The sequence below is a fragment of the Myotis myotis genome, unplaced genomic scaffold (genome assembly GCF_014108235.1).
Source record: "Myotis myotis isolate mMyoMyo1 unplaced genomic scaffold, mMyoMyo1.p scaffold_m19_p_9, whole genome shotgun sequence".
NCBI classification, from domain to species: Eukaryota; Metazoa; Chordata; class Mammalia; order Chiroptera; family Vespertilionidae; genus Myotis; species Myotis myotis.
Window position 1 is genome coordinate 32201163 of NW_023416401.1, and position 72089 is coordinate 32273251.

The 72089-nt window shown below is 37.7% G+C and overlaps 1 protein-coding gene across 11 annotated transcripts; it reads right to left on the reverse strand.

Annotated features, from left to right (window-relative positions):
• Positions 1–14905: 14905 nt before the first annotated feature.
• Positions 14906–58492, reverse strand: VAPA (VAMP associated protein A). Of its 11 annotated transcripts, none has more exons than XM_036322915.1 (7): positions 57732–58128; positions 39311–39463; positions 35961–36064; positions 35412–35492; positions 27776–27910; positions 22466–22639; positions 14906–18633 (listed from the first exon to the last, which is right to left on the reverse strand). In XM_036322915.1, the coding sequence occupies exons 1-7, from the start codon at positions 58114–58116 to the stop codon at positions 18475–18477; spliced, it is 1191 nt and encodes a 396-aa protein (XP_036178808.1). In that variant the 5' UTR covers positions 58117–58128; the 3' UTR covers positions 14906–18474. The 11 variants fall into 11 exon arrangements, with proteins under 11 accessions (XP_036178808.1, XP_036178816.1, XP_036178819.1 ...); XM_036322923.1 differs by lacking the exon at positions 57732–58128 and adding an exon at positions 58180–58492 and having other exon boundaries at positions 18475–18633; XM_036322917.1 differs by lacking the exon at positions 14906–18633 and adding an exon at positions 19475–19513.
• Positions 58493–72089: the final 13597 nt, after the last annotated feature.

A 72089-nucleotide genomic window follows, 5' to 3' on the forward strand; every position in this document is an offset into this window, starting at 1 on the left:
TTGTTAACCTGTGTGTATGTATGATTGTGCTTGCTCTCACTTTCTCGCCAAAGACGTATTGAGCACCTACTATATGCCAGTTGATTCTAGGGAGTGGGGATACAACAGTGAGCAATACATATAAAATCCTGCTCTTGTGGAATTTTCATTTGGTGGAGCAGACAATAAACAGATTGAGTATATCGCATATTCAGTGCAAGTGAGAGACAAAGGGAGAACAGATGTGGAAGGAAGCTAGCGTATAAGGTGGGACAGGTTTAGTTGGAGAGGCCCAGAAAGGCCTCCCAGAGTGAAGGCCTGAGAGAGATGAGGGGTGAGCCACATGGACACAGAAGGAAGAGCATACGGACAGAGGTAACACCTGGTCTCTGAGACTAGGATATGCTGGAGTGTTCTACAAATATCCAAAGACAGGCAAAATGGAGTCAAGGAAGGAGTAGGAAATGATGCTAGAGGTCAGTGGGGGTGGGGAAGCCTACAGAGCCTTGTTGGACATTGTAAGGTCTTGACTTTTGCTCAGAATGAAACAGGAAGGCTTTAGAGCAGTGGTTCTCAACCTTCCTAATGCCGCGACCCTATAATACAGTTCATGTTGTAGTGACCCCAATTTCATTGTTACAAATTGAACATAATTAAAATGTAGTGATTAATCACAAAAACAATATGTAATTATATATGTGTTTTCCAATGGTCTTAGACGACCCCTGTGAAAGGGTCGTTTTACCCCCAAAGGGGTCACGACCTACAGGTTGAGAACCGCTGTTTTAGAGTATCTTGAGCGTAGGAAAGAGATGATCTGACTTAACATGAAGGGGGCTAGGGGTGGAGTCAGGGAGATCTGTTAAAAGACTATGGAGAACAGGAGGGAAAGGAAGGGGTCTTGAATCAGGGTGGTAGCAATACAGGTGGTGCAAACTAACTGGATTCTGGGGGTATTTTGAAAGTAGAGCCAACAGAAGTGTTTAATAAGATGGGCCTATGAAAGAAGGAAAGAATCAAGAACAACTCCAAGGTCTGTGGCCTGGTCAACCAGAAGGATGTCGATGGGGAGACTTGGACGAAGCAAGTGTGGGAGTGAGGACATACCTAGGTTTGAGGTGTTGAAAGGGTGTCCAAGGTGGTTGGGTATATAAGTCTGCAATTCAGGAGACATATCTGAGCAGGAGGTTAGATCTTTCAGCTAGATCAGGGGTTCTCAACCTGTGGGTCACGAACCCTTTGGTGGTCTAACGACCCTTTCACAGAGGTCGCCTAAGACCATCCTGCATATCAGATATTTACATTACGATTCATAACAGTAGCAACATTACAGTTATGAAGTAGCAACGAAATTAATTTTATGGTTGGGTCACAACATGAGGAACTGCATTTAAAGGGCCAGAAGGTTGAGAACCACTGAGCTAGATGAAGAGGAAAGCCAATGAGTCAATGGGGGAATGAGAGGGACATATGTAATATTTTCAATATTTAACGTTTTATTATATATATATATATATATATATATATATATATATATATTTAGTTAAGGTATTACAAATGTGTCCACATCCCCCCCATTAACCCCCAACCTCCCCCCCACACACAAACTCATGCTCCCATCCCCCTGTTGTCCATGTCCATTGGTTTGGCTTATATACATGTATACAAGTACTTCGGTTGATCTCTTCCCCTTACCCCCGCCCTCCCCTACTTTCCTTCTGGGGATTGATAGCCTGATCGCTGTTTCTCAGTCTTTGGGTCTGTCCCTTTTCATCAGTCTATGTTGTTCTCTATAATCCACAAATGAGTGAGATCATGTGGTATTTATCTTTCTCTGACTGGCTTATTTCACTTAGCATAATGCTCTACAGTTCCATCCATGCTGTTGCAAAAGGCAAGAGTTCCTTTTTTTTACCGCAGCATAGTATTCCATTGTGTATATGTACCACAGTTTTCTAATCCACTCATCTGCTGATGGGCACTTAGGCTGTTTCCAAATCTTAGCTATGGTGAATTGTGCTGCTATGAACATAGGGGTGCATATATCCTTTCTGATTGGCGTTTCTGGTTTCTTGGGATATATTCCTAGTAGAGGGATCACTGGGTCAAATGGGAGTTCCATTTTTAGTCTTCTGAGGTAGCTCCATACTGTTCTCCACAGTGGCTGCACCAGTCTGCATTCCCACCAGCAGTGCAGAAGGGTTCCTTTTTCTCCACATCCTCTCCAACACTTGTTGTTTGTTGATTTGTTGATGATAGCCATTCTGACAGGTGTGAGATGATAACGCATTGTCGTTTTGATTTGCATCTCTTGTATAATTAGTGACTTTGAGCAGGTTTTCATATGTCTTTCGGCCTTCTGTATGTCCTCTTTCGAAAAGTGTCTATCTAGGTCCGTTGCCCATTTTTTTATTGGATTGTTTATATTCCTTTTGTTAAGTTTCATGAAGTCCCTGTAAATGTTGGAAATTAAACCCTTATTGGTGGTATCATTGGCAAATATGTTCTCCCATGTAGTGGGTCTTCTTGTTGTTTTGTTGATGGTTTCCTTTGCTGTGCAAAAGCTTTTTATTTTGATGTAGTCCCATGTGTTTATTTTCTCTTTAGTTTCCATTGCCCTAGGAGCATTATCAGAGAAGAAATTTCTTCGGCATATGTTTGCGATTTCGCTGCCTGTGGATTTCTCTAGTATTTTTATGGTTTCCCATCTTACGTTTAAGTCTTTTATCCATTTTGAGTTTATTTTTGTTAATGGTGTGAGTTGGTGATCTAGTTTCATCCTTTTGCATGTATCTGTCCAATTTTCCCAACACCATTTATTGAAAAGACTGTCTTGACTCCATTGTATGCTCTTGCCTCCTTTGTCGAATATTAATTGGGCATAGTGGTTTGGGTCCATTTCTGGGGTCTCTATTCTATTCCATTGATCTATATGTCTGTTCTTGTGCCAGTACCAAGCTGTTTTAAGAACAGTGGCTTTGTAATACAGTTTGATATCTGGTATTGAGATCCCACCTATTTTGTTCTTTCTCAGGATTGCTGCAGCTATTCGGGGTCTTTTTTTATTCCAGATGAATTTTTGGAACGTTCGTTCTAGATTTGTGAAATATGCCGTTGGTAATTTAATGGGGATTGCATTGAATCTATAAATTGCTTTGGGTAGTATGGACATTTTGATGATGTTGATTCTACCAATCCATGAACACGGTATATTCTTCCATCTGTTTATGTCTTCCTCTATCTCTTTTTTCAGTGTCCTGTAGTTTTCAGCATATAAGTCTTTTACCTCCTTAGTTAAGTTTATTCCTAGGTATTTTAATTTTTTTGGTGCAATGGTAAATGGGATTGCTTCTGTAGTTTCACTTTCTGTAAGTTCACTATTGGTGTAAAGAAATGCCATGGATTTCTTAGCATTAATTTTGTATCCTGCTACATTGCCGAATTCATTTATTAAGTCTAATAATTTTTTGATGGAGTCTTTAGGGTTCTGTATGTACAGTATCATGTCATCTGCAAATAAGGACAGTTTTACTTCTTCTTTTCCAATCTGGATGCCTTTTATTTCTTCTTCGTGTCTGATCGCAACGGCTAGTACTTCCAGTACTATGTTGAACAGGAGTGGTGAGAGGGGGCATCCCTGTCTTGTTCCTGTTTTTAGGGGGAATGGTTTTAGTTTTTGCCCATTGATTATGATGTTGGCTGTGGGTTTGTCATATATGGCTTTCATTATGTTGAGGTATGATCCCTCAATTCCTATCTTGCTGAGAGTTTTTATCAAGAAAGGGTGTTGGATTTTGTCAAATGTTTTTTCCGCATCAATTGATATGACTATGTGATTTTTTTCTCTCAATTTGTTTATGTGATGTATCACGTTTATTGATTTGCGGATATTGTACCATCCTTGCATCCCTGGGATAAATCCTACTTGGTCATGGTGTATGATCTTTTTGATGTACTGCTGGATCCGATTTGCTAGGATTTTGTTGAGGATTTTGGCATCTATGTTCATGAGGGATATTGACTTATAATTCTCTTTCATTGTATTGTCTTTATCTGGTTTTGGGATTAGGGTGATGTTGGCTTCATAGAATGAGCTGGGAAGTGTTCCTTCCTCTTGGATCTTTCGACATAGTCTGAGGAGGATAGGTTTTAGGTCTTCCTTGAATGTTTGGTAAAACTCCCCTGTGAAGCCATCTGGGCCCGGGCTTTTGTTTGCTGGAAGCTTTTTGATTACTGCTTTGATTTCCTCCATAGTTATTGGCCTATTGAGATTTTTAGATTCTTCCTGGTTAAGTTTTGGAAGGTTGTATTTATCTAGGAATATGTCCATTTCCTCCAGGTTGTCTAGTGTGTTGGAGTAGAGTTGTTCATAGTATTTTCTAACAGTCCTTTGTATTTCTATGGGGTCTGTTGTTATTTCTCCTCTTTCATTTCTGATTTTGTTTATTTGGGTCCTCTCTCTTTGTTTCTTGGTGAGCCTGGCTAGAGGTGTATCAATCTTGTTTATCCTTTCAAAGAACCAGCTCTTGGTTTTGTTGATCTTTTGTATTGTTTTTTTTGGTCTCTATGTCGTTTATCTCCGCTCTGATCTTTGTTATTTCCTTCCTTCTGCTTACAGTGGGCCTTTTTTGTTGCTCTCTTTCTAACTCTTCGAGTTGTAGAGTTAGGTCATTTATTCTCATTGTTTCTTATTTCTTGCAGTAGGCTTGTAGAGCTATGAACTTCCCTCTCAAGACTGCTTTTGCTGTGTCCCATAGGTTTTGGATTGTTGTGTTTTCATTGTTATTTGTTGCCATGGTGTTTTTTATTTCTTCTTTGATCTCACTGGTAACCCAGTCGTTGTTTAATAGCATGCTATTTAGTCTCCATGTGTTTGATTTTTTGGATTGTTTTTGTTGTAGTTGATTTCCAGTTTTATGCCTTTGTGGTCTGAGAAGATGCTTGATATGATTTCAATTTTCTTGAATTTGAAGAGACTTTGTCTGTGACCCAATATATGGTCTATCTTTGAAGATGACAAATGTGCACCTGAGGAGAATGTATATTCTGTGGCTTTGGGGTGAAATGTTCTGAAGATGTCAATTAATTCCATCTGATCTAGTGAGTCATTTAGGATTGATGTTTCTTTGCTGAGTTTCTGCTTAGAGGATTTGTCCAGTGGAGATAATGGGGTGTTAAGGTCCCCTACTATGATTGTATTGCTGTCAATCTCTCCCTTGATCTCCTCCAGAAGATTTCTTACGTATTTGGGTGCTCCTATATTGGGTGCATATATATTTACCAGAGTTATTTCTTCTTGTTGGACTGCTCCCTTTAGTATTATGAAGTGGCCTTCTTGATCTCTTTTTATGTCCTTCACTTTGAGATCTAATTTGTCAGATATAAGTATTGCTACCCCGGCTTTTTTTTTCACTTCCATTGGCCTGAAAAACCTTTTTCCATCCCTTCACCATCAGTCTGTGTGCGTCTTTTTTTTCTGAGGTGGGTTTCCTGTAGACAGCAGATATATGGGTCATGTTTTTTTATCCACTCATTTACCCTATGCCTTTTGACTGGGGAATTTAATCCATTTACATTTAAAGTTATTATTGATAGAAACTTGTTGGTCGCCATTTTTGTTCTTTACCGCTGCATTCCTTCGTTTCCTGTTTTTTCTATTTACAGCAGACCCTTTAGCATTTCTTGCATTGCTGGTTTGGTTGTAATAAACTCCCGTAGACCATTTTTGTCTGTGAAGCTCCTGATTTGACCCTCAATTTTGATTGATAGCCTCGCTGGGTATAGTATTCTTGGATTCAGACCCTTCCTTTGCATGACTTTGTATATTTCATTCCATTCCCTTCTTGCCTGATGTGTTTCTGTTGAGAAATCGGTCGCTAGTCTGATGGGGGATCCTTTGTAGGTAACTTTCTGTCTCTCTCTGGCTGCTTTTAAGATTCTTGCTTTGTCGTTGGTGTTTGCCAATTTAATTATTATGTGCCTTGGTGTCGGTCTTTTCGGGTTCATTTTGTTTGGGACTCTGTGAGCTTCTTGGATTTGTGTGAGTTTTTTCCTCCCTATATCAGGGAAATTTTCTGTTACTATTTTTTCAAACAGGTTTTCTATTCCTTGCTCAGTTTCCTCTCCTTCTGGCACCCCTATTATTCGGATGTTGTTTCGTTTAGCATTGTCCCAGAGTTCTCTTAGGCTCTCCTCCTGCTTTTTAAGTTTTTTTTTCTAGAAGCTGTTCTGTTTGGGTATTTTTTTCTACCTTGTCTTCTAGCTTGCTGATGCGGTCCTCTGCTTCTTCTAGTCTACTGTTGATGCTTTCTATTGAGTTCTTTATGGCAGTGATGTCATTTTTCATTTCTTCTTGGTTTCTCTTCATTTCCTCTTGGTTCTTCTTCATTTCCTCTTGGTTCCTACACATATTGTTGAATTGGTCTTCCATTCTTTTCATCCACCTTATGGCCATTACTCTGAATTCTTTCTCTGACAGGTTGCTTGCCTCCATTGCCTCCATTTCGTTTACTTCCTTTTCTGATGATGCCTGTTTTTCTTTCATATTTGGGTTGGTTCTTTATTTCACCATGATTTCTCTTCTCAAGGTGTTTGGTTATGTAGTTCTCTCTCTGCTGCGCTGATTCAAAGGCACAAAATACAACACAACAAGGCACAATGTACAAGGCACCGAACTAAATGCATTCACGATATTAATAACCCCAAATAAAGGTGATCCCCCGAGTGAAGAGAATTAGGGGATAAAGAAGAAAAAAGAGGAAATAGATTAAAGAGAAAAATAAAAAACAAAAAGGAGTGCCGAAATGAGATTGGGAAAAGGGAGAGAAGAAAAAAACAAAAATACAAAAAAAAAAAAAAAAAAAAAAAAAAAAACAAACAAAAAAAAAAAAAAAGTAAGAGAATGAAATAGAGGTGGGGAAGAGGCTATTTGTATGGGCAGAAAACTCCAAGAGAACCGCAACCAATCTCCATGAACTCCAGCAGCAGATCCCTGGAGACTAATGCAAACTACAAACAACCACCAATATCAAGCGAGGTAAGGGAAAACAGAAGCACAAAAATAACCAGATAAAGAAAAAGTAAGCAAAACAGAAAAATGAAATTGAAAAACAAAACAATTTCCCACACAAGCATAAAAAACCCCAATATACTCAAAATCAAGCAAACACTAGCAAAACGACAGAGAGAGAGAAAAAAATTAGATAGTGAAGAAAGATAAGAGAGAGGTGTATATGGATTTAGAGCGAGGGATTGGAAATTAGATATATAAGTAGGGTGAAATTTAGACAGTGGGTAGAAAGAAGGAATAGGGAAAATCCAAAGCAGGAATAGGGTAAGAGAAACAGGACAACAAAAGGGGAAAAGTGAGGAAGAGAGTTTTGGCTTAAGGGTAAATGTGAGATAGAGAGAAATGGTGCTAAAGGAACGATGAAAATAGAGTGTAGAACACTAATCCCAAAATAAAATAAAGAAAAATAAAAAAAAATAAAAAATAAAAAATAAAATGACACTTGAAAAAGTGGTAAAAGGATAGCAATAATACTGGTTTAAAAAATGTAGTAATTAAAAAGGTAAAATCAAGTGATGAAAAAAATAAAAAATAATAAAATAGGTTCTTAATGAAATGGTGAAAAAAGAATTAAAAAAATATATAAAAATATTCGGAAGTGAAGGTGCTTCAGATCTTCCACTCTTCTTTTTGGCACGCCTTAGTCCTGCCAGGCATTCAGGGGAGTGTTGAACTTCCCTGCGATACACTGTCCCTCGTGCAGTAAACCACAGACCTGATTTTAAGGCAGCTTGTATTTGTTTACCAGACTGCCTTTATTTGTGATCACAGAAGAGACAATTCTTGGCTCTGCCTCTGGGTGGCAGTGTGTCTGGATTGACCTCCGAGGCTATAAGTCCTCTCTATCAGTCGGGTTTGTTTTTTGTTTTTTCCTCTATGGTATTTGGAAAAGACCACTGCCCAGAGCTGGTTCCTTGCTACCGCCCCCTGTTTCCCAGGCTCCCCAAAAATAACTTTCCCCTACAGGCTCTGCAAATAACCCCAACTGGGGAATCCCATGCACTGGGTTTAATAATCAAATGCACGGATCTAAGGGGAACTGTAACAAGAGCCTGATAGTTGTGCGAATTCGCAAGCCTCCACCTTCCAGGTCTGTGCACAGTCTCCGCGCGCAGTCTCCGAGCGCCCACTCGCCCCTGGCACCAAGCAGCCAGCAGATTGGCAAAGTCCAAGGCTGTTCCTTTACATCCAGTCCAGCTATGGGCTCATTTTTCACGTTCCCTTCTGCCAGCAGCCCTGTGGGGCCCCTTCCCCACTCGCGGGTCACGCTGGTCCCAACGGATGCGGACTCTGTGGGGCGCAGATTCCGCCCCGTGCGCGCGCGCGCGCGCGAGCTCGGTCCTCCCTCCAACCCGAACTGCAAACCGCGCCTTTAGGGGATGTCCAACCTTTCTGTGAGAAGAAGCAGTGCTCGTCTGAGTTCACGCAGTCACGCTGCTTGAGATCCCTTGTTTCCAGGTTAGTAGCTGGTCTCTGGATGCCGGCAACAACCACCCAAGATGGCGCAGTCTCCGCTGCTTAGCTGGCGCACCAGGAGAGGCTTCAGCCGCAGTCTCCAACCGTCCTTTTTTTCCTGGGGGTTCTCGGTCTTTCCTAGCTGCAGACAGTCTCTCAGCTGAAAATCCTCTGCCTATTCGGGCTGCATGTTACCCGTTTCAGCTGCTCACCCTTATCTGCTCCAGGACAAGGCACCGGACACATCCGTTTATACCTCCGCCATTTTCCCTCCCTCAATATTTAACGTTTTAAAAAAGAAATAAATAATAAACTGTTTCATGTGCTATTTCACAGCTATAAATCTATTTCTACCCACCCCTGTATATGCATGCTTTATGCAATATGCAATGCATATACACTATGAATGCATGTAGGAGCATCTATATATATAAAAGCCTAAGCGACCGGTTGGTAGCTATGATGCGCACTGACCACCAGGGGCAGACGCTCAATGCAGGAGTGGAAACCACAGGCATGGAAACATGGAACAGACTGATGAATCTCAGAGGGAAGAGGGGAGGGGAGAGGAGAGGGTGGGAAGAGATTAACCAAAGATCTTATATGCATACTAGAAGCCTAGTGCACAGAACCCTACGGGGATCAGGGTGAAACCAGCTCTCCGACATTCCCCAAGGGGTCCTGGATTGCAAGAGGGTGCAGGCCAGGCTGAGGGACCCCACGGGTGCATGAATTCATGCACTGGGCCTCTAGTGTATATGCCTATGTGTGTGTGTGCATGTGTGTGTATAAATATATATATGTATATATGTATATATGTATATATATACATATATATATGCTACATGCATATAAACTGAATATATTTTACATAGAGAATGAAGCAAATAAGGCAAAATGTTAATAACTGATGAATCTTCCTAAAGAGTGTATGAGTGTTTTTGTACTTATAATTTCAAAATTGTTTCCAGGTTAAAAAAAAAAAATTATTTGGTTACCAAAACATACATATTGATTTTGATACTATTAGTATGTATTTACATTAAATATTATATATATTTGACACTCACCTAGGCATTTAGAAAGCTATTAAGTTATCCCTGGGGAGTGAGATATTGGATTTTTCCTTTTCTATAATTTCCAAGCCTCTATAATCAATGTTACCTTCATAAAATAAAAAATAAAAATTTAAGTATATCACATTCGCCCAGCCGGTGTGGCTCAGTAATTGAGCATCAACCCATGAACCAGGAGATGGAGGTTTGATTCCAGGTCAGAACATATACCCGGGGTTGTGGGTTCAATCCCCAGCAGAAGGCAGCCAATCAATGATTCTCTCTTATCTCTTAAGTTTTTATTTCCCTCTCCCTCCTATGAAATCAATAAAAATATTTTTTTAAAAACATATCACAACACAGGCTACCTTGAAAAATAGGCTCCTTCTTTAAATCTTAACAAGTTTACACTTTCTAACTCAAAATCATCCATTACCATTAAGCAGCTATTAAAACTTAAATTCTTGCCCTATTTTTGACATGATTAAAGGACGAAGTAAATGCAATTTTAATGTTTATTGTGTACCATAAACCATGCAAGGTTCTTTAAAATAGGTTTTACAGTCCTCACCACAACCCTACAAAGTTACAAAAGAGACATGTGGAAAACCAGGCAGCGACACTGATGAGGAGGCTGCACTTTGGAGAGGTTCCACCCTGAGTTCAAGGGCAGAGCTGCGACCCGAATCTGACAAGTTCATCTATTCTCCAAAACCCGCACTGCATACATCCTGCTGCCTCTACAGGTTCTTTTGGTGCATACAGATGCCTACAGCTGCAGAACTGTCTAAATATACTGTTACTTTTTACCCCAAGTAGTCAACTGTCCAATCTTCCACCTTTTATGTACATAAATAATTGCTAACATTTGCTGAGCATCTGCTTTGTGCTGAGCACTGCTCTAGGTGCTGTATCCTTCAATCCCCTTCACACCCAGTGAAGTAGGCATTATCCTGTCTTAGAGGAGAAAGGTGGATCACAGTGAAATAAAATGCCCAAGATACTAACTAGTGAAGTTATAAAACCTAGTGTCACACCAGACCCCACGCTCATAACTACTTTAATATGCTTCATTCCCATACTCATGCTTAGTGCTTGAAACTATGTTAAATACCATTAATATAGCCATCAATCTAAGTAAGTTAACCTGTTGAAAGGCCACTTATATAGAGCCTGAATTTCAAAATACCTTGTATTCTTGAACCATACTGCAGCCACACCCCAACTCCTAGCCACTAGTGCAGTGTGTAATAAGCTTTAGATGTTATTCTTAACACCAAAATTTTGAAAAGCAGAAACAATGTAAACTCCCAGTACCCAGTGACTGAGTCCAAAGTAAGGTCTCATTGATATTGAACACCCTTAGTCAGTTTCACAGTATCATTGCCTTTCTTTCCTCAAAAGCAGCATGGCACAGTTAAGGACCCAAGACTTTGTTCTACCACAGTAAGCCTGGGCAAACTTATTTCTCCAAGTTCGTTTCCTCTGTTAAAAAGTTGCAAAGGTTCTAAAAGGGAGGTGTGTGTGTGTGTGTGTGTGTGTGTGTGTGTGTGTGTGTGTGTGTGTGTATCCTGGCACACAATAGCTACTCTATTATAGTCTTTAGTGCTCCTCAAACTTCATGCCTAGGTTTCAAATGACCATTTTTGGACATTCTGGACCGAATCATCTGTTGACTAGGTCCAAGTGTCTCTAAGTGTTTTTCACCTCCTAATAATAGGACCCCTTAGATCCCATTGTCCAGAACTAATTTCCAATCTGGTATCACCTTATCCCACCTCCACTCTCACTAGTGTCCAGTACAGGACAAGTACTCAATGTTAGTAAGGTGATCAGTATCTAAACCAGGTTCACAAACTCAGATGAACACAGGGATTGTGCAGGTAACTAAGAAGGTTATAACAAGAAGTGATGGGAATTGCAGATAAAACTGAACAGTTTTTGTTGCCTATGGGAATGCAAGTCCTGTGTTCCAAATCTTGGGGGGATTTTTCAAAAGTAAGAATTCCGTATTTTTATGTGACATTTCTCCATTTTCAAAACATGCAAGAAAAACTACCGTCACACCAACACACAAATCTGTAGCACAGGCATAAACACATAAAGCAAGGATACACAGGAACAAAGATCTCACATGTACTCACACACCTCATCTCTTCATAAAGTATGTGCACATGTATAAATACACATATAGTCACACACACAGGCTCTTATTTGTCTGGCCAGCCTTCCTATCTCAGTCCCAGAACAAACCACCACCACATGCAGCTTCAGCAGCAGTGGCAGGGCCCTTGTAGGTACTGGTGTCATTTCAATTCTAGCACTGGCATCAATAGAAAACATCACTGCAAGGGTCTAACCTGGTAGAGCAGAAAATGGTATATTAGTTCATGAAACACATATGAAGACTCCCTCCCCCCAGGGATCTACTTCGAAGTATGGGGACTTCCAAATAAGTTTTAGGTGAGGGTAGAGCTATAGAAATAAAATTATGTGTAAAGGACATTTTAAAACATGCAAAATTCACTATATACTATTACATACACGTGTAAATACTAGTATTGATGCAGGAACAAGAATGATATGCATAAATTTCAGGTTAGTGGTTTGACAAAGGAAAATGTGACTGGAGAGGATTAAGGGGATTTCGGTTACCATTATCTTTGATGACTTGTTCTTTAAAAGGAAAATATCCAAAGCAAACATAGAAAACTCTGAAGACTGGAAGAAGCTTGATAATGAAAATAAAAACAAGGTAGCAGAAAACACCATTCTGCAGGCACTACAGTCCACCTATACCCACCCAATTGTGGCATGGGAAACATTATTTAAACGTAAAACTCCATTTTCTATCGACATCTGCAATGCAGTTTTTAAGTTAGAAAATCTAATCATTGGATGGAAAAAATTTGCTTACATATTTAAGTAGCTTAAACACTATTTGTTGGGAACACTTATAACATTTAACATCTCAGCCAAATACAGAGATGTTACAAGACTTGTTAAATACTCCACAATGGTAGCTGTAGGCCTCATATAGCATAGCAAACAATGCGAATAATTTTTAGCACAAATTTTTAGCGCTTTGAAGTTCATGCTGAAAACCTTTCAGTATACATTCAATATACTTATCTCCCTGAAATTTCCATTCCACCACCACTTATTTTACAAAGGAACCACTTTATCCAATTATAAAACTTTTTTTTTCAATTATAAGACTCTTATCAAGGTATTTCCTAGTTGCAAACTGTAGAATCTTGGTAATAAACCATGTTTTCTTAAAACATATATAAGTAAATTTCCCAGCTGACAAATTCAATTGGGGGGGTGGGAGGAGGGAAGTACTCAAAGTGAAAGAGAATTTTTCCCTTGGGGAGATGAGTTTACTTATGTGATGAATTAAACATGATCACTAGACTTTTCAAAGAAAATCTGAATTTTATTTCAATAATTTCATAGAACTTGATGGCAAAGTACACAAAAGCACTCAAGGAATACTTTGCAACACAACTTTTCATTCTCAAAAGTTTATCTTTAGGTTGAATTTTTAAGTGAAATATTTCCCTAAATTTACTTCAAAGTAGTATGATACACACCCTCACATTCTTATCTACATATTATACATTTAAGGATATACAATTAGGATTAAAATAACACACAAAGAGCAAGTTGCCCTTTTTATATTACTGTAACACTACATTAAAACTCTTTATATAACTTCTAACAAACCTCTACTTCTTGAAATAAAGAATGTGCTAAAATGAGGAATTATATTATTCTGGAATGTGCAACAGTACTTGCAATTCCAACTCTTCCTAACATTTTTTTTGGAACTTAGGTATCAATAACTTATAAAAAATCTTTTTTTCCTTAAGGTCCTTAAGTATATTTCACATCCTGTTCTTTGTAGAATCATAAGTAGTATCAAGAATTTAGAACATAAATGATCAAAATTCTCTAGCCCTTAAGTTACATAAACCATTTCTCTAAGTTCTATAGCCTCCTTGATATAATATATTCATACATTTGCTTACTAATGTTCACGTTGACTTCGTTCAAGAGCTGTATTGCTAACGGGCAGTTTATTTCATCTCACTTGTTTTAGAGATAATGGCGAGGAAAAAAAGCCTGAAAATTTAAGACCAAGTCTTCACAAAGAAATATCAGTTTTAAATACTGCCTCTAAAGTGAACTAAAAAGCGACATAAAATTACCTAACAATTTTTTGTGAAGACAGTACTTGACTTCGACCAGGGTCCAAGTCATTTCCTTTGCATGGCAGATTACAATGGTTAACAGCATGGATCAGACTATCAGGATCCAACTTTACGTAATTCCAGTCCTGTTATATAAAGCTGTGTAAATCTGAGCATGTTTAACCTCTCTAAAGCAGTCTGCCACCCTGCACCCTATACATACAGGTAAGAACAGTACCTACTTCATAGGATCTAGATGACTAAATGCGTTGACATAAAATACATAGCAGGTGGTAATAAGCATCTTGAAAACCATCTATTACTTTGAGAAATATATAACGGGCAAAATATATTTCCTAGGTGGATAAAGATAGTCACTTTAAGGTTTTAAACTAAGTGGTAATTAAAAATGAGCCCCATAAAACTTCTTAAATCATTTATTTTCATACAGACAGCTCACTTATTTACAAGTTTAAAACGTTACTGGTATTCTAACTTTACAAAGATAGCTCTTGCACTAAGCAATAACTAAAAGTGACTCCTACAACTTATTTTTAAAGATTAATATACAAAGAATTCTGACAACACAGCTTCCTATGCTGTAGGACTAAAATCTTGCTTAAACCTATTTTGTATCCAGCTTTGACATTTAAAAGCCTATAATATAAAGCAATTGTCTGGCTGCAGATTAAAAGGAGTAGAGCTTAAAAACAAATGACCATGCCAGGTATCCACTCCAGATGAATCGTTTTTCTACAGGCACTGCTCAAGCATCACTTAAATTCATCACATGAGTTAATGTATTATAGTTGAATACCAATAAAAATAAGTTATCTTAATAGTTCACTTCACCTTCTTTCAAGTTGGGTATTACATACATAAACAACTGGAAAACAGGACTGCGTTTTAAAACAAAAGAAATATTGATATACCTAATTAGAAAAAGAATTACCTGGCCAATCAAGTTTTACATTATAAATAAAACATCCATGATCTTAAGGTGATCATAAAAATAAAGCAAAGTATTTTACAGTCACACTTGGTTTTCAATAAACTAGAGAATTAAATGAAGAAAATAGGATACAGAGTTATAATTTATGATTATAGGGAAATGTTCATAAAAATTGATACTGCTGGATGTCAGATTTGGCATTATTTTTTTTTTTTTATAATGTAGTTTTCATATTCTCTAAAATGCAAACATGATTATTTCTACAACCAGAAACACAGGAAGATAAAAAGTTCTTTTTCTTTAAGGATGAATGTCCAAACTTCTTTGCACCAGTCCCCGACAGGTTGGGCACCACTGTTCCTGCACAGCACTCTACAGAAGCAAGGCTCCTACCAACAGTGTGGCCAGCGAATGTGGCACTGCACCAGCTGATCCCAATTTCCCACTAACAAGCATTTAACCTCTCAGTGATTAGACAAAAATCTTATCTGTCATCAGAACTCAACTCCCAGTCAACAACAACTGGCTATTAGTTAACACAACATAAACATACAAACCATCACAATCTTTTGAAATAACATAACTTTTTTTGTTGTGTTTTTTTTTTTAAAAGAAAAATGACACATCACTATATTTTTAATCAGTTTGTTTATTCACAGAACAGTTTAATTTCCTTTGAAAGCTAGAAAATAAAAATCATTTACCTTCTTATTTTGTTGTTTTTCCATATGGTAAACATTTTCCCCTAATTCTCATAAAGGTCAATTTTTAAAAATCTACCCACACACCAAATCACAGAATAGGAATGTGCAAACTCTAGGAAAGCTGTTAGTTGATTGCTTTTAAAGTGGCAAAAGATCACAATTTGGGATTATACTGTGAAAGAACTCTTCTTTTTTGCCTTGCTGATAAAACTTGTTTTTTAAGTGGCGTATTTTGAATGATTACAACCCAAAAGTAATTCCCAGTGTAGATAATATTAATTTTAGGAGAAGTTCTGAGCAAGATACTTGAAGAAATTAGTATTATTTTTTCTTTGACCAGAATTTCTGAATTTGATACATATTTTTTCCAAGTGTCACTTTTTTAAAGGTTACACACTTAGAATATAACCTTTAAATTTGCTTCTTGTAAATACAAGAATGGGCAAAAGTTAAGGTAATTAGTTATAGAAAGAATGAAGGTAAGTGCATTTAGCGTCACATATGAACTTAAGGCCTTAGTTTCTTGATTGTGATTTCAGTATTAGCAACAATGTTTTCCCCTCATGCTTACACATACAAGTAAGCAGGCAGACAACAATTTCTAAACATGTAAGGAATGAGACAGACAATTTAATCTGTTATCAGTCAATACAGTTGGACTCTTAAAGTAACCAGTGGTAGTAAAATAACCTGATCACATTTCATACAGCAATGAAAAGGAACAGAAATTAAGTCTCCTGATCTGTAAAGCAATTAAGAAGCCCATTTACACTTTTTCTTTTTGCAGATGCTACCCAGACCATAATCTATCTCAAAACCAACCACTGCATAATGCATTTCGTAGAATGCCTATCTAAAAATACACTGTATTTCATAGTGTTTATTACCAATGAGAAGGTGGGGATTTCTAGCCTAAACACTAAAAGCAAACATATACATGAGACTATTCAACAGTAGCCTGTAATACAAGCTTATAATAGAAAATTTCACATACACTTATTAAACAGCATTTTATGTTCATTGTTTCGTCATGTCAAATTAATACAAATATTTTTTTCTACAAAGTGACCAGAAAAGACACCAAACTAGAATCAGGAAAGCAGATTTCTAGCTCCAGCTCTACCTCTACCTACCTATGAGACATGGGGAAAGTTCTCTTAACACTCATACAGGCCTCAGATTCCTCAACTTTAACAAAGGGGTTGAACAAAATGACTTCTAAGGAGCATTCCCATAAAACGGGATTTTGTTAAATTTTGAGAATTTCAATTTTTAAAAAAAGTACAGCCATGAAATGTCAAGCTTGGTACTTATCACCAATAATGTAGATTATATAGAGCTTTAAGCCAAGGAATTACTAAGTCTTCATTTATGGGACAAAAATGCAAGACTTTCTAGCATGCTTTTCGTTATCAGAAAGGGAAGGGAATTTTTCAGTGACTGTAAAGTACACAATGGAAACATTACCTGCAGTAGCATGCCAATAATGGATAGGGGTTACTTGTGTTTGTTTTTAGTACCTTTTGCATATAAGCAAGAGGTTCTATATAAGAAGATACCACAAAGCCAATGACACAATACATGTGGTCTGACAAATCAAAATACACTTAAAATGAAGAGGCAACCAAAATACTTAGAACACTGAAATACAGTTCACTCATTTATAAAATGTATACAAAGACCTGGGCCTAACACGCTTCACTGCACCACATTAAGTCCCAAAGTCCAATCTCCCTTTCAGATAGAAGTGTATCTTTTACAAAACCAACACCTATTTTCAGGATCAAAATTCACTTGTATTAGATTGTACTCAGTAAAAAAAACTGAATACATTTTCTATGATTCCAAAATTTTCTATGCTAATACAAATTAAATAAATTCAAACCCTACAATGCATATTTATACTAAAAAATGTGTTTCACATGGTTAACAGATTTGCAAAGAATAAAGGAATTTCTCACAAAAAAGATTCGCAAGGCTTGCTCAGTAATAACAAATTTCCATAATGGGAATTTACTTTGAGTGTCAAATTGGGCAGGAAAAACACCTACTTTTAACTTTTTACAAAATATTTATAGGGAATTATTAGGCTCATTAAAAAGCACTTGACTAGAACAACCAAGAACAAGTCTTTCTTGAGAAGAAAAAAAAAAAAACCTGTTTAAAATGGGATAAACACAATAGAGCCACAAGGCATACACATAAACTGACAAAAATTACAGCATATTTGCTTATTTTATATCTTGAAGACAAACTGATTATGATCTTCCAAAATACCAAAAGTAGCTTGAAATTTACCAATTCCTTTCCTTAATAGAATGAGGACTTTTACCTACAAATATTGTAATATCTGAAAGGGTTTCAATGCGAGATATAATTATGCATTATAAATTTCAAATTATCATAGAGTGGACTCCCTGGTATCCCCATCTAATGACACGACAGACACAAACAAGCTATGGAGCAAGAATCTGTTAACAGTTTTATTTTTTTTTATGTTAAATACCATGGGACAGGATTGTAAGGATGAAAAACTCAGTCAACAACTGCCTCACAAGGGATAAGAAAAATTCTGCCATGATATTAGCAAAGGTAAAGGAGAAAATTTACACTGTAAGAGGCACCATTTCCCCACAGAATACCTCTTGGCATTTCCTGAATGAGTGGGATTAGCAATCTAAATAAATCATATTTCAAGAGGTAACAGCAACAGATAAAATTTAAAGGATTATTAAAATAACATTTACAAGACTCTGAACAATTCTTGAACTCTTATTAAAACCACAAAGAAAGAACAATTCTTTATTTATGAATTTCATAAAGGACTGAATGTGCAACTGACATCTGCTAGTGATGATCTGGTAATATACAATTTGTCCAGTAGCCGAACAAGTTGGTATTTATTGTTTTCTAACCGTAAGATATCATTAAAGGCAAAGCCTATATGACGCTGTACACACAAAAAAATGGTCACCGTGGGCCATACTACCAATGAAATGGTAGGTAAACAAATCATTTTCTGGTCAAGAGAAAATAAAAGAAATAGCACTCTGCATGCTTCAATCTACAAGATGAATTTCCCTAGAAAGAATCCAATGAAAATGGCTGCAATTACAACAAGAAGTGAAGGAAGAGGACTGGTGACATTATCTCTGAAGGATGCAGTTGAGGTCGATCCAGGTTTATCCGAGTGTGCTACCTTTCTGAGCCTTAAGCCTTCATCCTAGAGAGAAAAAAATATATGCACACACAAAAAAAGGTTTTAAATACAAATATGCATATAAGACTACTGAGCTAAAAATCAATAGACAGAAAGCAGATCAGTATGAATGTGGTTAGAGACGGGAATAAAACTAACTGGTATAAGGAAACTAGTTTCTAGGGTGATACAAACAACCTAAAACTGGTTTCTAGTGAAGGCTACCCAATTCTATAAATTTACTAAAATCATTGAATTGTACACTCACAATGAGTGTCTTTACAGAATGTAAATTATACCTCGATAATGCCAATTTTAAAAACTGAAGCTAAGAAATATAATCTTAAAAGCATGAAAAATCAGATATGGCTGTATTTACATAAAAGGGAAAATCCCATTAAAATTAATACAATTAAGGAGTTCTGTGCATGCACTTATTTCCAAGGTGGCCCATAGTATTTTTACATTGGTTACACCTGTCCTAGCCCCGCCAGCAAAGACTACCAGAAACAAACTTGTAATCTGACAGATTTACTGACTCATTGCAACCGGAGCACCCTATAGCAGAGGCACAGGTAAAATCTCACTGAAGAGACAGGCCTTTACAAGTTCAGGATGAAATTTATATAATATAGTGTTTTGATATGCTCCAAGCAGAAGGGCTGTATGTAAAAGAGCCAGCACTGGATCTGAACTGCAAAGTAGACACTGAATCCTGTTTCTTTAGAAACTACAAATTACCAGAGATGTGGCATGTTGTGTAAGAAACCCATCCAAAGCTCTGCACCTGGACTGAACAGGGAGGCTGCTTCTCCGCACCAAAGTGACTGTGATGCTCCAGACAAGGGTGGGCTGCTTCATTCTTACTGTTAGGATGGCTTCACACAGCAAATTTTCTGACAGTCTATGATTTTAGGGGACAGTGTTTCTCGGTAAAACAGCAGTAGTCACTCAAAGTAGGAGGTTGTTATGGCACTGTATCTGCTGCAGTGTGACCTTGTGGAAAATACTGATATCTGTACTTGGGACCTAGGCAATTGGCTTTGTCAACCAAATGAATAACAAGGCACATTTTTATTTCCTCAGAGCAAGCTAATTTTTATTTTCTCACACTAATTCCTCTAGTGTACCAAGTAAATGAGTTTCACCTGATGTCATACCTTTTTATTTGCATTACTAGATTTTTCCGAGGGTTTGTGTGTATTTTTTATATTATGCTAGTTAGTCCTGCGTGGAAAAATAGTGATTCCTAGCAAGAACTTAAAAAAATGTTCCTGTCCTAGCCGGTTTGACTCAGTGGCTAGCGTGTAAGCCTGCGGACTGAAGGGTCCCAGGTTCAATTCCAGTCAAGGGCACATGCCCGAGTTGTGGGCTTAATCCCCAGTAGGGGGTGTGCAGGAGGCAGCCAATAAATGATTCTCTCTCATCACTGATGTTTCTATCTCACTCTCCCTCTCCCTTCCTCTCTGAAATCAATAAAGAATTTTTTTTTTAAAATGTTTCTAAGTGATTCTGATTCATGAGGTCTGGGGAGGGGCTGGCCAGGTGCATTTTTAAACAGGTCTCTGGGAGATTCAGATAAGGGATAGATTTAAGAACCACAGAGATAGCATAAAATGGGGTAGTGACCAGCCCTGGCTGGTTTGCTCAGTGGTTAAAGCAACGGCCCATAGATGGAAGGGTCTCAGGTTCCAATTCCCAGTCAAGGGCCCGTATCTTAATTGCAGGTTCAATCACTGGCCCCTGTCGGGGTGCATGAGGGAAGTAATATCTCTCTCTCTCTTTCTCTCTCCCTCTCTCCCTCCATCTTTTTCTCCCTCTCTCCCTTCCTCTCCTTCCGCTCTCTCTAAAAATTAATAGAACAAAATATCCTCGGGTGAGAATTTTAAAAAAATGGAGAGAAGGATGCTGATCAGAGAAATCGAGGGTTAATCTGGCACCAAATTGTGATGGGCCTTATGTATGAAAGCCTGAAATTGATTCTATAAGCCAGTGGTCTTTTATCTTCTAGACAGCAGAATGCTTTTTCAAGTAACATCTCCTAGAGAACATCAGCTGAGACCAGAAATTAAGTCTCACTCACCTATCTCCCAGTTCACTCTTCCTATTTTCCAGCCCTGCCCTACCTGTGCCCCTCCTACCCACCATTCCCACTTCTCTTCTCCCTGCCAAGAAATAAACAGTGGTTTTTGAACAAATACACTGAGCATGCTAAGGAACACAACTTTCATCAAAGAACACAACTGTACAAGTCATGGCAGACAAAGTAAAAGTAACAAAAACTGCATGATGTGTGAATATGGAGATAATTTTTCCACTATCCAGACAGGTGGTGGGGGTAGGGTGGGGTCCCTAAGGGGATACTAAGGAATATGAAAAGATAGTCAGAAAAATTATTTCAACACGTATCAATTCAAGATATAGTGCCTTTAATTCAGAAAGCAGTTCCTATGTGCCCGGCTCAGTGGCTGAGCGTTGACTTATGAACCAGGAGGTCACGGTTCGAATCCGGATCAGGGCACATGCCTGGGTTGCAGGCTTGATCCCCAGTCAGGGGGGCATGCCGAAGGCAGCCGATCAATGATTCGCATCACTGATGTTTCTATCTCTCTCTCTCCCGCTCCTTTCCTCTCTGAAATCAATAAAAATATATATTTTTAAAAGAAAGTTCCTTTATAACACTTAACAGAATAACCAAATGTAGATTAAGTTCCATAATTTAGCTTATTTACTCATACATTTTTGTATCATCTACTTTGATACAAAAAGCTCAAAGCCTTAAAAAGAAATTTAAAGGTATTCAAATCTTGAAATAATTACTTGTGAAAGACTAATTATTAATAAATTCCATACATATTCAAACTAGTCCTCAATTCACCAGTCCATTCATTTACTCATTCTAATCTACTCATGACTTCTATATGCATGTGCCATGAATGCAAAGATGAATCCACACAATCCTTGCCCCCAATGAAACTACTGCCCACAAAAGAAACACCTCCAACAAGTAACAGGTATGATGGAAACAAAGGAGACAGCATTCCTAAACAATTTTTCTTTTTTTGTTGTTGTTTTTTTGGAGGGAGAGTATCCTACAAAAGGTTATACTAAAAAGATGACAAGAAACAAGTACCAAGAAATGAAAATGCTGCGAGGGTAGGGTCAAGAATTCAAGGCATTCCAGTCAAAGGGAAGAACTTAAGCTAAAGCAAAAGAGGGATAATAAAACAGAGAGGATTCTTCAGGAAACTGTAGCCCAACACTGCCCAATACAAATATAATTTGAGCTTCAAATGTGAGCCACATATGTAATTTTAAAAATTTTAGTAGCATATTAAAAAAATAAAAATAAACTGGCAAAATTAATTTTAATAATATATTGTATTCAACCCAATATAACTGAAATATTATCTCAATATGTAACAATGTAACAAAAAAAGATATATTTTACCTTTTTTGGAATTAAGTCTAAGAAATCAGTGTGTATTTTCCACTCACAGCACATCTCAATTCAAATTAACCACATTTCAAGTGCTCAATAGCCCCAGATGACCAGTGGCTGGCTACTCTATGGGCAGCAGGCAATTCATATGACTGGGGCACAGAATGTGAAGAGTACAAACAAGAGAGGAAGCTAGCAATGCCTAGAAAAATGAGAAGTCATGGTAAAACTGTCGAAAGAGGCTGGGAGTGGAGAACAAAGTACAGGACATAATCAAATTGGAAAAAAAAAAAAATGGAGGTCAGGGAGAATTGACCAAAGATAAATTTAAAAACTGATAGATAAGATGACCTAATAATATTCACATATCCTATGCCTTCATTTAAATCAACTTATTTTCAAAAAACAACTTACTTTCAGGTTTCGATTTTCTTCTGATAGCTTCATCACTTCTCCCTGAAGTCTTTTACATTCTTCCATGAGTTTCCTTGTTTCAGTGTCATTGAGTGAAACACTATGTGGTTTTGGCATGGGTCCATCTTGTTTAGATGCATTCAGTGGAACAGCTTTGCTAGGTTCCATATCATTCTGTATTACAAAGACAGTGGAAATTTTTTTAACTGACCAAATCTCCTTACTGGTTTTAAACAAATAAAATTTAAGCTCCACAACCTTCTTTTCAAAAAAATTACTTAAAAGTTTTGACAATTTTCAATTAAGAATTTTTTTGATAGCGAATGTTATGGTCACCTGTGAGCCATTTTAGAAGAACTAAATCAGTAAATGTTAGCAGATAAGCAAATAAGCCCACTCCCTCCTCTACTCCCGTAACCCCTTGCACTTACCTCTACCAAAGCACTTATCATATATCATAATAATGTATTTTTTATGTTCTTTCCTACAATACTTCAAAGACTGGAAGAGCAAGAGTCATTTCTCTTTATATTTGCCCCTTAACCCAGCACTTTGACCAACAGTAGTTATTCAATGAAAGTATGTTGACTGATGAGAAGCAAATAGGAAGGTCATTTTCAGTGCTCCGATTCTGCAATTCAAATGAGTTTCTGGGAGGGGAGGGGGGATATCATCGTAATCATTCCAATAAGATTAGGAAACTATCTAAGAAAACCATTTGAAAACCTAACTTCACCAAAGAACTTTTATGCATATATGCATAACCTATGGACAGACTAAAGTGTGGTGAAGGCCTGGGGAAGGAGTAGGGACAGGGTGGAGGGGATCAATAGGAGGAAGAAGGGGGAGGACATTTTTAATACTTTCAACAATAAAGAGATATTTTTTTAAAAAAAAAAACCTAACTTCAATTAAAGGAGAAAAAATGACTGAAGGATATAAACCTTCAAGGGGAGATACTGAACACAAACATATCATGGCAAAAAAAAAGAGGAGGAAGGGAGTTAATTCCATGATCTTAAACTCAAACATAAATGATCCTTTCAAATAATATCACTGTTTGTTTTAATTCACAAAATTCAATATGGAATCACAGTACATAGACACTTTTAAAACTATGAGCCCCCAAAATCTTAATTCTTACCAACACTTATCCATTTGAAACTAGTGGTAAAAGCATGAAGGTAAATATCTAAAGCAGTACTGTATCTAAGTACTCCTGAGCCTGTGATCTAAAGTGCCTCGATATCCTTCAATCCTAACATCATTTATCTTATCACTACAACATAACAATATTAGTGCTAGTCATCTTTTTAATTATAATTTTACTTGATTAAAATTTAATTTTAGACAAAAAAAACTGTTTTATTCAGATATAAACTTCTAACAAAAGTATTTCTAAATCAACTTTATGGCATTCCACAGTACTAATGAGTTTGAATTATCAAACTCTTCACAATTGGATTTTTATTTTAAATAAATTCTTGAAATTTCAGAAAATTTAGAATTGGGAGCAAATTACCTCCAATTATCTCATCAACCCAACTATTATTCATGCTATCTTCCAATATTTCCTCATACGCATTTTGTAAAACCAGCATACATGTAGATTTTAATTATAAATTACATACCTATCAAATCATCCCAGCTCCTGAATTTATATTAAGTGCAAATAAATTGTTCAAGGGGCAAAACTAGTATTTTCTTATAAAAGGGACATGATTTGATCATTATGCCTAAATCTATTGTTATAATGAGGCTGTAATGTACATAGTATTTGACCTGGATTTTTTCCCATTTTTCTTAGAAGCTTCACAGTTGTGAATGATTACTTCAAGAAGGCTACTTTAATTTTCTTCTCTGAGTTTTTCACTTGCTAGCTAGCTCTCTTATTCTTCACCCTATTGTTCTCTATCCCCAACCAATTCCATCTCTGTTATAAAAAATGTTTCAGTTATATTTTGCTCTCTACCCATATTATTTCCTATTCTTTTCCTTAACAGTAATTATATTTTAAAATGATTTTTCAAGTGTGTTCAAATTCCAACCTACAACAAGTCCAAGTTCTGAAAATGAGGGTGGCATGTTACCTTCCTCTGTAAAGAAGGCAATAGTTAAAAATATCACAACTGAGAAATCTTTAGGTTTTGGTTAAGAATTGGTGAAAAAAATATCATGCTCATACCAAAAAGTTTCCTAAAAAATTAAAAGGAGATTCATGAGACCAACAAGAGAAAAAAATTATGAGGAATTGCCAAGCTCTTCACAATTGGATTTTTATTATAAATAAATTCTTGAAATTTCAGAAAATTTAGAATTGAGAGCAAATTACCTCCAATTATCTCATCAACCCAACTATTATTCATGCTATCTTCCAATAGTTTTTCATACGCATTTTGTAAAACCAGCATACATGTAGTATTTTAATCTTTATTCAATTATATACATATCTTTTTTTTACTTTAAATGACAACATGTCATTAAGTATTCTATTCTGTGCTTTATCAAATTACTTAACCCACCCTGACCGGTTTGGCTCAGTGGATAGAGCGTTGGCCTGTGGACTGAAGGGTCTCAGGTTCGATTCCGGTCAAGGGCATGTACCTTGGTTGCGTGCATATCCCCTGTAGGAGGTGTGCAGGAGGCAGCTGATCGATGTTTCTCTCCCATCGGTGTTTCTAACTCTCTATCCCTCTCCCTCTCTGTAAAAAATCAATAAAATATATATATTTTAAAAGTTTACTTAACCCTTTGCGGTCCAATTTTATTTTTGGAATTCAAACAGTCTGGTCCAAATTAATTGACGGGACTGAATGTTGAAGTTATCTGTCTCACTAGACCTCAGCTTGACGCTGGACCTGCTCCTAGCGCCTGGTCTGTCGAGTCAGCCTCCACGTTGGACCGAAGAGGGTTAAACATTTCACTCAGGCATTTAATGGGTAGCTTTCCACTCTTTGGAATATTTAACAGGTAGCTTCCCACTCTTTGGGATTTAAATAACATGTCAATAAATATCTTCTTACAGAATTAGATTTCCTTTTCTATTGAAATTTTCCTTAATGTTGTTATATTGCATTTATAACCAAAAGAAGAAATGTCATAACCAATTTGTGGAGCATAAACCTAAGACTAGGAATGCGACAGATACAGTGAAGCTTAAACACATTTCAAAAGTGAGCCAACTCAGTCATGGAACAAGTTACATGGAGTACAATTGTATCATGTACTATTTAGGGCCCCTACAAACCAGTCAACATACATAAAGATGTAAAGAAATCTAATTTATTTACGTATATTTGAAATATAAGCATATATAACCTAACTTAGTTGGGGATTAAAAGGAGGGGTGGGCTGAGTCATTCATGTAGTAACAATCTGAAGAGCCTGATGGGAAACACTAAGGCTGCTGTGACTGTAAGTATATGCTTCCATTCAGGAGCTCCATTAGTGAGGTTTGGCTCCAGGAAAACAGCTTGTTCTTGAGAGTTGCTTCAGACTGGTCCAGAAAGTGGAGATTGGTTGTTCTGAGAACCATGAAAAAGGCAAACTAGAGGGATTCAACAACATGCTGCAACACTCAGGAAATTGATGAATAGTAACATTACATTAACATTATATTTAATGCTGTAACTTAGAATAAACTAAAAAACCAAGGCCATGATACCAATTAAGAAAATGTATACTACCTTGTACTTTTACCACTGTTTTATATTATTTAGCCTATCTGCAGTAATCCCTTCTCCATCTGTGAGATGAATTTACTTCTGTATTTTTTTTTTAACAACTTTCAGTTCCAATATTCTAAGTAATTCCTATTGGGTGTAATTAGACAAAAATGAGCTAGGGATAGGAACTCGGGAAAGGTAAAATATAAAGCAAAGTAGCTTTTGCAATGAAGTCTTGGGAAGGACAGGGGAGCTAAAGAATGTAAATATGCAACTTCATTCTTGTGACTATTATGAGTAAGGGGTGTATATATATAAAAGCTAAAGCCTAGAGCTAAGGCATCAAATTGTTCAGAGGCATAATTAAGGTCTTACTCTTGGAAAAGATATCTGAATAATAAGGTTATTGAAGATTTACTTTCACTCTAAACAACCAATTCTGTTACTCTAGGTTCATCAATAATTAATGATAAATTTACATAAAGCAGTGGTTCTCAACCTGTGGGTCACGACCCCTTTGGCGGTCGAACGACCCTTTCACAGGGGTCGCCTAAGACCATCCTGCATATCAGATATTTACATTATGATTCATAACAGTAGCAAAATTACAGTTATGAAGTAGCAACGAAAATAATTTTATGGTTGGGTCACCACATGAGGAACTGTATTTAAAGGGCCAGAAGGTTGAGAGCCACTGACATAAAGGATCATTTAAAACAAATTTTAAGTCCTCACCTGAGGATATGTTTATTGATTTTAGAGAGAGAGGAAAGGGGAGTGAGAGAAATAGTGATGTGAGAGAAAGACCAACTAGTTGGCTCCCCTATGCGTGCTGACCAGGGATCCAAACCCCAACCTTTTGGTTTACAGGACAAGGCTCCAACCGAACTACACGGCCAAGGGCAGGATAAGATGTTTTTAAACCAAACATATTCTCTACAAAGCCAAATCAAAGTATAAGAAATCTGTTCACTGTGGGGTTCCTGGGTTTCCAATAAGCAAGAAATGCTAAAGGAATCATACAGCAACCATTACACTATATACAAGTCAAGTCAACACACACACACACACACACACACACAAAGACATTAATAAATTCAAGTGTGACCTAAGATCTTAATTAAGGGCTTATACCACAATTCTCCTACCATGGGGCATTTGTAAATAACCATGATAATTAAAAAGGGGTTACTATTATTTGTATTTGATAACAAACCTAAAATAATTTCACTTTTTAAATATATAAACACAAGTACTTGCCTGGAAATCAATGTTTGCCAGCTCCTACCTTGATTGCCACACTGCTTGTCTATTCAGATATGCACCTAACTCCCTTTTTAGGGAATGCTCCCAAAATCTCAGTGACAGGAAAAATTATAGCAATTTTATATTAATGTTCAAACTTACATTTATCCTGCTCACTACTGAGATTTTATTAAGTGTTAAATTTGTTTTTTACAGGACAGAGAACAGTCTGTGTGCATGATTTTTAAATGAATTGTGGTTCAGTAATTTTAAACATAGTTGAAAATTTCAATTCTATTTATTTCACATAATACACTCACAATACCACGTATGGTAACTTACATTAACATAGCTAGTAACACTAGTAGACTCCTATGTCTGTTAACTCCCTAAAACAAACCTTCTGCTTCTCCTGTTTGAACACACTGAGTCCCCTGGGGTCATTCTTCATGTTATAACTGGCAGGAGTTGAAACTGGCTTGTTGATGATGCTTATTGAAGTGACAGCTGGAGCAGTCCCTGGTGGAGTTATACCCTGAGGTGGCATGGGAAACATATTCTCAGATTCACACCAAAGTCTGAGTTCGCCTGCATGGTATTGGGAATGACTAATACAGAAATCATTAGGCTCTAAAACATTCACATTTTATTCTATAAAAAGGTGTTATACATAAGAAATAATAGTAATAAATAATAGCTATGTTAACTATGAACTTTTTAGATTATTTACCAAACAAAATTAGCTATCATCAATTTGTATTCTGTTCACAAATTAAATGTGTAAACCTTATTAAATTTATGCTAGCCTCATAATGTCTGAAAATGAATACCTTCTAACTTTGTGGCTCTGAATTTTACTAATCAATAGTTGTCAATATCTAAACAACAAACACTTCATATTTTCTTACCTTTGATAACATTCAACCTGAACAATTTTTTAAGTTAAATGAATTTTTCCCCTTGAAGTTAAAAAATTAAGTGGTTTATAAACCTCTCCTGTACTTAATGATACCACCCCTCCCCCCAAATACACACACACACACACACACACCTCCCTCTCCCAGGACCAATAAATAAATTTAAAGATGCACATAGCATTCCATTATATCATTATCTCCATTTTCCTATCTTCTCAAATTCCTCTCAAATAAAAATATTGCCAAAAAAAAAAAGGTTAGAACAAACTCTGAAATAATACTTATTGGTATCCAGGTTACTGTATATAATAACTAAGAGAACGCTATCTTACTTAATAACGCACTGTCCCCAATCTGTTCTTTATCTCAATAGAAAATAATGTATTATTTAATCATAAAATGTCTATACATAAAGACCCCTGAAATGACCTTTTCTTGACAGCCCTTCATTCTTCATTAAGAAAAATCATTGTTTTTTCCTAGAAAATGTCATTAACAGATGTTTTATGTATAGGGCATAAATGAAATCCAATACATTTCTTAAAATTGGGAAAATGTTAAGTAAAGTTGCAAGTCTCAAAAAAAAAAAAAAAATTGAACCCAAAGAACTAAATAGGTGATAAACATGATTTTTTTTTTAAAAAAAAAAGGAGTTTACTAAAGACACATTCAATCCTGAAAAAAAACACTACTACTAACTGGCAATTAGATTTAATACAGAGTTGATAGTAACTAAAAAGAGCTAATAATTCAGAAAGCCCCACTTTATAAAATATAAAATAGTCAATGTTTTAGTATCATCTGCCTCCTGCTATCTACAACCCAAGAACCATGCTGAATGGTTCTCAGTATGAGCACTGAACATAACAACTCAACTGAACTCCATGGGCCATTAATTTACTGAGATATATCCAGTCAAAGACCTGCTGTTCTGTAGGACTAGGGAGACCACACATTTCAGTGTGCTTAAAGGTAGTATTAGCTAATACTTGTTATCCAGGAATAAGTATTAATAGTACCTCTTTTCATTCCAAAACCAAAGGGTCCTTGGATTCCTAGGTAACTCTATCTATGATCCAAATTAGACAGCTATTTCCCAAAAAGAAGCCCACATTCTGATGATGGTTCACATAAATTAGAATTGTTCTGTTACAAAAAACAACTTCTTTAAACTATAAAAATAAAAACAAGGACTCAACCACTACACACTTCTAAAGCTGGCACCTTTTTCATTCTACAAGATTGATTATAAAACTTCAACATTTATATAACTGATATCAAAGTCCTGAAAGAACTGACAAAAATCAATAAAATAACATAGCCTTTGCCACTGTTTTTAGAACATGCATATGTCCAATAATAGCATACCTAAAAAGATCCAGATCCTCTCAAACAGATATACTTGTATTCTTCAATTAAATGCCTATCTACTTATTGGAAGGGAGGTGGGGGGTACAGGAAGGTGGGCAAGGAGCTGTAGGCAGAGACAGGTATGGGAGTGGGATGGGTGCTTAACATAAAAAACAAAATGGTAAAGTATAAGACCTGCTCGCTACGCCAACTTTGAGAAAGAAGTATCAACAGCTATGATAGCTACTGTATGTCTATCTATTTTGGATATACTAACTAAATTTTAGATTCTAAATTCTGATGAACAACTCTTTAAAATAAATGTGTAAGAAACCATTAACTGAATATGGACTTCTCCAGTGCTCTGAACACTAAATATGCCATCCTGAAAGAGTTTATTTGTATATTAAACCTGAGGTTGTCACAAAATAAACTGAATTCTGCTTCAATTAACATACCTTTTTTTACAACATATTAACAGATAAACTAAAAATAATAAAGGTAAATATCAAGTAATTCACTCTACAGCAATCATACTATAAAACTAAAAAATCTGTTTTTAACATTTTTGTTAATCTTACACATTTAGAAATATATTTTTCTTGAATAGGGGAATGTCACCTTTAATCAATTTGTGTAAGTCAGAATTCAGCTTTTATCAATAACTAGAGGCCTGGTGGATGAAATTCGGGGGGGGGGGGGGGGGGTGTTGTCTCTCAGCCTGGCCTGCAGCCTCTCACAGTCCAGGACCCTCGGGGGATGTCTTATCCCAGTGCCCAAAATAGGGTCTTGAAATACTCTCTCACACTAAAAGGAGCCAAAGCTTCTTGAAGAAATGGCTGATTCCAGATCTAGGCCTTGTCATATTACACATCAAGGAAATTACCAAATACTAAGGTAAAGAAGGACTCAGGAACCAATCTGATGAGGTTCCTACTTAGCCAATCTGAGCACTGATAATGATAGTAACTGCAAAGAGTTGAAACACAGATATGCTGAAGTTTATAGCAAGACAGAAAAAGAGGGAGGAAGGCTTTGAAGGAGCATGGGAGGCTGCCTGACTGTATATCATATCAGAGGGACACTTATGACCAACTCTCTTTTTGAAAGCCTGTAACTGAAGAGAAAGACTTGGGCATTTATCCTGCTTTTATAAACTATGACTGAATGAATAACCAAATATTATTTGGGCACAAGTTTCTCTCCATACAGGTACTCTACTAATATAAAGAAGCAGGAATGACAGAATATCACTATTATGCAAAACTTTAATGAATAGACCTAAACCATATATTTTTTCAATTTCAACTCTTAATATTTTGGGCCTGATACTTCTTCACTGCAGGGGCTATCCTATGCATTGGTAGGACATTAAGCAGCATCCCTGGCCTCTCCCCACTAGATGCCTACAGCACCACTCCTCTCAGTTAACTGTGACATCCAAAACTGTCTCCAGACATTGACAAATGTCCCGGGGGCGGGAGGGGGGGCCGCAAATCACCCCTGGCTGAAAATCACTCATCTGCATGTTGCCCACCAATGGCTGCTAAGTTCACAAACACAACAAAAGACATTACGAACCTCCTTAAGAAAATATGTCAATAGTTGCAAAGTTGTCTTTGCCTCTCCCCACCAGCAAAAATTAAATCTCAATTTAATCAAACCTCTAGATCCATTATAGGAAATAGGAAGACAGAAAAGTTACATGACATCACAAGGATGCAATCAGCAAAATTTAGTCTGTAGGGAAAAGTGTATAGGACAAACTCAGTTTCTTTGCAAGAGAAAAACAGAGAGGAAGTCCACAGATTAAAATATTTAAGAAACATATCCAACAGCAGTATGTGGACTTTACTTTTAAATAAATTCCAAAAAACTGCCAAAAATTTTAAATGCATTTGTGATATTAATTTGAATGCTGCCTGGATTGTCTGGTATTAATAACATATTAACACATTGTGGACTACCAGTAGTTTTATTACTAGCTTTACCCAGTGGCCATATAAGTTTCTATTGAATGAGTACAAAAAAACGTTTTACATAAATGTTAAAGGCAAGCTTTAAATACCCACTGCATTTTGAAGTTATTTATTACATGTTCTTACAAGCTAATATCTTTTTAAAGTATGATACTTTGTAAAACCATGTGTAATATGAAGCGAGAATTCTCGCGATCCATCCGCAATGTGTTAAGCTTAAAGGCTTGATGGTAGTATTGTCATTAACCTGTTTTCCATTTTATTAAAGTCACTGTACTTGAATGATACATACTGAAATAGTTATAGATGCAACTATATCACATCTGGAATTTGCCTTAAAACAATGTGAGATGGGAAGTAGTGAAATTTAGATAAAATTAACAATAAAGTGGTAACTGTTAAAACTGGCCATAGGTTCATAGGGATTCATTGTACTGTCTACTGCAGCCGTGGGCAAACTACAGCCCGCGGGCCAGATCCGGCCCGTTTGAAACGAATAAAACTAAAAAAAAAAAAAAAAAGACCATACACTTTTATGTAATGATGTTTACTTTGAATTTATATTAGTTCACACAAACACTCCATCCATGCTTTTGTTCCGGCCCTCCAGTCCAGTTTAAGAAACCATTGTGGCCCTCGAGTCAAAAAGTTTGCCCACCGCTGGTCTACTGTTATAAGGGTTAAAATAAAATGTTGATAAAACATTATCTTCAACAAATATTCCCTACAACTTAGTCAATAACTGTACCTCAAGTCCAAGTAGTTCAGTTAGTGCAAATACAATCTGCAGCTAGTTCATCCAGGCTCAAAATCAGATATTCTCTGGAGTACTTTGAAATTACTGAACAGCCTTTGGGTTATTAATAATACCTGGTCTAAAAATGTCCCAGGAACAAACTACTTCTGCTCATGTTCCATGGTGTGGGACTCCGGGGACTACATTCAGTATTTATTCAAGGCCTTTAGCAGATGCAAAACCGCTTCCTTGGATTACTAGGGGCTACATCTATATGTAGATATATCTCCTACTCAGCTCTATAAGATTAAATAGCTAGGATCAATGATCATTTCCATCAACTTCTGGTTTGGTTTCCAAAGCAGTGAAGACTACTCTTGATCAGCAATATCAAATACTTGACTTCCAACCCCTTTCACACTATAATCTCAAATTTTCTGCTATCCAGAGCATAACAGAAGTCCAGATTAAAGACAGCTCTAAGTTTATTAAATGACTAGAGGCCCGGTGCACAGATTCACGCGCCGGTGAAGTCCCTTTGTCTGGCCTGCGCCCTCGCGCAATCCAGGACCCCTCAGGGGATGTCAGACTGCCAATTTTGGCCCGATCCCCACAGGCCAGACTGAGGGACTCTACTGGTGCACATGCACCGGGCCTCTAATATGAATATGAGACCTTTGGTTAATCTCTTCCCATCCTCCCCCACCTTCCCTCTGAGATTCATCAGTCTGTTCCATGTTTCCATGCCTGTGCGCTGAGCATCTGCCCCATGGTGGTCAGTGTGGATCATAGCTACCAGTCGAACGGTGGAAGGGTTGGCCGGTCACTTAGGCTTTTATATATATAGATTGTTAAAAAAATAACATATATATTGAGAAAATATTCAAACATGTATTTAAAATAAGTCGACCCATAGTCCACTGAATTTCACTTTTTGGAATATATCTGAAGGAAACAAAAGCAGTACGTCAAAAAGATATCGGCACCCCAATGTTTATATAACATTATCTATCACAGCAAAGACATGAAAATAACCTAAGTGGTCACTGACAAAAAAATGGATTAAAAAGTTGTGGTGTATCTACACATTACAGAATATTGTTCAGCCATAAAACCAAAAAAAAGTAAATCTTGCCATTTGCAACAACATGGATGGACCTTGAGGGCATTATGCTAAGTGAAATAAGAGAGATAGACAAATACTGTATGATCTCACTTATATGTGAACTCAAAAAAAATAAACTCATAGAAAAAGAGATCAGATCTGTGGTTACTAGAGGTGGGAAATGGGGAGGGAAACTTGGTCAAAAGATACTCAAACTTCCATTGTAAGATAAATAAGAACTGGGGATATAATGTACAACATGATGACTATAGTTAACACTGCTACATGGTATATTTGAAAATTGTTAAGAAAGTAAATCCTGCCCTGACCAGTTTGGCTCAGTGGATAGAGCGTCAGCCTGCGGACAGAAGGGTCCCAGGTTCGATTCCAGTCAAGGGCATGTGCATTGGTTGCAGGTACATCCCCAGTAAGAGGTGTGCAGTAGGCAGCTGATTGATGTCTCTCTCTCATCGATGTTTCTAACTATCCCTCTCCCTTCCTCTCTGTAAAAAAATCAATAAAATATATATTTTTTTTAAAAAGTTAAAAAAAAAAAATTTTTTTTTAATTAAAAAAATAAAAAGAGAAAGTAAATCCTAAGAGTTCTTATCATAAGGAAAAAAAACTTTCTTTTTGCATTTGTACGAGATAATGAATGGTAACTAAGCTTAATGAGGCTATCATTTCACAATATATACAAGTCAGTCATTATGCTTAAATTTATATAGTGCTGTATGTCAATTATATCTCAAAACTGGAAAAAAATAAAATGAAATTAGTCAACAGAGACAATGTTGTCGTGTTTTCTTGGTTCTAACTTTGCAAATTATTGACTTACTGGCAGCCTAGGCAGAGAGAAAATAAATTCCAAAAGGAAAGCATAAACATGCTAATCCTCACTCTCCAGTAAGAATATATGCATTCACATTTTTTGTTTCAGGTAAATATCCCAAAATCCCTTTTAAAAGGCATTTTAAAACAAAATAAATAATTTGATCAACACCTAATCACCATTTAGTGACTTTTTCATTTCAATTTAATGTAAAAGAGTAACAAAATAATCAAGCCTATGTATTTAATCTGCAAATTTACTTATCAACAGGGCAAAGAACCTCCAAATCAAGGCAATAGTTATATCACATTGCAACCTAATTGTGACAAACAATTCTATTTACTCATATTATTTTATATATTAAGTCATCACCGCCCCCCCCCACCCCCAAAAAAACCCAACTTACCTTTCAAGCCCCCTACAGTCACAGATAGGTTCAAATTTACATTTCAGAAGGGGAACACAAAAAGTGACCACAACCATTCTATACATTCAAAGACTTTTTAGACTACACGCATATATCCCACAGTCCCCCAAATTATATTTACCTCACACTAATCAAAAAGCAACATAAAATTTACTTACGTTAAAGAATAAAATCAGATTAAAGACAGCAAGATATTTATAAATTGTCTTACAATAAACTTACAGTAAGGAAAAAAGAAAATCAAATGGATTTTGACCAAAATCAATACTAAGCAAAATACCTAGGAATAGCCAAACTTGGAATAAACTGCTTGTCCATGTAAACTAAACGTTTTATACTCAGATCGCTGGTATATCGTTGCCAAAAAGTGATTTACATCTATTACTTAATTATATTTATGTATACAAATGCCTCAATTCTAAAAAGAATTTCAAATCATATAAGTGGAAAAACTTTGGTAGAATTATTCTTCTCCATCATGCAGCTTCAATCTAAAAATATTTTTCTTCTTAAACAAACATTAAAATGAAAATAACATTTCAAGTTTGTGGTTTTATTTTAAACTAAGTACTGATTCTTCTTATAAAGTGGAACAGCCATTACTACATACCTCACAAAGGTCAAAACAAAAGGAAAATTAATCTAAAAGGAACTGAGAGCTTGCTAATAGCTTCCGATTTTCTTACTTACCAATTTATCATTTTCACTGGGCATTTCAAAAACACATCTCAATTTAGAATCCATTAATTCGTCAGGTTTTGCCTCTTTCCACTAAAAAACAAATAATACCAAACATGAGACAGAAGAGATATGACCGTGACAAATAGGTTTCATCTCAAGGGACAACTAAAAGATTAGCATAGCTGCTTAGAACAGGAGTGCTGTCTTTGGCTCAGCCAAGATGCAATGCTGCATTGCACTCTGTATTGACCATCCTGCCATAGTTATCTGGCAATGCCACAGAAACTTCTGAATAATCCTAAGAAGAGCTACTATCACCATCCATTGAAATCACACCACTAATATCTCTATAGCGATTACAGGACTTTCTTCTTAGGAGCATTTCTAAATTGTTTCTAAAAAATACTATTTCAAAATTCTTTCATTGTTACAGTTAGGATTATCTGTAATAAATAGATGTACAGATTTTGTTTTTAAATTAGATTTCTCAACTGGGAACTAAACCCACAGTTTAAACAACATTCCCCAAAATAAATTCTGCTCAATTTCTATACTCACCACAGCTTCCATATCTGAAATGTTTGGTGGAGCAAAAATTGTCTGTACCATAAACTTGTGTTTACTCTTTTCATTAGGATCATAGTCAAAAGGCTGTAGCATTACTAAATAAAAAGAAAGGACACATTACATTGTCTTCTGCATTTGTTTGCTATTAATCGTATTACCTGATTCACTAATGTGCAAATTTAGAAAACTAGGAAGGCTTCAAGAAACCAAACACTAGATTATTTACATTTAGGATCCAGAATCAACTTTATATTTTACTATTATTTTTAAATTTTCCACCTTTCTGATTTGCTAAATCTTTAACAACCTACAAAATAAATAAATGGCTATTTAAAAAATAAGTATCAAATTTATGACTGTATCTCTAAACTTATGTTTGGGAAAGTTTTCAAAATTTTGCCAAGGTTCATTATTTTCATGCCCACAAGCTTGGATTAAATCTTGTAAATTTCTATTAAAACTAGTTATAAATTTAGGCTTCCATTTTAATAGAGATAATATCTCTTAAAATTAGACAACTGGGTTATTTAAAGGAGAAATTCTAAGTAATTTAAAAACTCACTACCATGTATTATTAGTATTCTAATATAACTAATTTTTTTAATTGATTTTTTTTTTAATCCTCACCAGAGGATACTTTTTTACTGATTTTAGAGAAAAGGGGTGTGGGGAGAGAAAGAAAAGGAGAAACATAGATGTGAGAAAGAACATCGATAGGTTGCCTCCCATACTCACCCGACCAGAGATCGAACCCACAACCTAGGTACATGCCCTAACCAGGAATCAAACCAACAACCTTTTAGTGTATGGGATGATGCTCCCACCAACCAAGTCACCCGGCCAGGGTTAAAGATAGATTTTAAATAAACACCCATTCAAAAGGAGTTTATCAATTGGTTTACATCTGATTCTAAGAAAACAAAGTATACAAGGTCTCATGATGGTCTCATGATTCCTAGAATTTTTCTAGCATCCAAATAATTATATTCAATATTTTCCTAAACATTTATGATTGTCAGCCTATAAAAGAGGGATTTTTTAGAGACTCCTTGTGGTTATAAGTCATGTTAAATTATATAATATGAATGTACTAATGAATGAATCAGCAATTATGTAAAATATATATGTAGTACTGTGGAAAATTATTCTCCCACTAATATTTAGATTATTTCTAAGATATACCAGTATATGCATTTCAATACTTTCACAAAGACAAATGCAATTAAGCAAACATGAGAAATATGAATTATATAAATAAATCTTATTTCTAAGCTATGTCTGAGAGGTCCATCAACTTCCATCATGGTGGGGAAAAAAACTTTTTTAGACCAAATACATAGCAGCAAAAAATGCACAGGATAAATACCCAGAATCCAAATAAAGCACAATAAATTTCCATTAATACTCTTCACTGAGCAATCATTATAGGCTAGTCACTAGGAACCAGACAAAAAAATAACTTTAAACATGGGAACTAGACAAAAAGATAACTTTAAACATGATTATGATTTTATGACAAATATACTCTAAGGCTGCAAATAACAAGAGGAAGATAATCTTAATATATATATGTATATATGTATATATGTGTGTGTGTGTATATATGTATGTGTGTGTGTGTGTGTGTGTGTGTGTGTGTATATATATATATATATATATATATATATATATATATATATATAAAGGGTTAAACGGAGGGGGGGAATGAGTATATAAGTACACGATAGTCAATCAGGGAAAGTTACTGGAAGAAATTTAGTTTGAGTGACTCCTCATGGAATAGCAATACACTGAAAATTGGAAGAGCTAAGTTCTAATGGGAGGAGAGGGATCTGAGGGCAAATAATAGTGTGTCTAGAATTTTTAAAAAGTCATGTGTTCAATACAAGGGGTTCATGTGAGAAAAAGTGCTTTGAGAAGTACACAATTTTTAAAGAAACATTAATATAGTAAAACTTTAGCAATCTAGAACTCTCAAAGAAAAAGTCATTCTGAAGTTTTATGGACTCCTAGGGATTAGAGGAGTTTGCACCCAAAACTATTTTTAGTACAAATAGAAATAATTGTTTTCTTCCAATTTAACTAAAGGCTTGAAGATTTAGGTAGCAACTTCCAGAATGCATGTCATTGCTTTATCTTATTTCCCATCCATTTTCCCCAGGAACTGATGACCTGAACAAATATGAAAGCATTCCTCCCAGGCCACGAGACCACAAAACTCACTGAAAAACATCTTTTCTAGATCCTCCTTGCTCTAGGTTTTGACTCTAGCTACTGAGGGAGGATTTAGGGTTCTCAAGAACTCTGACTATGGTTTGTCCTCTACTGCCTTTGCAGTCAGGTTCTACTTCTAAATACTTTCAATGGGTGTGCTCTAGGCTCTCGCTCTTTATATACTTTGCTATTGTGGACTTGAAAACCAGAAAACATAATGAATTATTATGTCTTAGGAATACTTATCAGGAACACCCAGGCATGTGTGTGTATTTCTAAGGTACATGTCTAGGCCATGTCCCCAGAGATTCTGATCTGGAAGAGTCCATGTGTGTTCCTGCTCTCTGTTGTTATGGTACACAGTAAACATTGAGAACCACTGCTAAAAATAAGAGTAAGTGGTCTCTTGTGAGGCCGGAGAGGTTCTCATACTTGCTTCTTATTTCTCAGCTATGTTAGAAAGTACTGTCTTGGAAAGTCTGAGGAAAGAAAGGAACATTTCATAGAGGGCATTAATTACGGCATCAGCACAGGCTCCACGGCAAGGGAAAGCAATTTCATATATGGAAGGAACAGGTATACTCCTTGGACTACAAGTAAATACAAAAGGGAATAATAAGAATAGTTTTCAAGTGCAGGGCACTGTTGACAATGAAAAGCAGAAATGCTCATTTAATTTGATACAACTAGCAAAAAGAGGCATTATATATTTTAAGCAAAAGATTTAGAATAATTCTACAGTTGCATGTAACATGTACCAATAGCTAGAGAGATCTGAATAAGAATGATCAATCACAAAAACAAAGTAGTATTTCAAAGACACAATAATAAGGGCAGAGAATATGGTAATGAACTATAGAAATAAAGATACAAACTAAAGATACAAAATTTAAATTGACAATTGCTTATAAAATGACCACATAACACCCATCACAGATAAGGGTGAGAATTTTCTGCAACCGTTTGCATATATATAGTAAGAGAATAAGGACATCACTTAAATAAAAGCAAAGCCAGAATAACTTTAAAACTTCCTTCTTCCCCCAGATAAAACCCTATTAATTAAAACCAAGTTTAAAATAATCATAAAATTCAAAATTGTTTAAATTCTGGATATCATGTGCTACCTGAAACAGTCACAGTCAATCCTGGGTCAATAATTCCACTGTTGGGCCTCACACAGTATCGACGAGGTGCTGTAGTCTTCACTTTGAAACATACTTTTCTATCTGATGGATTTCGCAACTTAAGATTTGTAGTGACTACATCTGTGAAGGGGCCTGTAAGGTTCAAAAATCAAAAACAGGAGAAAAAAAATTAATTTGGATTGTCCCCCACACACAGAATTCAAAACTAAATGTATATAAGCTCAATTTTATTTAAAGTATATATATTAAAATCTGTGTACATAAATATACCAAATGACTACTTTCTCACTAAGTGGTAGACTTACAAATGAATTTTACTTTCTTCTTCGTTCTTTACCATATTTGGTAAAATTTCTACACGAGCATTTATTATTTCTAATAAAAGTATTCTGAAAGTTTCAATTCATGAAATAAAGTCCACAATTATATTCTTATAGTAGGCTAGTACCACATTACAGGATTTTCCAATGGTCTGCAAACCAGTGCCAATCTTCAAATACTCTTTACTGAGCCAACTACAAAAATCTCTACATTTGAAGGTACTACATCCAATGACAACAGTGCTCTTGCTTCACCTCAATTAGTTTGATTCGTTCACTCACTCACATAGTTGTTAAGTATTTATTATGACCACTGTGTCCAATACTCTAGATACAAAGTTTTTAAGCTTTGGTTCTATACCCAAGCAACACAAAATTACAAAACAAAGAATCCAAAAAAGTTATCTAGTTCTGCCTGAATAAATCCTAAACCATTTTTTAAAGATATGTTTTTGTTGATTTTAGAGAGAGAGGAGAGAGGGGGAGAAAGAGAAACATCAATGGACTGTCTCCTGCACACCTCCTACTGGGGATGGAGCCTGCAACATGGGCATGGAATCAAAATCAAAGACAACTATTAAAAAGATTTTCTTTTATTTAAATTAACAAGAATATGCATGTCTTTTAAAACAAGCAGATCTACCTAATGCAATGAGAGGAAAAGAAATAAATCTCAAATGCAAGGCCTTTAAAAGGAACTTACTTATTTCAAGTTCTAACAAGGGAAATCATTTTATCCTATACTAGAGGCCCGGTGCACAGGATTTGTGCTGGGGGGGGGCGGGGGGGGGGAGGCGTGGTCTGCAGGGATCAGCCCGCTGTGGGAGCACACTTACCACCAGGGGGCAGCTCCTGCATTGAGCACCTGCCCCCTGGTGGTCAGTGAGCATCATAGCAACTGGTCAACCGGTTGTTCTGGTGGCTCTGCTGTTTGGTCGCTGGGCTTTTATTATATAGGATTTAAAATTTCTGAGTTATAAATTACTTTTAACAAAGAATTGGAACTGGGATGAGATTAAGAAGTTAGAAATGAGAGAACATTAGAAGAAAATATATAAAGGCAGAGAACCAGTTACAGAAAAAAATTTAATGTAAAAATAGCATGTCTTGCCGAAACCGGTTTGGCTTAGTGGATAGAGCGTCGGCCTGCGGACTGAAGGGTCCCGGGTTCGATTCCGGTCAAGGGCATGTACCTGGGTTGCGGGCACATCCCCAGTGGAGAGTGTGCAGGAGGCAGCTGGTCAATGTTTCTCTCTCATCGATGTTTCTGGCTCTCTATCTCTCTCCTTTCCTCTCTGTAAAAACTCAATAAAAAAATATATTTAAAAAAAAAATAGCATGTCTTTTGGGGGAATGGTATATATACAATATACAGGGTGCAACAAAAGTAGGTTTACAGTTGTTTGTATAGAAAATAGTACAATAATTAATAATACAAGCATAAACTCTGTTTCCCACACTCAACTATAAACCTACCCCCGTATATTACGAAATGCAATCTTTCAGTTTGCTTAATTATATGGTCAAGTTAATAATTCAATTTGAATATTATTTCACACCCTTTGTTCTTCTTTAATCCCAACTGCTTGCATCTTTTATGAGCAGCTGATTAACAGCTCTATCATACATGGGCATGTTAAAGAAGAAAACACCAATCTGTCCATTTTGCCACATGAATTCATCCACCAAATGGTTGGCTATCGAAACACTTTAAACTAATAGAAATAGGAGTCTTAAAGACATAGATTCCATTTCTTAACATTCTCCAAGTCCAAAAACTACTGTAGATAATTGAAACTGTATAAAATTTTATAGGGCTATCTCAACTAGGACTTTAATATGACAAAAGAAACATCTCACAAAATTTTATAACAAAATTATGTAAAAGTTTTTAAATTTTAAATTCAAATTTTCTAATTCTCCCCAATTAAAAAAAATATATCAATTATCAAAAATAAGGTAAAATAAAAGTTTTGAACTAATTTAGAAAATAAACGTGTCAATTTTCATCAACATGTGAATTCTGGAATAGTACTTAAACTTTATATTGCCAGCAGGACTTATAAACCTTCAGTAATAGACTGTGGTCCATCTACACATAAAAATGCAAACTACCTAAAGATGAATATGTCAAAAGAAAAAAACTCCACCAATTTAAAACAAAATTCTTAACTGGATATGTTAGCCCTGTCAGTAAAATTATCTAGAATAAACCCACCTAATAAATGAATTTGAGATTTTCTGCTCCATTATGTTCCTCTAACCAAGCCTCTCAATATGGGTTGCTGCCACCAGGCAGTTCAGAGTCTAAGCCATTTTCCTGGAAAATTAGCAAGTACTGATGACCATCAGCAGAATAACCAGATTTAACAGCTATTAAGAGATCTCGAGAAGAAAGAAGTTATCTGGTCCGCTGTTTTGGGTCACAGAACCCTTTGAGAATCTCGAAGTTATATGCAGTAGCCCAGAAAAACATACAAAGACAAATAATCACAACAATTTTACACTGAATTTTGGGGGGTAAGGGTGAGATAAGGAGATTAGGTAGGGGTGGGAGGGAGACCTGGACCCCTGAAGGCTGCAGGTTAAAAAGACCTAATAAAAATCTATCTTTACCAACACTCAAAAGCAGAGGGGGAAAAAATCTACGTTATTTACTTGCTATGAAACAATCCTAAGTCCCAGAGTAATACTATCCCTGTCCGTTATTTTTGCCTGACATTATGACTAGGTGGTACTGTTGTTGGGGAAAATGGACCAATATGGTAGACATCCTGCAATGCCAGGGCAGACCCATACAATGAAGTAATATGCTCCTAATCCCACCAAATTTTCAAATACCGCTCTAAAAATTAATACTGATGACATCCTGCAATGCCAGGGCAGACCCATACAATGAAGTAATATGCTCCTAATCCCACCAAATTTTCAAATACCGCTCTAAAAATTAATACTGATGAAAAATGCCTTTTTCAAATTTACCTATTGTGAAAAACAGAAAAAAAAAATGTTTTCTTCCTTCCAAAAGTTTAAAAGCAAATTTACCATTACAAAAAATTATTCTAACAACTGCAATGTCACTCAAGATATTTGAATCATCACTACAACATATCTGTAACACTCAGCAGAGAGTTGTGACACATTCACAATTCTACCCATATGCATAAATATTCTTATTTTGCCATTACAAAAATGTTAAAAGCAGTCAGCCCTCTATTCAGATATAACTCTTGCCTTACTTTTCTTTTTTAAAACATTTTTATTGATTTCAGAGAGGGAGAGGGAGAGAGAGAGAGAAACATCAATGATTAGAGAGAATCATTGATCAGCTGCCTCTTGCACACAGGTTCATAGGTGGATGCTCAACCACTGAGCCATGCCAGCTGGCTTGCCTTACTTTTCTTAAATGCAAACTTATCCTATATAATAAAAGCCCAGCAACTGAACGGCAGAACGACCAGATGACCCTTTGACTAGTCACTATGACGCACACTCACCACCATGGGACAGACACTCAACACAGGAGCTGCCCCCTGGTGGTCAGTGCACTCCCACAGTGGGAGCACCGCTCAACTGACGGGGATGAGTAGCGCTCCTACAACGGGATGAATCCTGCAGGCCATGCCCCCCACCAGAGCACGAATCCTGTGCACCGGGCCTCTATTATAAGTAGGTCACAAGCATCTGGCTACTATTTCATTATAACTTCTAGTACATATGTGCCCAAACATTTACAAAACAAAATACATACTTCTTTAAAATTTTACTTTCTTTTTATTTCTCCTTTATGTTATAGTTAGGGAATTATATTAAAATTTTAATTAGTTGGCAGGTAATTTCTTATATGAATTTCATTTTGGGATGGTAAAAAGGACATTACAAAATATAAAATGGGACACTGTGTCTCGTAGTGTTTAAAAACACTGCATTATATTAACACATGGCGGACGGATCACCAGAATTCTCGCTGCATATTACATAGTGTTTTACAAAGTATCATATTTTAAACAGATATTAGCTTGTAAGAACATATAATAAATAACTTTAAAATGCAATGGATATTTCATTTTAAAGCATGCCTTTAACATTTATGTAAAAAAAAAAAATTTGTACTCATTCAATAGAAACTTATCTGGCCACTAGGTAAAGCAAGCAATAAAACTACTGATCCACAATGTGTTAATAATCTCTTGCTTTACTAATTGAATAACTTATCCTCTTCAATGCTTAAGTGATTAAACCAGTAAGAAAACAAATTAGCTCGGCTGATGTGGCTTAGAGGTTGAGCATAGATCCATGGTCCAAGAGGTCACTGGTTCAATTCCAGGTCGGAGCACATGCCCAGGTTGTAGGCTCAATCCCCCAGTAGGGGGCATGCAGGAGGCAGCCAATCAATGATGTTTCTCTCTCATCATTGATGTTTCTATCACCATCTCCCTCTCTCCCGAAAAATCAATAAAAACATATTAAAAAAGAAAAATTAATGGTTACGAACAGCTAGGATAGGGGTTAACAGAGAAAGGAGGTAGTAACTAGGAAAGGGTAGGAGAGTTCTGGAATGCTGGCCAAGTTCTATTTCTTGTCCTGAGCATTGATTACATGAGCATTTACTTTTGATAATTCCTTACACAGTTTTCCTTTATACAAAACAAACTTTTAATTTTTTTTAGAAAAGCTAACCTATAGACACATACAATAAAATGACAGAGGGAAGGGGGGCTGGGGCTGGGTGGAGATAGGAGGGACATCTATAATAGCATCAACAATAAAAATAAAGTTACAAAAGGTAATAAAACCTTTTTTTTTTTCTTTTGAAGAAAGAAAATCCTGTCATTTGTCCAACACAGATGCTTAATTACTGGAATAATCCATTTTAAAGTTATCTGATAGTTTACTAGTCACCAATCACAAGAACCACCTGACACATACTTCCTATGTTAGAGATGAAATTTCACTGTTTATATGTAAGAAAAGTCCATAAAAACAAGAAAATTCCACATAATTCAAGTTACATCTATTTGCAATCTTTTACGGGGAGGTGGGCAGGGAGGGAACTACAATAAAAATAACTTGACCTTTTAATTACATGGGCTGACCTCTCCTTTAGTACACCTTTTAAAGGACTATAACATTTTCTGTCACTAAGTACTCTGTCCTCACTCCACTTACAAATGTCATTGCCAATAAGCCAAAATCCTATTCCAGGCCCCAAATCCTATCAGACAGAAATATAACATATACAAATATGGCCTCTATATAAAAAGGGTTCGCCATACAAAAAAAACTTGGAACCTGAAATCTCAAAGGTAGGAAAAAGTTAGGGTAGCTCACTCAGAAAGGATGTCCTAAAGCGGACTGTCCTGCCTCCTTTGCCTAAAAATGTATTTCAGGCATAAAATGTCCTTTATATTCAGGTTTTATATCCAAAATTCCAGTGTTCAGAGTAATGACTTCTTACTACTAAATAATGGGACCTTTATTGTCCAAACCTCCCAATCTTAAAAGGAACCCCATTAAACTAGAAACAGCTAACAGTAAAACCACTCTGAGTAAACAATTTTTAAATGGTTATCATCCATCCATATTTTGATGTAAATTGCATTAAAGTTTTCTTGAATGCCAAGCTGAGTTTAGTTGCAAAGAAAATTGACTTGGGAGAAATAAGAGTTCAGTTGACTTTTCCCCAACATTTTGAAAATTTTCATAAAGAGAAATTGAAATAACTGCACAGTGAAAAATCATATCCATTTACCTAAATTCTAAAATTAACATTTCGTTCTAATTACTTTAGACATAACAATCTATCCATCTCTGTCTGCTCATCTCTCCATCTTATTTTTTATGCATTCTAAAGTAAGATGAAGATATTAGTACACTCACTCCTAAAAACCTGAGCAGGTATATCAACTTGAGGTCAGTATTTGCTTTCTGTGAAGAGAATCAAATTTTAATTCAGGATAAAAAGTGGTATGTAGTTTACAGCATTTCAGGATAAACTGGCAATGCACAAGAACATTTAATTCATGAACTCTGTGACATCCATTTATGCTAGCTACTCAGAGGCCTGTTGGGAGGCAATGCTCTATGGGTCCCTAGCATTTCTGCATGTTTTTTCAAGTGGAGAGTGACAGCTTTTATGCACACTATCTTTTTAGGAATATATTAAATAGTGGACAGTCTTGGAAGATAATTTCTTCCTCTGAAGAGAGGGTAGGTTTGTATACTGTCCAGTATAATAAAGATAAGCTTCCTATGGAAAAAAAGTCAGGTAGCTTTCCGTGCCACCCATTATGAAAGATTCAGGTTCCCTGAACTCAAGATTTCTCAGCTCTGATGAAAACCCACTATAAAGGTAGCATCCACCTAAACTGAAACCGTTTGTGTTGCTGCCATGGAACTTGAGGGGCCAATGGAAACCAACACAAATATGAAGCTCATCCTACTCACAGGCTATGAATAATGGCCTTTGTCTCTAAACCCAGGAGTCTTGTTCATGTCTTCTACCAACACCCACAAAATTGTAGCAGGCTAAAATTTCAGATCCTCCAGTTCTTGACAAGGTCTTTCTGAGTTCTTGGCTATGAGGTACAGACTGAGTTGACTAGTCACTATGCCTGAACTCTGAATAATTAATACCAGAAAGTGCAATGCACCAAAGCATGAATCTTTGAAGAGAAACATGGCTGACCATACAATTCACATGGCACATAATCTATACCTCTCTCATAGCACTTTTCGCTTTCTTTTATTATTTATGCACGTCTTATCTCACCAAACTAAACTCTGAGCCCCTTGTGAAGAAGCATTCGATTCATCCCTGAATGAACTAGAATAATTAACACAAGGCTAAAGTCATAGCAGCTGCTAACACATTTGTTGAGTGAATATACACTGGAAGTACGGTAGAATAGTACATTAATTCTTTTTAAACAATATACAACAAAAACTATCAGAAGCATGCATGTTTGCCCTGACCGGTTTGGCTCAGTGGATAGAGCGTCCGCCTGCGGACCAAAGGGTCCCGGGTTCAATTCCAGTCAAGGGCATGCACCTTGGTTGCGGGAACATCGCCAGTAGGGGGTTTGCAGGAGGCAGCTAATCGATGTTCCTCTCTCATCGATGTTTCTAACTCACTATCCCTCTCCCTTCCTCACTGTAAAAACATCAATAAAATATATTTTTTTTAAAAAAGAAGCATGCATGTTTTGTTTCAAATGCTATGACTCTAGGTCTTCATAAATAGTTTATTCCAACATTATGTGTTTCTTCATCCTTAACTAAAACAGCGTAAGTAAAAATTCTAATGAGGAAGGCTAGATGCTCAGCTCAAATACTAGTATATAAATAACGTAACTGTAGCAATGCAGATGATGACTACTTCAATGTTTCCATAAATTTTAGTAAATCAACAGCTGTATCACTGATTAAAACAGTTTTGCAGTTACATAAGGGTTATTTTGCTTAATAGTGTCATGTTACATTAACTTAAAATAATCATGCATATGAAGTAGAATATCTATTGAGAATTCTCACAGTAAAGAATAGCAGCAGTAGTAATATTAAAATGTAACAACAAAAGTTTTTACAAAAGCTAGCTTTTTTTAGACACTCACCATATATCAGTAAATGCATGAATTATGACATTTAAGTCACTCATAATAAGCCTATGGTAAAGGTACTTTTATTATGTATATCCCCATTTCATAGATGAGTCAAACTCAGATTCAGAGAAGTTAAAACACCTGTGCAAGGTCATAGAATTACAAAGCAATAAAGTAGAAAATCAAACCAGGTCCGACTCCAGAGCCTGAACTCTCCTAAACTCTGTATGTATTTTATGCAAATACCTAGCTATATTTATTTCCTAATTCATCAGCATTCCACGTAGATTTCCACAACATTAAAGCATGAAATTGCAATCAAGTCAGTACTATATAAAAAAAGATTTTTAAATAGATATTGTATTTCCCTTGATCCTAAAGGTCAACAATGAACATTTCCTAAAACAAGATCAAACACTAAGAAAATATTTTATAAGTTTACATCGAAGAAAGTCCTAAAACATTTTCAATACAATTTTAAAAAATAAAGTCACCTTAATTTATTTACCTTTAATATTTTTTCAAACTCACTGAAATCTCAGACTTTAGATTACTTTTTTTTTTTTAAATATATTTTATTGATTTTTCACAGAGAGGAAGGGAGAGGGGTAGAGAGCCAGAAACATCAATGAGAGAGAAACATCGATCAGCTGCCTCCTGCACGCCCCCCACTGGGGATGTGCCCGCAACCAAGGTACATGCCCCTGACCGGGATCGAACCCGGGACCCTTGAGTCCGCAGGCCGACGCTCTATCCACTGAGCCAAACCGGTTCTGGCTAGATTACTTTTTAAAATCTAGATAGGATGGGAGAGATTAAAGGAGAAACTGGTATTTTGGGAGAACTTGAAATAAACACTTTCCACATTACTTACAGATCTGAAGCTCTTGTTAGATTAGAAGCAAAATATTTATAACATGAAAAAATGGCCACAAAAATATTAACTTAAAATTACAGGATATAAATGTGCAGAATTACACACAGAAAACATAAAAAGAAATATAGCAAATGTTAACAGTGGTCGGTAGGTAATAGGTAAACATTAAGCATTGATTTTATAATCAAAAGGGACTTTTAAATGTCTATACATATTAGCTTAATTTGTCCATAAACCTCTTATTGGTAAAGTTTTATGGGGGAAAAAAAACTGAAAAGATTCTTCTGAAAAACATATCTTCCAAGAATGTTGTTCAATAGTTTTTTAGCAATGGGAACAGAACTCAGAAAACAAGACCAAACAATTCATCTTCCCATATAAGTTATAAAAGTAAAATTTTGTCAAAGAGAAAATAAACTAAACAAAAAACACTATGATGTTCTTAAATGTATAGTAGTCACTGCAATTCATGTCAGATTACCCAAATACTAAAAAATATATATGTAAATATAAACAAACATAAATATATACGGAGAATATATATGGATATGTATAGGTACAAAATAAAAAGCTGTGAAAATGAAGGTCTGTATTCTTATTATACTGCAAACTCATATATTAAAGCCCTCTCATATTAATGATTCTTATTTTTTCAATTTATTGTTATTGTTGAAAGTATTATGTATGTCTCCCCTTTTCCCCCACTGACCCCCCTCCACCCTGCTCTCTCCTTAACCCCCACACCTCTCCCCAGGCCTTCACTGGACTATTGTCTGTGTCCATGGGTTATGCATATATGCATATAAATTCTTTGGTTAATCTCTTCCCTCCCCCTCTAGGATTCGTCAGTCTGTTCCATGCATGCTTCCATGTCTCGGGATCTATTTTGTTCATCAGTTTATTCTGTTCATTAGATTCCCTTTTTAAATTGACATCTCTATTTTTAAAACTGGTAAGTGAATCAAATTATGTCCTTAAAAAGCTATAATACTGCCCTAGCTGATTTGGCTCAGTGAATAGAGCACCCGCTTGCGGACTGAAGGGTCCTAGGTTCAATACCAGTGAAGGGCACGTGCCCGGGTGGGCTTGATTTCCAGAAGGGGGCGTGCAGGAGGCAGCCTATCAATGATTTTCTTTCATCACTGATGTTTCTCTCTCTCTCCTCCCTTCCTCTCTCTGAAATCAATAAAAATATATTTTTTTAAAAAGCTATAATACAAATAATGCCTCATTCATTTAAATCTAAGTTTTGAAAACAGTACCAAATGTTCTTAGTAACCTAGTTATAGAGAACATCCCAAATGCCAGAAAAAAGCAGCTAAGCAAACTATGTTATATTAATGACACATAAGTCATCAAAAATGATATCTTTAAGACACTGGTCTAGATTACTTTTATAATATAGATTATGTGTCACAATCATAAAGTTGAACATATTCACAAATCATAAAGTTCAATCTTGATTAAGCAAGGAATTTTATTATAAAGCATAAAATCATATGTAAGAGAGTATAAAGATATAAATAAGCAATCTCAATAATACAGGAAATGAAGTATAACTGGCCTCACTAGAAGAGACTGCATTCAGGGGAAGTGATTACTGAGACCTCAAGATCTCTTACCCGCTTTTCTCTCCCTCTTCTCTCTCAACTAGCTTGCTTCTACTTGCACATTACCCAAATCTGTCAGTCACTGTCTCCAAGCCTATGCGACTTTAAAAGTGTAAAGCCTATCATCATCTATAGTTGTATTTAAAGGAGGAGCATCAAAATTTTGACTAGTCAGTCATCAGCATATATACTGGCTGGCCTTGGGTTAGGTGCCCACCACTAAGCCAATCAGCATTGTCTGGGAGAAGAGGGGTCCTATAAATTTGTTTGCTGCTTAGACCTACCTGCCTCTTTATAGTCTACGGGCAAGGTCCATTACCAGAGAAAAATCTTCCAAACAAATCTATCTTATTTCTCACAAGAGGCTAACAAAAAGAGCTCAATGAAATTTAAAACACATATATATGTTCAGTTAGGATTTGTGAGCTGTTACAGGTCAGTTATAAATTATATTTACTTTCAGATAAACATGGTTTTCTACTTGTCTTTATAGGCCTTGATTTGTGAAATGTTACTACATGGTTATGAACATTAGCCTTGTTTCCCATTTACCTTTATATAATCTCCCCTTATTATTTTTTTAAAATATATTTTATTGATTTTTTACAGAGAGGAAGGGAGAGGGATAGAGAGTTAGAAACATCAATGAGAGAGAAACATCGATCAGCTGCCTCTTGCACACCCCCTCCTAGGGATGTGCCCACAACCAAGGTACACGCCCTTGACCGGAATCAAACCCAGGACCCTTCATTCTGCAGGTCGACGCTCTATCCACTGAGCCAAACCGGTTAGAGCTCCCCTTATTATTAAAAAATAAAAAAGACACTTCAGACTGTGTAAAGGGCTAAGTAATTAATGAAAAAATTAATTTAGGAAGGACAAATGAGACCAAAGGCATCAAATCTAACAGCAAAATAATTTTTTCCTCTTATTATAAAAAGCACTGACTGTTCATTGTAAAAATCTTGGAAAACACAGAAAAGTAAAAATATAAAAACAAAAACCACCCAAACCCTAAAGTAGAGCTAATGCTTGCTAACATTTTCTTAACAAATTTTTTTCTTGCACATATACCATAAATGGGCTCATATTTATGCAACTTTCCAATGTAAGGATAAGACTATCACCACCAGTAAACTTAACATCACTAAAAGTAAGACAATCAGCCCAGCAGGTGTGGCTCAATGGTTGAGTGTCAACCTTTGAACCAGGAGGTCATGGTTCCATTCCGGGTCAGGGCACATGCCCAGGTAGCGGGCTTGATCTGCTACCTGTAGGTGTGCAGGAGGCAGCTGATCAATGATTCTCTCTCATCATTGATGTTTCTCTCCCTCTCCCATCCTCTCTGAAATCAATAAAAAAAAATTTTTTTTTTTTAATGAAAAAGGTAAAGCACAAAGAATGAACAATGTAACTACACACTAGACTCTCTTCAAAATTTTGTAGTTCCAGAAAAGGGACGAAATTTTCAGCTATTACCACATTACATAGTATTTACACTCACATAATGGATGCATTACTATCCGTCCCTTTTCATTTTTAAAGTGAGAGGTAGGACTAGGTGATTTTTTGGATGTTATTCTGGTCCTAAAGATTGTAAAAATATATGACAGTTGAGCACAAAAAGAAACCTTTTTTCTATGTAGTGGAAAATATCATAGAGAGTTGGGAAACCTTGATTAAATTCTTTAAAGTTTGATGTTTTGATATTGTTAGTGTTGGTAATTTGGTTGTTGGGCTGCTGTACTAAGCTACCTTTTAAATTTCCTTTAAGTAAGACCTTCCTTAACCAAGCAGAGATGGTCTGTGAAGAAAGTCTAGTCTGTTAGCAAGCAACCTTTTTTTCTCAGAGGCATTTCCTGACCTTTTTCCTGTTGCTTTTATATCTTATCTTGACTGACCAGTGAAGTCTTATCTGCCTTTCAGAGGAGATAGTAGTTCATCTAGGATGGATCTTGCTTTCTTTCAACCATAAAAAGTTGTTTTAAAAGAAAAAAATGTTTTCTGGCTTATTATATTGTACAGACAACAAAATGCAGTATTATTTTGTATTTCTACTAAAAAAATCCTTTTAAAAAATTTAATGTAAGAAAGGGGCTGTTATTTACAAATGCTTGTCTACCAGGTTTATTATACGTGAAATGTGATTGAAATTACTTAATAAAAAAATTTAAAACTTCTTATGAAAACTTTTCAAACATTCATAAAAACAGATTCTAATTAACCTCTATGAACTTAAATTTCACAACTTCATATACTTAAGTTTAATATTAGCGTTTTACCATGTTTGCTTTTTTTTTTTTTTTTTGCTGCAGTATGCTATCATAACATTTCAAGCCTATTAAATACTTGAGCTTGCATTTCTAGGAGAAAAAAAAATTAAAAAATATAATCATGACACCATTGTCGCTTAAAAAAACAAAAATAATTCTTTAATATCATCTAACATTTAAATCTATTGAAATTTTCCCAATGTAACTGGTTTCTTTTGTTGTTGGTTTGTTCAATTTGTGCATTGTAGTCAAGTTTTCTTAATCTTAAACAGTACCCCCCACCTTTTTTTAATCATGCCATTTACTTAGTGGAAAAAAAAAATTAAAAGACATCCAATACTATAGTAACATGGGAATTACAGGAGAAATCACCTTTCTTAATAATGTAATCAATGTTTATTAAGCAATCATCCCATGCCAGATCTTGTTACTATGGATTTCAAAATAAATGGATATAACCTCAAGTAGTCCACAGCACAGTTTGGGAGAGAAAAATATGTGAGCATAAATACTATTAATGTGTTAAGTGCTGTCATTACAGGTAAGGACAAACTTCTAGTGCATGAAGAAGGCAGTGATCAACTCAAGACTGGGAGACTCAAACACTTCACAAGAGGAAGTGATTCTTAAACTGGGTAGACTGCCTGTACAGGTATGAGGGAGAACAATACTGTCAACAGAGCATGTCCAGAGTCTTCCGACAGCTTAAAGTGTTTAGGGAAACACTTTAACCAAAACTATTGATAGAAGAGAAATGGAGCAGGGAATGGATTTTGGACTTAAAATGTTAAGCACATAATGGGAAAACATTGCAGATTCTTTAACCAAGGGAACAGTATCACGTTTCCATTTTTCAAAGGATAGTTCTAGCAGCAGTGTGGAAGACAGGCTGGAGAGAGAGGGATACTAGAGATAAAAACACCAGGTCTGGAGTCTAGTAGAGAAAAGATAAAAAAAATCACTTGAAATACAGAAATTATCCAAAGTCCAGAACTTTCCCTGAGTAACACATTCCTATAACCAAATGCCTACTGGTCACCTCTTCATTAATATGTTGAAAGAACCTAAACATATCATATCTAATGAGTCATGATCTTCCTACCATTCTCCCACACATCCCCAAATAAAACGAATGCATTTGGTCCTTATCCAGACATAGGTTTCTTTGTTTCTTCTCTCAGTGCATAACACCACCATTCCTCCAGTTATCTCAGAAATCTCAGTAAGCCTGAAATCTCAGAGATATCCAAGATACCTCTACTCTCATTGCACATATCTAATAGACACCAAGTCTCATTGGTTTATATCTCTAACTTTTCATCATCTCCACCATTCTCAGTCCAAGTTGTCACCTCTTGCCTGGATTGCAACGAGGCCTAACTCACCTCTATCTCCCAACTATTATTACTTCATATTGCTACCAGAATCATATATATCAGTGGTTCTCAACCTTCCTAATGCCACGCGACCCTTTAATACGGTTCCTCATGTTGTGGTGACTCCCAATTTCATTGTTACAAACTGAACATAATTAAAGCATAGTGATTAATCACAAAAACAATATGTAATTATATATGTTTTCCGATGGTCTTAGGTGACCCCTGTGAAAGGGTCGTTCAACCCCCAAAGGGGTTGCAACCCACAGGTTGAGAACCGCTGATATATATGTTTAAATACAAATGTGATGTCACTCCATTCCCTCTACCTCTACTATTCCACCACCCCCCACCCTCCACAACTTAAAATCCCTCAGTGGGTTAGGATAAAAACGAACTCCTTACTTAACCTACTAAACCAACACCACACCCATCTTGTTTATTTCTATTACCATCACACACTGAGTCTTTCAGCCTCATAAATAACATCAGATGTTATTTAACATGTTCTATTTTATGTTAAATAACATGTAAATATTTCATGTTCCCTCCTGCCACAGGATCTTTCTACTGCATTTTTCTATCTTCCTCACCCAGATAACTTCCACTCATTCTTAGGAAATCTTAGTCCAACTGTGATAGCCTTCCCTGACCAGATCAAAGTCTACTATTTTATATTCTCATAGCTACATTTTCTTCTTCTGATTATATAATTAGTGTCTATCTCTCCCATTAGAATTGATTCGTGAATTTTTTTTCATTTTACTCAAAACTGTAGTTCCAACAATGATTTACCACACATTACACAAAGCAAAAACTCAAATCTTTATTGTATAATTGAATGCATTAAAACAAATAAATTTAAAAATAGATACACATTAAAGGCAACAGGTTCAAGAGCTATCTCTGGGGTGGAGAAGTGCAGATTTTAATTATTAGATGTGCAGAGTATTTCTGGTATGAGTAATGATGATGCCACTAACTTAAAAAAATATGGGAAGAGCCCTGGCTGGTTTGGCTCAGTGGCTAGAACATCGGCCTGCAGACTGAAGGGTCCCAGGTTCGATTCTGGTCAAGGGCACATGCCCAGGTTGCAGGCTCAATACCCAGTTGGGGGGCGTAAGGAGGCAGCTGATCAATAATTCTCTCTCATCACTGATGTTTCTATCTCTCTCTCTCCCTCTCCCTTCCTCTCTGAAATCAATAAAAATATATTTTTAAAAATATATATGGGAAGAAAAAGTAGGCTTGGGTAGTAAAAAAACCAGTATGAGTTTGAGATGTCTGAATAACATTCAAATCCAGACAGTCAATAATTAATTAGTATGTATTCCAAAACTGACTGTAAAGTCTGAATTAAAATACAGATTAGATGTGTAACAATGTGTACAAAGAGAAAGGAAGGAAAAGAAAAACCCTCAAAACAATGAGACTGAACAAAGAAAGTTCAGAGATAAGACTGAAACCAAATCAGCTCAGAAACATTAGCATTTAAGAAAAAAGAAGGCCACAAATGAGACAAAACTACAAATGGATGGGGAAAAATAAAACATTATACAATACAAAAGAAATTTTACAATAGTAAAAATGTTAGGGACAAAAAACAATCCCTTACATGTAATGAATTTCCAATCTGAAGTCTAAGTCAGATTGGAAATTACTGCCAGGCTTTAAACAATAGACTCTGAAAATATCTACTTTTTCTTTACTAATATAACAAGAGAGTTATTACTTCATTACATCTAAAAGCACTTTCATATATTAACAATTATGTAAAACAAACAATAAATTTTTAAGTACAATATTGAGATATGTAGAAATGTATTAAAATGGTATCTGCTTCTCCACAACTGTGGTTAAGTGCCGATTTCATATCATCAGTTACCCCGTATAACAGAAAAACTTCATCACCCAATCTCAGAATGATTAAATGAGTCGCTCTTAGAGAAACTGTATCTGAAATGTAGTCAAAATTCAAATAAACCTACTTGAAGATGACATTCTGCAAAACTATCGTTTAACAGACTTTTATTTAAATTAAAAAGTATAGGTGATTTAGGGCACGTAAGAGTTAAATTACTTTTTATATCCTCATCAAACTAAGCATAAAGAGACTGTTGATTCTAAGTGAATGTCCTCACTTAGTGTTGAACTATGCATTAGAATACAGAAAGAATTCCATTTAAAGCAAACTACCTTTGACTAAAAGAATAACTTTGAGGAAGGAATCAAATGACACCAAGTGTCAGCTCCTAATTCATCCTACTCCTCCACTTTCCCAATCCTCCCATTATGCATCTTTAAACAGAACACAGCAAACCATTAGCCATACATTCTCTACCCCAGTGGTAGAGCAAACCATCACTCCCTTGCCCAACACTCTTCTTTGCCCCCCACCGAGAACAAGCTTTCACTAGAAAGTTTCCTAAAGGAATGGGTGAGGGCATTGGAAGGAAGGGCCTTCTGTCCTCATGCTTGTTTTGCCTCCATCTGTCTGTCTCCCTCATTAGTCTCCAAGTTCTTCAAGGGCATTTTACTGTTTTTTAACTGTATGCTTTCTCCATTAAACCACAAACTGAATCTTTTCTCCACCTTGCTTACCACTGAATCCCAAAATATAAGCTGATACCTGTTGAATGAATTACTCAGTTTAATACTCTTATAAATATAGGGATATCGCAAAACTTTCAGTAAATGTTCACTAAATAAATGACCCAACTGAATCTGTGTCCTTAAACTTTTCAATGAAACACTTTTTTAAAGTCAGTCTTAAAGGGTAGCCATTGATGTCCAAACTTTTTTAAATGAGACTTGTGAATTACTTTCATCCATAACACTAGAACAACCTCTGTTCTATCATCAGAGCTAGTAGTTCTTCAATATCTAAAAAAAGTGAAATATATGGGTAAGTCATTGTGTAGGGCTTTTGGTTGTTGAACTTGCTTCTCTATTACTAGTCTCTTACTACAGCAACATTACAACTTCTCTAGGGAGAAAGCCTCAAACTTTGTGGAAATTTCCTGGCCTAAAACTAGTTTTAAAGGTTTCTAGGTCCTTAACAGCAATACACACATGGTTATCCAGTAGAGGAAATTTCCTCTCTAGAAACTCAGCCTGTCAGAAAGTAAATGCAAAAGAGTTAAATTCTCGAAAAAAATTTAGTGATTACCCAGAGGCATTTTTTTCTTTCAGCTAGAACTATATAAAATCATCCACACACATAAACTTGATATAATAAAATGCACTTAGTGCCCCTCAAAATATTTCGTAGTTTTAAAACCAAATCTTTACCTAACAAGCAGCTCACAGACATTTCCACTCAGAAATTTGCAAATGCCCTGCAATGCTTACAAAATAAAGGAGTTATAGAATACTACTCTCACATAATACCTGAATACAAGGTTTTAAAAATTTTTAAAAATTTTCCGTTGTAAAATAATTTTGCTTTTGGACTCAATCTTGTACAATAAAAAATTCAACATCTTTCAGCAGTGGGATGGCGATACATTTCACAAAAATGGTTCTCTTCATAGCTACTGAAACCGAAATACACGACACTGAGTCCTCCAAGTGGGAACTTACTTTACACTTAACTGCAGATAGGAAGGAATCCGCTTTCTACTTGGGATCGTCACACACTTTCACTACTTCTAAAAAGAAACTGTTCAGTTTAACACTCTTCCCTAGGGGACCCTACGTATTAAAAAGCAACTGGGCCGGAGAGCCCCTTCGATGCCTCCGATCACCAAGTCAGATCGATGCCTGTGGGCATCGCTGCAAAATCAATCAACGGCGCTCAGAGCCGAGTGACACCGGATCAGCCTTCTCGAGCCGGGGTCGGCTGGAAACCACAAACGTGAAGGCAAAAGCCGCGAACACTGAAGACTCCGCAGCGAGAGGGCTCCATTCAAGGCTCCACAAGAGCCGACAAACTGCAGGTCGGCCCCGCGCGGAAGGTAAGCCGAGGTGTCCCAGCGGAGGGCAGAAGGCGTCTACTACCCGCCTACTACTGCCCATCCTGGGGCTGACGCAGGGCCTTCCAGCCGCGCGCCTGGGTCTCCGCCAACGCCGCCGGCTAAGTCGGAACCAGAAGACTTTCTGGGCTCCTCCGCCTCCCCGGCTCCCCCCGGACCTGACAGCCGACTCATCAGCGGGGCAGGAAGGCAGGTAGCCACCCCCTCGGCGAGAACCGAGGGCGGGCTCCACCCAGCCCTTCCCGGGAGGTGGATGGAGGGAGCGCGGGCCGCGGGGTGGTTCTCTCCCGGAGCCGTGTCCAGGGCCCGCCGCGCCGCGGCTCGCCTCCCCTCCCGCCTCCCGACCACCCGCGCGGGTGACGGACGCACTTGCGCCAGCCCCAGAGCCCCCGTCTCCGGCGCAGACCGGAGCGCACGCGGGAAGGTCACCACCCACCCACGCCCTCCCAGGCCACGCCCGTCGTTCCTCAGGGGCCAAGGACAAGTGCCAGGCGCGGGCAGCAGCGCGGGCAGCACCAGGAGGCGCCCCCGCGGGACCGCAAGATGGCGGCGGCGGCAGAACCGGGCCCCTCCGCCTCTCCCGGGCTGGAGCGCGCACCGAGACGCGGGCGGGAAGGGGAGGGAGCGGGCCCGAGCGCGGGGCAGGCCCGCCGAGAGCCGGAGCGAGGTTCCGCCCGAGGATGGAAGTGCTGGGGCGTGGGGGAGGGGCCGCTCGCCGGGCCCCGGCCGCAGACATTCCCTCCACGCCCATCATCCACTCCCAATCAAGCCCCCCGCCCGCCGCACCCCAGTCTGGGGCCGCCTGCTTCCTGCCTACCTTTGAATTTGAGGTCTGTGGGAGGGTCGAGGACCAGGATCTGCTCGTGCTTCGCCATGGCCCCAGAGGCGGACGCCATCGGAGAGACAGCGCAGAGCGGGGGCGCGCCCGCGGCGGCGGCTTGCTAGCTGGCTGGGGACGATGGCGGCGACGGCTCAGCCGAGCTCTACGATGGAGGCAGCTCACGGCTCCCGCACCCCAACGCCTGCCGCTACGGGGCCGGTTGTTGGGCAGCCCGCTGGTTCAGCAGCTCGGGGTCTCACAACTGACTCAACCCCACACCAGCCGCCCGGCCACGCGCACTGCGATCCTCAGGGCCCCACGTGATGACTGCTGCGTGCCTACGTGCGCGCCCCCGCGGCCGGGAGCTCCTAGCGCACGTCCCGCCCTCAAGTTCAGCCCTACGGGGCGCGGGCTGCTGCGCCTGCGCGCTCTCGGCCTCACCGCCGCTGGGAGTACTCCCTCAGCTGTCAAGGGAACGGGTGTGGGCAGGGCGGAGCTAAGCTCCTTGGGACCGACGCGGTGATCACCGCAGAGCAAGGGGGCACAATCCTCGGGCACGTTTTAGCTCCTATTACGAAACTGGGGAACTCGTCGTGGCAATACACCGCCATCTTCCAAGTGGGAATGCCTAATATAAGGAAGCAGTAGTCAGACTCATCCACAACTCCCAGCATGCTCCATGCGGGGGCGGAGCCTCCGCCCGGGGCCTGGTCCCTTTGCGGCACTGCGCGATGCTTGCTGGGAATTGTAGTCGTGGTTGTTTGTGGGCGGGAAAGAGACTGAGGTCCGTTGGAGGCAGTGGGGTGGGGCACGCTGACACTCATTTTGGCTCTCAGATAGCGTCATGGTTGCGCTAAAAAAAAAAACACTTGGAGACTGATCCGAGGTTCCCTGGTTAGAAATAAAAAACATTCCCTGCGGAAAATATGCCGGGATTTTTCGGTTTGCTCTTTAATTCTATCTGTCCCTCTATTGGTAGAGGTACATTCTCTGTCGTATTCCAACCCAACCTCTCTCCTGCTTCCTGAAAAAAGATGTGGAAACACCTCGTTTAAGAAGCAAGCGCGCCGTTGGGGAAATCTGACAAGCGAGAAATAAAAGTCAAAATCTACAGCATTCAGGTGCTGTAGTCTGTTCTCAGTTTTGGTTAATGATAAATCCGAACCAAAACAGTTGTCACGTTCACATATTGGAAATGAATGCCATCTGCATCGTTTGCAGGAGCATGTAGCAAACTGAAAAATCCCAGCAGCAAACTTGCTGACAAATCTTTAACCGATTGACAAGGTAATCGGGGACAGGAACATTAAATGAAAAAAAAAACAAAAAACTGAATATGCTGTAAAGAAGCCTTTATAGTAATACCTGAATTTAAATCCCTAGAAGCACCACGAAACAGAGGATATATTGGTGCTGCTGCCATGAAAGAGCAGCTCAGTTTGTCCAGGAAATAAACGAGGCAAATGGAACAGGAGTCTGGGCGTAGACACAAAGTATATCTGGGAAGAGCCTTCCGGAATAGCTAACTAGCATTCACAGAAGACTGTGCTACAGAGAGTAATGCATCTTCAGCCATGAAAAACCTCGGAGGATAGGAGTGCTTAAATCATTTGAAAAGCATATTCTAAATGTACCTTTACTTTGATTTTTTTAATGCACAAATTTATTTTGAAGTTTCAGTGATTATTAAAAGAATACAAAAATTGTATATTTATAAAAAGGGAGTTTAAGATTTTTTTTTTAAGTTGAGGTTGACATTCATGCACAGGATGGTGTCCCAGATATGTTTAATTATGAACTGACAACCCTAAAACTGACACAAACTCTCTTTATTTTTATTTTTTTATTATTTATTTATTTATTTATTATTTTTTATGCTTGCCTAAGAATTCTTATTCATAGGCAAGTTAGCCTGGGCTGAACTGGCTCTGGATCCTCCACAACTGGATGGACACTTCTCCATAAGGAAATCTCTGGTCTGCAAACAGCCACTTCGCAGGTATAGCATGCTGAGAAAGATCCCAGTCACTCTTTTATGGGACAATGGCTGCCCATTCACCCTGAGTTCAATAGGAAGCTGAAATGGGATGTATTCCAGTTTCCAGCCTATATATCATTAAGAAACATCTGCTGATGTAAGCTGTCACCTTTGGAATCAACTGCTTTTCTCTTCTTAATATTGCTTCAAAAATCATTTAGGCATAGTCTTAATGTGGATGTGAATTTAAATATGTGGTAGTCTACTAGTAAGAATACATGAAATGTTTTTTGGAATAATTCTCCTATTCTGTTTTAGAGCATTGCATTAATAATGGCTCAGAGCCCTCCTGAATCATCTACCCTTCATTGAATAGTGCTCCAGTTCAGTGGTTTGTGCTTGGGTGTTTATTACTACCTTTTTTCTAACAGTTCAAAGACCTTGATAAATATTATTACACGCTACTCAGAACAACCTTATAACAGCAAGTGTTATTTTTATTGTTAAATATGAAAATGAAAACAAAGGTGAGAGCATCTCATGTCCGTAATAGAGCTAAACTATGGGAAGAAACTCACCCAGGTTTTCAGTCTGTGCATTTTTGTCCTTTCTAAAGCCACAATAAAATGGCAAGAGTGACTAAGGCAACAATTTACAATGTAATTAATTTCTCTATTGTTTAACAGTTAAGCTTGGAACAGAGAAACAAGGGGCCTAATGTTCATTTTTGCATTGACTAATGCAGCATATAGTGGTCTCTGATATATTAGCATAAAAATATATACTCAAACATAGTTCTCTAGATTCAAGTTTTCCTGAATCTAAGAGGCATGAGGCCTTGAATATTACTTCAACCTACTTGATTACTAATGTAGTCACCTTTGGACAGATTATCTCTTGTAGCTTTGGCAAAGATTAAAAAAACACACACACTAGTTTTCAGTACAAATGGTAACAAAGTATACCTTATCCAATAGTAAAGTTTAACATGTCCAAAACATGTTAAACTTTACTGTTGAGGTTCTCTATATTTATGAACTGCATAATTCAGTTCAGTAAACATTTATTTTTTAAATGTTTTTATTGATTTTAGAGAGAAGAGAAAGGGATAGAGAGATAGAAACATCGGTGAGAGAGAAACATTTTTTAAATATATTTTTATTGATTTCAGAGAGGAAGGGAGAAGGAGAGATAGAAACATCAATGATGAGAGAATCATTGATCGGCTGCCTCCTGCATGACTTCTACTGGGGATCAAGCCTGCAACCCAGCCCTTCAGTCTCCAGGCTGATGCTCTTTCCACTGAGCCAAACCAGCATACTTTCAATAAATATTGAAGCAGTAAATGAGTACAAACTTTGTTTCTGAACTGCTGGATTCAAATCCTATTCTCCACTGCATGGTCTTTGCAACTTAATTCACCACTCTGTGCTTATTCTACATTGCGGGGGCTGACGGGCAGACCTGAGTGATGGATGAACAGATTTCTCTGACATACGTTTCTGTGAAAGAGAGGGCTAAGGACTGTTCTACCTTAGAAGTAAACTGCAGTCCTGTTTGCCTACCTTCTTAGGCTTTTATTGTCACGACAGCTTAAACTAAAATTAACCTCTAGATACAATTGGCAGGGTAAGTATCCTTGAGAAAGTATATGCTTCTACAAGGTCAGGTGTTTAAAGACTAAACATAGACACTAGCAAAACACCCGGGGATCGGACTTGTTTGGAAAAGTCAAGGTAGGGGCTGCAGCCTTCGGCAAGGTCCCTCAGAGGCCTCTGACCTTTCAGAGATTCCTCCTTCTAGACCTTCCAACCAAGTCCTGCGCTTCCCCACACGACATCTGTCAACTGGGGTGAATATTACCTACGTCTGAGGTTTGTTATAAAAATTAAATGATTTACTCTACAGGAAGAGCTTAAAATAGTGCCTGGTTCCAGGACTGTTACCGTATGAATGTTAAATTATGGCTGTGTGCCCGGCACAATGGGAGGTGATATTGTGGTGAACCAATAGACACAGTTTCAGCCCTTACAAGCTTAGCAGGAGAGACAAACATGAAAGCTCTTTTGCATCTAGGATTCTGTTCTTGAAATAAGTTCAACCAGTGAATTACACTCATGTGATGTTGGGAAGTTCTAAGTGAGAGGGAGGAGGCCAGTGTTCCATGCCCTCTGGCTGTTTTCCTGCTGAGGCAGGAGCTCAGAGACGGGAGGCTTTCTGCGCAGCATCCAGCGCCCATGGACTAGCTTCCTGGGTATCAACAGGCAGTGAGTTGCTGCAGAGTCAGCAGAAGCACGGCTCCTTCCCCAGTCCAGCTTCCTGTTCCCTGGGTCAGAAGTAAGCAGAGCTGCCTCAAAGGCGGCAGCTGCCCTGGTGGTGCAGATCAGTCTTGCCCTGGGAGGCATTCCTGCAGAGCCTCGTCCAGAGTCTGCTCTCCCACCCCTCCCCAGCATTTAACAAGCACCTCATTTCCTTTATTGTGTTGCTTCCTGCTTCTGATAGTAGAGTGTAAAGAGAGACAGGTGTCAGGGGAGCCAAGAGTGGATCAAGAATGTGGTCAATGGTGTAGAGATCTGCTGAATTGTGCTCTGAAGTGAGGACTGGAAACCTTTCACCTGACAGAGTAACAGGATGCTGGAGGCAAAACCTACTTGAAACAGCCTCTTCACACAAAGAGCTCTTTCTCAAACAGATGGATACTCTAGAGAGTGATAACCAACTGAAATATGTACAAGGTCAGTGCATATCACAGGGATGCAATGCTTGCATAAATGTGGTTTTGTTGATGGTGCTTATTGTAGCAATTTTGTCAAACTTCTGTGAGAAATATAAATTCCAAGACAAGGCAGATGGAAGCTTCGCCAGATAAAATCAAGTCTGGAAGAAGAGTTAGAAAAAGACTTATTCTGGGGATGTTTGTTTGTATGACCACTTCAAGCAGTTAAAGCTATAAATTAATCATCTTTGTATATGATAAATAATTTGAATAATATGTGTTTTCTCGATCTTTTATACTGTAAAAGCAATACCTGCTTATTGTAACAAGTGACACAATCCAAAAGCAAATGAATTAAGTTTCCTCTTATCCTTCCCAATTTCCACTCCACTGAGGATAACCAGTGTTAATTGCCTGAGCTGTGGATCACTCCCTAACTTTATCTATACTTATAAAAATATAGCTAGTTTGTTTTGGATTTTTCCCCCAAGTAAAATATTACTATGCAATTGCTTTATTCACCTAATAATATATTATGGATATATGACCAGGTCAACTGACATAGATCAAACTCAGTCTTTTTTATTTTTTAATCCTCACCAGAGGATACGGGTGTGTGTGTGTGTGTGTGTGTGTGTGTGTGTGTGTGTGTGTGTGTTTAAACCTCACCCAAGGATATGTTTTTATTGATTTTTTTTTTTTTTTAAAGAGAGGAACGGGGAGAGAGAGAGAGAGAGAGAGAGAGAGAGAGAGAGAGAGAGAGAGAGAGAGAGAGAACCATTGATTGGCTACCTTCTGTAAGTGCCTCGACTAGGGATCAAACCTGCAACCTGGATATATGCCCTGATGGGGAATAGAACCAGCGACCCACTGGACGATGCTCCTGCCAACTGAGTCACACCAGCCAGGGCCAAACTCAGTCTTTTAATAGCTGAGTCCATAGAATAAATTATCCTTCTATGGTACCATTTGTTCCCTATTGATGAATGTGTAAATTGATCTAGGCTTTTAGCACAGCTCATAGCACTGCAATAAATATCTTTCTTCTATCCTGATCGTAGGATGCTTTTATTTCCATAGGGAGATACCCAGTAGTGGAACCACTGGATCAAAGATATCTCCTATTTTAAGACATACTGCATACTGTTTATCCAAAGGGTGGTTGTAGTTCACACTTCTAATAGGAATGTATGAGGGTGTTGATCTTCCCCATTCTCACAAGTAGATCCCACTCCACACCAGCAGCAGAAGGACCATATCTAAGTATCCTTAAATTGTTTGGGTCAATAGTTTTGGCCTCCAAAATTGTACATCTCTTTTTAATCCTCATCTGAGGATATGTGTTTTAATTGACTTTTAGTGAGAGAGGATTAAAAAGAAATGTACAATTTTGGAGAGAGAGAGAAAAAAAACCCATCAATGTGAGAAAGAAACATTGATCGGTTACCTCCAGCCAGGGATCAAACCCACAACCTAGGCATGTGCCCTGACCAGAAATCGAACCCACAACTTTTTGGTGAATAGGATGATGCTCCAACCAACTGAGCCACCTGACCAGGGTCAAAATTGTACATTTTTGTTGAGTCCTTCTTCTTCTCTTCCTCATTTCATTTCCTTCTCTAGATTTCAAAGATTATAGCACCTATAAGCAACCAGATTCTCTGTAGCAAATAATGTGCTTTCTCCCACAAATACAATTATTCTTAAAGAAAACCAAACAAGAAGAAATCTAAGGATGCCTATGAACACTAAATCCACATTTGATACCTTGACTGACTTCTCATAGTCTCTGAACACACAGACTTCTTTGTCTAGCCCTGAGAACATCTAGAGTAGATATGTGTGCAGAGCACAAATTTGGATGGACATCAGACAAGCTAAACTGAAGGCTCCACCACTTTTTGCCCTGTTGTGCAGTTAAACTCTATGGTCTTATCTATAAAGTGACAATATAGCCTATATTTACTAGTAATATTGATTATGATTACTAACTCATATGATGTGAATAAAGTGCTTAGCATAGTGCTTGGTAAATAGTGAGCTTTTAAAAAATATTACAAAATTTGATATCACCTTTGAAATGTGTCAAATATATGTAAGGCTGTAGACATTTAGATCTCCAAGTGAAATGCTTAATAAACAGATGATAATTTTCTAGATTTTTCTGAAAATGAGGATTTAAATTTTTTCCCCCCAATTGTTGGTTAATGATCTGTTTTGGGCCAACCTGCTAAGGCAGACACAAAGAAGTCCAATACCTAATTTCAGTCTGAAGAAGTTGCTGGCCTAAATTGATTTAAACAACCATAATCCAATATATAATATGAGTTAAAAGAAGCAACTGAAAAAAAATTATGGTAGAATAGGAACAAGAGTGATTGACTTCAAGGGAGTTGGAAATACTCTGTAGATACACAAACATTTCAAGATCATGGCATTTTTTATGTCCAGGTACTCACACACGTACTCTCCCTCTCTCCTCTCTAAAATTCACTACTAGAGTAATTTATTTTATTTTTCTGGAAGGTTTTTGGTTGTGTTTCTTGTCATGTTTTGTTTTTAGTTAAGAAAAAAAAACATTTGATGTTCATAGCAGCATTATTCACAATAGCCAACAGCTGGAAGCAACTGAGGTGTCCATTGGCAAATGCATGGAAAGTAAACTGTGGTAGATACATACAATAGAAGAATATTCAGCCTAAAAAGGAAATTCTGGCCCTGGCCAGGTGGCTCAGCTGGTTGGAATGTCATCCCATACACCAAAAAAGGTTTGGGGTTTGATTCCTGGGTAGGACACATACCTAGGCTGCAGGTTCCATCCCAGATCGGGGTGCGTGCTGGAGGCAACTGCTCAATACTTCTGTCTCACATCGATGTTTCTCATGTGTTGTTTCAAAGTGCCTCCATCATGTTTTATATTATTTATTTATTAATTGGTCTGAGAGAGAGGAAAACATCAATTTGTTGTTCCACTTATTTATGCATTCATTGGTTGATTCATGTATGTGCCCTGACTGGGGAACGAACCTGCAACCTTGCTGTATCCGGACTAACCAACTGAGCTACCTGGCTCAGACTTCAAAGTGCCTCCATCATTTTTTGAGCACTTCCTTACTTTAGATATCACAACATGTTTCGGGATCATTCCACATTTCCCTGCCAGATCTCAGAGGATCCAGGTCCTTTAATTTGATAATGGTATTTGGAAGCCAAGATTGGCCAGCCACTAGATGTGCTCATGCTACTAGAATGCCATCACCTTTAGGCCCTTGCAGTGGACAAAGGTACGAAATACGTATAATACATATAAAGTAATATCAGAATTGCTAACCCATTTCCATGAAAAACAGATTTACTGAATCGAGGGTGACATTTGTATACAGTTCATTTTGTCTTTAACTTTACGGTATGCAGTCAAAATACTATTCCCAAAGTTACTTAGGCTAGTGCTTTTCTCCGCACCCCCTTCACTGCTGTAATGTTATTCACTTGTAATGCAATTCAAATTGCTTTTTTGCTGCCTATATTCCATTTTGCCCATCGCCTTTGTTTTAATTGATTTGGGGAGGGGGAAGTATGGGAAGCATTAACATGGTTCTAATAGTCAGAAATATATATATTTCCCATTAGCTCAAATGAGCAGATACATGTATATATTTTTTATATAATTCTCATTTTTAAGGATAGAATGTAATATTCTCTCTCTCTCTTTCTCTCTCTCTCTCTCTCTCTCTCTCTTTCTCTCTCTCTCTCTCTCTCCCCTGGAAACCCCTCATAACAGTTCATAGAGTACTTCCTCATTCTTTTTTATAGTTTCATAGCACTCCATTTGTGGTGTTACTTAACTACTGTTGACCCTTGAGTAATGCAGGAGTTAGAAGTGCCAGCCTCTTGTGCAGCCAAAAATCCATGTATAACTTTTAACTCCCCAAAAACTTAACTACTAATAGCCTACTTTTGACCGGAAGCTTGATAACATAAATAGTAAATTAACGCATATTTTGTATGGTGTACGTATTATACACTGTTTTCTTACAGTAAAGTCAGCTAGATAAAAGACAGTTTTATTAAGAAAATCATAAATAAATGCATATTAGCATAACCAATGGACACAGACACTGAGGCAGTGGGGGCTTGCCCGGGGTGGGAATGGTTTGGGGGGAGGGGGGGTGGTCAAGCAGGGAAAAAGGAGACCTATGTAAAACTTTAGACAATAAGTAAATTTTAAAAAAGAAAATCATAAATAAGAGAACATATATTTACAATATTTATTGAAAAATTCTGCATAACGTGAACCTTCCCAGTTCAAACCTGTGTTGTTCAAGGATCAACTGTGTTTTCCTATGTATGAGCATTTAGGCTCTTCCCAATACTTTGCAATAATTAACCAATGCTCCAATGAATAACTTTGTACATATGTATTTTCACTTTGTTGGAGGTGTATGTGCAGGATAGATCCCTAACAGTGGGATTTTTAGGTCAAAAGGTGATTGTCTATGTAGTTTTAGTTACTGATAATTTCTTTCCATTTTGCTTTGTTTATTTCTCCACCAGAAGCTATGTGTTTCAGAGACTACTCCATCAAAAATCAAGCATATTTAAAACTCTCTTGTCCATATTCTGAACTCCAGACACTATTCTACTAGTTTCAGACTTAAAAAAGACTTAGTCTTTTCGGCAGAGGGCTTTAGATCAACTCTTTACCCCATTGCTAACTCCCTTCATCTCCTTTCCCTGCAGTTTTTCTCATCTGTCTGCTCACCACAAAGCCTTGCAGTGGGGTGACTGTAGGTCAGGAACATGAAAGACTCACCTGGCATTTTCACCTCCTTTGTTTTTTGTTTTTGTTTTTTTGTCCACCCTTAAATGTGGCTGTCATACCACCATCCACCCATTGGCACCCATATACTAGCTGACATCTGTAAACCAAGCTTGAGCGCTTTTCTCCTCTTTCAGCTGATGGTACAGAACTCCCACATGGCCAAGGATATGAGCTTGGGGGCAGGGAGGCAACCACCATGAGTGACATGAGGTTTGGGTTACCTGCTTGTGTATGTTGTTTACTTGTGCTCTCCTTTCCCATTTGGGCTCAATTCCCAAATGTGTTATTTCCTTCTCACAATGAACCGCTCTGGGCTCTATCTGACTTTATGACTTGGTGGGTCTGACCGAAATTCTTATGCCAGGGGGGCCCATAAGGAGCAGCCCCAGATGCATAGTTACTTGGTGCCCCAGTAACACACCAGGATCTGTTTTTCAAACGAAGTGGGATTCTCTGCAGCAGGTGATATGGTCATGCTCCAGAACACCAGAGCTTGTCATCAACATCAACAAGTGCTGCTGCGTCTGTTCCCACCACGGACACTTCCAGCACCGTAGACCCTGCTGGTTTTATGGGCCACATAGCAAGGCTCAAAGCCCCCCTCAAAGTTGGAAGCCTTCCTTCCGTGTCATCTGAGTTGGAGTAGTATTCCCAGTGTGGAATGTGTTACATCCAGAAACCAAGGAGACCTACCACATACTGTGCGTCCTTTTTGTGGTAGAGGATGCAAGAGCAAGAATTTGGAGAAGATATCTGAGCACACCTCTAATCACTGGAGCCTCCAAGCACTTTCCTGAAGAGGCAAGTTTCTGAATCTCCACCACCTCCCAAGGCCCCCAGTGCACTAGCCCATCGTGCTGTCCTGCTTGATCAGCATGATGTCATCAATGTGACGGACCACTACAATGTGACCTACTCCCGGATGTCCAGACAGTCCCAGTTTCTTCAAACTATAATGTAACAGAAGATGGAAAAGTTCACAACCCCCTGGAGCAAAACAGTAAGTGACTATTGTTGTCTGTTCAACATGAATACAAATTGTTTCTCTTCAGAATAGAAAAGAACACATTTGCCAAGTCAGTGACCAGGGATCATGAATAATAAGGCCTTATTAATCTGCTTTAGCAACAACGCTGCTCTGTTCAGCAGCTGCGGTGGGGCTGCAGCTCGGTTAAGTTTGTGGTATTCTACCATTGGGTTTCCGCAGGTTCCAGATCAGCTAGTCAAAAGGAGAAATGATAGGAGGGACTACCACCCTGTACCCTTTCATGCTTTAATGGAGGCAATAATCACTATCACGCAATATTGCTTTAATTTACCTGGGGAGTGGGGAGAGTTTAGAGGCTGGTACCACCCCTTCTCTACTATGATAGCTCTTACCCACAAACCAAGGACCCAAAGAGAGTGTTACTCTTATATACTCAGGGCCTAAGAAATAACCATTAAGTGGCCATCGGGAGGCCAACTGTAATCCAGGCTTTAATCAGGACTCTAAGGTTGGGACAGGAAGGGGAACATGCATAATATGACATTTCAGATCTCCAGGTACCCATCTCAGCCAAGACTCTGTGTCCAACAATCCTTGAAAAGTCTGGATATTCCTCTTTCCCTAGTGTATGGTGATCCAAACAAATGCCCAGAGGCCTATTTGGGGTTGTCTTGAGAGATTCACCACAGTATTTATTTGCAGTGGCGTTGCTGCATCCTTCCCTCTATGAACTTAGCCATCTCTTCAGTCAATGGGTTCTGAATGTGAAAATTGGGTTAGCTCTGGGAACTGAGCAAGGGAATATTTTTATTGGCTTATTGCTCCTATATTCCTGCATTCATATGCTTATTCTTTCTCCCATTCAGGGTGAAATTCCATATTATCTCTCGCTTTAATCCTTAGAAATGTCCTCTGCTGAAAAGACATTTTACAGTCTCTGGTTTTCCTCAAGCTTTTTGTTTCCCTTCCAATGAATGTGTTGCTATTCATGGGCCACCTTTAATATGGGCCATATGATATTTGCCTCTTTGTTCAGAATACTGTTATAGGGGCTAAAGAAAAAGAAATACAATAAAGTATACAACTGGTTTTTGCATGCAGTGCTTTATAGATTATTTTAAAATAACCAACTTTCTATACTACCTGATTCTATGATAAATGAAAAATATTAAAATATTTGTGTGAATAATCTATCTATATATATAAAAGTCTAAGTGACCATTACAACTAAATGACCGGAACGACCAGAACGACTGGTTGATCAGTCACTATGACACGCACTGACCACCAGGGGCAGGTGCTCAGTACAGGAGCTGCTCCCCTGGTGGTTAGTGTGCTCCCACAGCCAACTTCCCGCAGCTGGCCTACCTCCCATGGTCCCTCCCCCCATCCTTCCCTGCAGCCGGCAGGACCCAATCACCCAGGCCCTGATCGGGATTGGGCAAGACATCCCTGATTGACCCTGATTGCCAGCCAAGCCCAGGGACCCCACCCATGCACGAATTCTCATAATTGGGCAGAATATAAACTTCATAGACCATTAAAGAAAACATCATATTAAAAATGTTTATTTCATACTAGAGGCCTGGTGCACAAAATTTGTGCACAGGTAGGGTCCCTAAGCCTGGCTGGCAATCAGGGCCGATCTGTGGGGCAACCAGCGGGGCAATTGGGGGTTCCCCGCTGGTACACGCCTTGGCCAGCTTGGCACTGCCCATTCGCTGGCCCTGCCCCCCTGATTGCCCCGCCACCACTGGCACCCACCTTGGCTGGCCTGGGACCTGAGGGCTGGGGGCAGCTCCTGTGTTGAGTGTCTGCCCCCTGGTGGTCAGTGCGTGTTATAGCAACTGGTCATTCCACCATTTGGTCAATTTGCATATTAGGCTTTTATTATATAGGATACTGGAATACATTACCCTTAAGTATATTCTAAGACTGATCTATCATTACTACTCTATATTTGCTCACCTTTTGCAAAAATATTTTATTCATTAATATATTAGTTTTCTGTGGTTGCTGTAACAAATTACTACAAACTATAGTGCTCATAACAACAGATATTTCTTTTCCCACAGCTCTGGAGACCAGACGTCCAAAATGGCAGGGCTGTGCTTTCTCTGGAGGCTCGAGAGGAGAATCTGTTCTTTGCTTCTTTCCTCTTCTGGTAGCTGCTGGCATTCTCGACTTGTGGCCACATCACTCTGACCTCTGCCTCTGTCTTCATATTGCCTTCTCCTCTGTGTCTCTATGTGTTTAGTCTTCTCCAACCTCTCTTGGATATGGACACTTGCGATGGCATTTAGAGTTCACCCACATAATCCAGGATTATCTCCTAATTTCAAGGGCCTAAACTTAAGCACATCTGCAAAGACCCTTTTTCCAAAAAAGGTAACTTTTATAGGGTTCCTGGGGTTAGGACCTGATATCTCTGGGGCCACTATTCCGACCACTACAGTTGGTACTAATAATCTTCACATCAGTTTAAGATCTTAGTTACCAGTAAGATTATCTCTGACAGATAACCCAACATAGAAAAATATAATGTATATAATATAAATACTACTAGTTGAAAATATGTTAAAGAATCAATCAACAGATTATTTTACATAAAATGAAAATTATTTGGTGTTTCTAATTATCTTATAAAATGACTGAAGCACTGTGAAAAATAATGTTCTGCTTAAATTATGTGTAAATTTGCCAGTGATTACTATGCAAATCTATCTATCTTTCTTTTTTTATAATAGGGTTGAAATTTATCAAAACTTGAAGTGCAAAGGATACCAAAGTCAGACTCAAATTCAAATGATCAATTTCCCCCCACAAATAAGTGAATTTCGTTTAGTCTTTTATCAAATGACAGCAAACCTATTATGGAATTAAATATACTATATTTCAGATGGACTTTTGTTTACTTTTTTAATCCTCACCCAAGGATATTTTTCCATTGATTTTTAGAGAGAGTGGAAGAGAGAGGGAAAGACAGAGAGAATAATCCATGTGAGAGCAACACATCGACTGGCTGCCTCCTGCATGCGTGCCTACCAGGGCCAGGGTCCGGCCAGGGAGGAGCCTGCAACCAAGCCTGCTCTTGACCAGAATTGAACCTGGGACCCTTTGGTCCACGGGCTGACACTCTATCCACTGAGCAAAACTGGCTAGGGCTCAGATGGACTTGCAAGCCACCATCCTATTAACTGATTTACAGTGAGACTGGTAAGCATCATCTAGTTACAGCTATCCAGTTGCTGAAAATTCCATAATCAATATGATTTTAGATTTCTGGTGTAGCCCAATGATCTACTTAGAAAAGAAACACCAAGGGTATTGCTAGGGTGGTACTCAAATGCTAAGATCTTATTCTTTCTGACCATGGTCCTTGAAGTCAGGGTGACTCAACTCT

What these genes read in the sequence shown, in the direction of transcription:
- VAPA (XM_036322915.1), bottom strand. Translation starts at nt 58,116, where the DNA reads ATGATGGGCGTGGAGGGAATGTCTGCGGCCGGGGCCCGGCGAGCGGCC. An exon ending in TCAAACAGGAGAAGCAGAAG is followed by an intron (nt 22,640 to 27,775) that starts GTTTGTTTTAGG and finishes TTTGTAATACAG; the next exon opens with AATGATATGGAACCTAGCAA. An exon ending in AAGAAAATCGAAACCTGAAA is followed by an intron (nt 18,634 to 22,465) that starts GTAAGTTGTTTT and finishes TTTTCTCTCTAG; the next exon opens with GATGAAGGCTTAAGGCTCAG.